Source organism: Solanum lycopersicum, chromosome 3, assembly GCF_036512215.1.
Source record: "Solanum lycopersicum chromosome 3, SLM_r2.1".
Classification (NCBI taxonomy): Eukaryota; Viridiplantae; Streptophyta; class Magnoliopsida; order Solanales; family Solanaceae; genus Solanum; species Solanum lycopersicum.
This window is the reverse complement of record NC_090802.1, coordinates 25,780,411-25,852,499: the sequence shown is the minus strand read 5'-3', so window position 1 is coordinate 25,852,499 and position 72,089 is coordinate 25,780,411. Positions and strand designations below refer to the sequence as shown.

Genomic DNA, 72,089 nt, shown 5'->3' with positions numbered 1-72,089 from the left:
CTACTTATAACCGAAGTATCGCTCATATAATAAGAGAATATTTATTATAATGAAAATGTATAAAACAAATATGGCTTGCATCTATTTCAAAATATCCCTTTTCAAAATAATAAAGATATTAAAGCCAATTGTAATTTGTTTGATAGTCCTTATTTGACAAAATAATTTTAAATCCAACTAAAATAAAAATAAATAAAGTAATCTTTGCTTGATCACTTGTATAATCTTGTCCAATTAGTATTTGAAACTAAAACCTTGTTTAAGTGCTAATTAGTTGTCATTTAGCATGTCCCCTCTAGTTGGTAGCACTAATAAATAAAATCAATTTCATGTCATTAATTAGTAATATAGAGGTCATGCTTATTAGGTTAATGGTAATTTGGTAGAAGTCATGTCTATTTTTTGTTGATATTGATGTCATAAGAATTAATTTTATTTTACATATCATTTGGGTGTACAGATGATGCCTATAGGCGGTGGATAATTGTTCTTTACTTAGAAATCATATTCATAGGAGTTATTAAGTAATTTTCAGCATGTTTAGAATTGAAATAAACATAGATATAAATTTCTCTACTCACTGTTAGTAATTTTCTGCACTACGCTAACTTTTTGCCCATATTTCATAAAATAAATCAGTCTTTGCATGCTTAATCTAAAATATGTCTTGCTAAAACAAAGCCCCAAATAATTATTTGAACATTGTTTGCTACTTTTAATAATTCCTGCATTAATAAATCTCACGCTGTATTTCTAAGCTATTTGTTGCAATAACTTTCTGCCCCTTTTTTTAAAATTAAATCATTATCTTTTGTCTGTCAAAGTCATTGTCCAAATGTATCTTTCTAATGTTGATCGGACATGATCTCTTTTTTTTAAATTATATAAAACTATTATCTCCTAAACTATCATTAGTGGAAAAATCAAAGGAATTACGATGACTAACTTTAATTTTTAAATGAAGTCGTAGCGTTCCCGCGAGTACCACCTATCCAAGATTTTTTAAAGGGATTATGTGTATTTATATGTAGCTATTTACATCCTTATGTGTAAACTAATTTTTTTTTTAATCGTCTTCGAAATATAAACTATTACTAATTTTCTTAGACCAACCTCACATCAAATTGTTTCTATGGTGGAGGAGCACGGTTAACAATATCGTGGCATCATTCCTATAAAGAAAAATATATTTTTTTAAAAATAAAATATAATTCTATTCAAAACTTGATCAATTTTCAAACCTTTATTCTTTGCACATTTTATTCTTGTTTGTGGTAGTTTATAAATTAAAATTGGAATATCTTCTATATCTAATTGTCTCGCTTATCTTCTATAGTTTGTTGTATGTCAATATTATATTATCACCTAGTCTTGCATGCTTAACTAACCATTTAAAATAATCATGTGATCTTAATTGTTTAATATTTATTTATTGTCATCACCTAGTTTGGCATGTTAATCAAATAAATAATACACGAAGTGACCATACTTGCTATTTGTAACCCCCACATAAATTGCATGAGATACGGACGGGATCCGCATTTGTGGACCTCGAGCGATGCCTAACACCTTCCCCTCGAGGTAATTTGAACCCTTACACTAATCTCTGGGTCGTTGACCTTCATTAGATTTAGCTTGGTTCGAAAGGTGCCCTAACGCGCCTTAGTTAGTAAGGTGACGACTCTTCAAAATCTAAAATTCTAAAAGAGTTGTTAGGTCATGCATCCAAAACATGTTTTGCGAAAAAATGGGGTGCGACAGAGCTACAGTAGATAAGCCCAATTTTCTTATAAGCCCAGCTTCATCTCATCCTAGAGGCTCATTTTGGAGCTACGTGACAAATGATGTAGCATGCCAAGTAAAACAAAGAAACCAATAGGATCATGACATGTTTCGAAGTGACAAGTCCGCTCCATATGTCATGTCACTTAAATCTGATTGGCCGAAGGGAATCTTGTTCCTATCACAACTCCTCTATTCTAAAACAATAAATAGGGATCCTCATAATTAAAAAAGGGACCAAAAATTTCAAACTAGTATCTAAAGAAATCTTGTGGATCAAACGCCATAAATTTTTTCTATAAGTTGCAAGCTTAAGAATTCAAGCATTTAAGGTCAAGAATGATCAAGATCAAGTACTGTCGGATTCAAGTACAAGCTCTAAGCCCTTGAATTCAAATAAAGTCTAGATAACATAAAGTTTAAGTTCAAGTTCATCGAAAATTCAAGAACAAGATTTAAAATCCTTGAATCCAAGATCAAATTCAAGAAAAATTCAACATCAAGCTCAAGAGCCCCTGAATTTAATTTGAATAGATGAATTCGGAGGAATCATAGAAATTGAAACACTCGCACTATAAAATCAATAGATACGATTGTTGAGATACTTTTCCATTCTTGATTATGTTTTCTTGATACAAATTTTATTGTCTAAAAATTTGGCACGCCTAGTGGACAATCTCTACCTCACATCTCAACTTTTCAAGCATCAAAGAATACCAAAATGTCTTCCACCATAGAAGAATAATGAGCAAGCTTGTCTAAAGCAGTTGAAGGCTTGAAAAACTATGCACATGAACATGATATTAAACTTTCCAAGCTAACAAATCAGATGTATAACATGAAAAATCGATTTAAGCATCTCTGAAGCTTCCTAGAATTCAAGACAAAAGAGAATCATGCATAAAGCAAACAAATATCAAAGATATTCATCTCCCCGTTGAAGGTTTGATTCATATTAATCAATAAAAAGACTTTATCATAGAGTCCATTTAAGAAACTTTGAAGTCCTCTTCTAAATATTCTCTAGGATATGCAAAATTGTATACCCAAAGTATTGATAACTTGTAAATGTCCGAGGGCTATCAACCTCCTAAGCTCCAACAATTTAATGGAAAAAGAAATCTAAAAGAACATATAGGCACTTTATCGAGACTTTCAATGATGTTGAGACGCATGGTGATTAAATCATCAAACATTTTGATCCCTCAAAGAAAAAGCCTTTGATTGATACATAGATCTCAAACCTAATTCTATAAATTATTGAAAAAGTTAAAGCAAGAATTTCTTAATCGTTTCTATAGCACCGGACATTTCTTAAGCATGCGTAAACTTCCAATGGCTCACCAACATGAAGATGAGCTAGCTGTTGGTATATCTATTGTTGGAGAATTTTGAGCATCCACTATATAGATTGTCTTAGTGAAACTTCTAACTTTGAAATGTGCATTCAAGACATGAATTAGGGTCTTCAATAAATATTTCAAGGATTAAATCGCAATACATTCGACGAATTAACAACTCACGCACATAACATGAAATTAAGCATAACTATAACAGAAGATCAACAATCTCTTATCTGTCGAACTTACCAAGGTGAAGATCTAGAAGAACTCAAAAATGGAGGCAAGTTTTAATCTAAAGATGAATTTGAAGAGTCAATGTGTATATAGACGCTCCTTAATGCATGAGCTTAAACTATAAGTTACAATGCTCCTCATCGCATGAGCCTAAACTGCAAGTTATGGTGGTCTTACACGTATGAGCCTAAATTATATATGACAAAGCTCTATAAATTTGAGCTAAATTTCTAAGTACGAAAGCTCTTCAAATTTGAACTAAATCTCTAATTTTGAAAGCTCTTTGAATTTTAGTTAAATTTTTTTTGTTTGAAAGGTTTTCAAATTTGAGCTAAATCTCTAAGATACAGATCTCTTCAAATTAGAGTCTAATAATCAAGTTACAATGTTCCTCATCGCATGAACCTACTATAAGTTATAATACTCCTAGTTGCATGAACCTAAGCTATATATCACAAAGATCTTCAAATTTTAGTTAAGTCTTCAAGCTGAAATGCTCGTTGAAACACTACTTTAATCCGTTTGTTTTCAGTTAAGTTTTAAGTTGAAATGCTCCTTCAAACACTGCTTAAATTGTATCCCATAAAGATTTTCAAATTTGAATTAAATCTTCAAGTTTAAATTCTCGTTGAAACACGATCTTATATGTCACAAAGCTCTTCCATTTAGGTTAAATTTTCATGAAAAAATCTAAAATGCTTCTCAAAATACGAGCTTAAATTGTATTTCATAAAAAAATTGCACATTCGAATAAAACATTCAAGTTGAAATTCTCCTACATGCCTGAGGCTAAAATATATCTCACAATGTTCATCAAATTTGAGCTAAATCTTCAAATTGCTAAGCTTGTAAAAATCATATTAATCTTCAAATCCCAAAGATCTCAGATTTGAATCAAATCCTCAAAACTACGTTGTGACTTAATCCTCTTCATTGAGGATCATATTTTAAGTTCAGTTGCATGAGTGTCAAAAATCACATGTTCCTACTAGATCTAACAGATGAAAGTTAAGGTTATAGGTAATCTCTCATCAAACTTCAGACTTGCACAAAATGGTAGTCACTCGACGGGGAAAACCCTAAGAAATATGAACTTTTCCAATAAAAATTGGAAGTTTTCAAATTCTTCAAGTATACAAGTTGAAATCTTCGAATCATCGAGTCTGCTGGTTGAAGTATTTAAATTCTTTAAATATGCAAGTTGAAGCCTTCAAATTCTTCAAGTATGAAAGTTGAAGTCTTCGAATTTTTTTAAGTATGCAAGTTAAAGTCTTCGAATCCTCAAGTATGCATGCTGAAGTCTTTAAATCCTTCAAATATGCAAGTTGAAGTATTCAAATTCTTCAAAAATGTGATTTACCATGAGTGTTCAATATTTTGATGCATTAAATTTGAAGTTTTTTCATGAGTTTTAGCCATTTTGTTATTATATGTGATAGTGTTCTATTCTAATTTTGCTGAAAATAAGTTTGGACTAGTTATTGTTAAAAGTATGTAAAGTGGCAAGATTTTGCAAATGACGAGCTCACCTATGTGGATCAATAGTTCAAGGAAGTTTGACTAAGTATGGAACAATGAAAGCACTGACGAGGTATGAGTCAAATGTCGAACCATTGTTGATGGGTCGTTGATGACATAAGAGAAGGGGAATTTCAGTACTTGAACAATAAATGTATACAACCATCGTTAGCATCCACATAACTTTGACCAACTTCTAAGCAACGATGGAATGCACAAATCAACATTCCATCAACAGACAGTGGGTGGACAGCTGTTGATGACACTGCGCAAATTGAAATTTCCTAAACTTCCTTTCCTACTTGGTTTAAGATTTAGTTTCTATAGATATTGGTTGTAATTTATTTTTTGGGTTGTTAGACTTTTTGTGATACTTTGTTTTAACTTTGGTAATTATTTTGCAAATACTTTTGAAAATTAATTCTTGAAGTTTCATTTATGATATTTCCTTTTAATTTTCAATTAAAGATTTCAAGTTTCATATATTCTAATTGTAAGTTCATGATTTATTTTATTAACCCTAATTTAATCATGAATTCTTAAGCGTGAGTAACTAAATTCACAACTAGCACTAGTCAACGATTATGATCTACGAGTAGTGGGAAAACCTATGGACCGTGGATCTGATCCCGTTGGTCAGATGCCACCTCAGTATCATAAGTTGTGAACCATGATTTTGCTTATGTCCCGACGTTCCATCGACGGGCCATTTTGGTGAACCATCGTTCCAACTTTAGAGGTCTAACGTTTCACTTCCTGAACCGACATTTTATCATTCATTCAACAATCCGTAAGTACTAACTGGTCCGTCGTTCATTCGATGACCCGTAGGTACTAACCGTCGGTCCTAAAATAGTCATTGTCCAGAAAATTTTGCAAGTACCAAAAATTGTTTTACATCTTCTTTTTTGGTAAATTGAATACTAATAAGTCTATTACAAGTAAAATGGCGTCAAAGAAAATGAACACTTACAAAATATAAGGAAAGTCAAAGTCGTGGGAACTTCACGCTAGATGATAGAGCATTCTAGTGAACCAAAGTATAAACCCGAGAATATTAAGACCTCGCCCGCTGCACCTCAAACTACTAGGCAGCATTCTCGAGAGGTTGTGCTATTGGATAAGGAGGATTACCCTAGGCAGGATAATGACCCTAGTTTCAGGAGGTATTTAGAATAAGAAGTCGCAGTCTAGCTCCAATTCCAACTCTGGTTCAATTACCACCTTGGCTTCTGATGTTACTAGTTTCGATGAAGCCAATGTTCCTTTAGGTGTAATGGTTAAGCTGCTTTTTTTTTCTAAGGAGTCGAACATGTGGTGCGTCTGAGAAATGTTCCATATTAATGATGATGGGAAATATATTAATGATCACCAAAAGATTGACTCCGTTACCATAAGAAGCTACCAATAACTTTTCATCCAGAAATGTATCATTAATCTCAGCCCCATCTCACAACTTGAGTATATCCTACTCTTCTAATTTGGGAAAATGGTCGACGACCTGATTTTTCGTTCCCTTTCTATGCTTAACATCAAAATCGAACTCTTGCAACAACAATATCCACATAATCAACCTCAATTTTGCATCTTTTTTTACCTCAATGTAGAATGGTCAGTATGAATTATGACCTTAGTACCAAGCAAGTAGGATCAAAATTTATCAAATGCGAAAAAAATAGCAAGGAGTTCATGTTCAGTCATTGTATAGTTCTTTTGAGCCACATTCAGATCTTTGCTGGCATTGAAATTGGATGAAGGATATTTTGTTGCCTCTATTTTAATATCACACCACGCGCCACCCCACTTGCATCACAGATCACTTCAAACGGTTGCCCCAATTTGATTAAATAATAATAAGTGTTAATACTAATTTTTTATTTCAACTCTCCAAGTTCTCTCAGACATGCATCATCAAAATCAAACTTACACCCCTTTTCCAGTAGTTTTCACAATATGTGTGCAATATTTGAGAAATCTTTTATGAACCTATGGTAGAAACCTACATGCCCAAGAAAACTCCGAACACATTTTACAAGGATAGGTGGTGGAAGCTTTTCTATTACCTTAACTTTGGCTCTATCAACCTCAATACCTTTCTACAAAATTCGATGACCCAGACCTATCCCCTTTTTCACCTGAAGTGGCATGTTTCCCAATTGAGCACAAGATTGCACTCTTCACATCGTTTTAGTACCTTGGGTAGTTGCATCAGACTACATATGACAGAGAAAACATTCATAAATACCTCATTTTTTTCCTCTACCATATATGAAAATATTGAGATCATACACCTCTGGAAAGTCATTGGAGCATTACATAACCCAAATGGTATTCTTTTGAAGGAAAATGTCCCATATGGACAAAGGTGATTTTTTTCTTCATTTTCCGAAGCTCTGGAGATTTGATTGTAACTTGAAAACCCATCTAGAAAACAAATTAACCCTTACCAGCAAGACGTTCCAACATCTAATCCATGAATGGCATCAGAAAGTGATCTTTTCTTTATCCAGGCATTTAACTTGTGGTTCAATGCATACTTTCCATCCAGTCACTAGCCACATTGGAATCAATTCATTTTCGCATTAGGAATCACAGTAATTCCACCTTTCTAAAATACACTATACAATAAAGACCCAACTACTATCTATAATGGAATATATGACTCAAACATCCAACCATTTAAAAATTTTCTTCTTCACTACCTCTTTCATAGGTGGATAAGTGTCCTTTGGTACTCACTACTTGGCTTGTTATCTGACATGAGTTGAATTTTATGAGAACAAATGCCATGAGAAATCCGAATAATGCCAGCAATAGTCCATCCAATAGCTCGCTTGAACCTCTTCAATACAGAAATCAATGCCTCTACTTGCTCCTCACTCAAATCAGCAATAACAATTACCAGTAAATTGTTGTCTTTCCTCAAGAATACATACCTCAAATGAGATGGTAAAGCCTTGATTTCCAAATTTGTAGGCTCTACCACATATGATTTTGCAGGTGAAGAGTCATGATTATTCATATCTAACTCCAATATTTTTGGTTTGGAAGTGAATCCAAACCTATAAGTGCGACATTTAATTCTTTATAGTCTTTAATACCATCCCCATCAAAATTCACCATTATCGTTGTCAAATCCATCAACACCCAATCTCTCTTCAATAAACACTATAAACCTCTCTCCACAAATACCGACTTAAGATCGCTTTCATTCTTCAAGACCTGCAGATATATATTAAAAGTTACCTCCTCATTATTCAGTTGGAACTTCATTTACCCTCTCTCCGTATTAACTAAGTCACGCCAGTGGCAAGGAATATTCTCTAGAAGAAGATGGGAACCTCAAAATCAACCTTACAATCAAGTATCACAAAATTCACCTGAAAAATAAACAACTCCACTTTCATAAGTATATCTTGGAGAACACCAATGGGCTTCTTCACAATAATATCAGCCATGAGTAGACACATCGTAGTCAATTTTGGATACCTATACCCAACTTCTTGTAGATCGACAATGGCATCAGATTAATGATGGCACCCAAATTACAAAAATCCTTTGAAAAATGCAACATTCCAACAGTACAAGGAATAGTGAACGCACTAGAATCTTCTTTCTTTTGCACTAGTGACCATGTAGAAATAGCATTATAATGTTGTAACCTTTATTCTTCCTCAAAACTGACAGCCCTTCTATTGGTCACCGAATCCTTCGTGAATTTTGCATACTAGACATTTTCTCCAAATCTTATAACAATGGAACATTAATGGAAAGTTGTTTCAACATATTTATGAACCAGCGATATTGTCACGACCCAAAACGAGCCGCGAGTGGCACCCACACTTACCCTCCTATATGAGCGAACTAACCAATCTAAACCCCAACATTTCAACCATAATAAACAGAATATAATGCGGAAGACTTAAAACTCATTAACGAAATCAATAAATAACTTCTAAAATTTAATACTTATTATTCCCAAAATCTGGAAGTCATCACCACAAGAACATTCTATCCTCAAATTACTAAATCTAAGAGTATTTAGGAAGCTAAAATAAGTAAACAAGTGGTCCATGTCCGAACTTCAAGGACATCAAAACATAAATGAGAGAGAATCCAGTCTGAGCTAGGAACCATAGCTCACCCTGAAATCTGGCGCGATGAAGACTGGCTAGAGTTGAGGACGAGTTGAAGACGATGGCACGTTTGCTGCACTCCACAAATAACAAAGAAGAAAATTACAAGTAGGGGTCAGTACAAGGCACAAGTACTGAGTAGGTATCATCGGCCAACTCAAAATAGAAAGCAATATATATCAGATAATAACATAAAATCGACTACCATCCTCAACAGATGACAACAACAAGTGCCATAACCATTGGCCACAACCCAAGCACATCTATGAGGACTCAAGCCTCCACACCATACTCATTTAGGAATTAGGTTCTTCAAACCTGAGTATATTAGCATAATTCAAGATTCATTCTCCTTACTATTCTGGTGTCGGAACGTGACACTCTGATCCCCTACTATCCTGGTGTCGGAACGTGACACTCCGATCCCCTACTATCCTGGTGTCGGAACGTGACACTCCGATCCCCTAATTCTACGTGTCGGTTCGTGACACCCGATCCCCTAATCTCATTCTTTTAGTTCATCAAGCCTTCTTTTATACCAAGGCATCATCATTATCAAGTGGATTTAAGGTTTAAGATTCACAGCCTCATCTTTCCAATCCATTACAATTACATAATCACATCATGCAAGCACACAATTTAGCATATAGAAGTCTTTACAATATTACCCCATACATATCATTCGCTATTAAGAGTTTACTATGGAAAAGCATAAACCATAACCTACCTCCACCGAAGAATCGTGATCAAGCAAGCTATCCCCCAAACCTTTGCTTTCCTCTACGTTCTTCTCTTTCTCTCACTCGTTTCTCTCTTCTTTTCTGTTCTTTCTATTTTTCCTTATTCCAACTCTTTTTCTTTCACCCTAATTATCATATAATTAAGTATAAAAGATGGTAAAAGTAACCCACTATTTATTTCAAGGCTATATCCTTTTAACCCCCAAGTAATTGAATTATTAACATTAAACCACTAACTTTATAATCATAAGCAGGAATAGTCCAAAACACCGCTTAAAAACTTTTAACAGAAATCCGACCTAGTCAGGGTTACGCAGCCTGTGACGGTCCGTACCCTAGGTCCGTCACCAAGTTCAGAGAGTTAATTCTGTGGAAAGATTTGTGACGGTCCGTCGTGCAAACGATGGTCCGTCCTGCCATTCCGTCGTGAAGTTCAGAGAGTCGATCTCAGTACCCAAATTTCCAGAGTCTAAGTGTTTTGGAACGAGACCCCCTCGACGGTCCGTCGTGCCCATGACGATCCGTCGTGGGATCCGTCAACCTAGACAGCTATTACTAGAAATAAACTCTACTACTCAAAACGACTAAACAGGTCGTTACAATAGATACCAATTTACCCATCATTCGTTCTCGAACGATCACAGGAAGAAAAATAAGGGCGAGAAAGAGTACCTGAGTCTGTAAAGAGATGTGGATATTTTTCTTGCATATCAGCCTCCTTCTCCCAGGTGGACTCTTCAACTGGCCGATTCTTCCATTGAACCTTGATGGATGCAATCTCTCTTGACCTCAACTTGCGGACTTCTCTATCTAAAATAGCAACAGGCTCCTCCTCATAAGACAAATTCTCATCAAGAAGAACTGAATCCCAAAGAATGATGTAGTTTCCATCCCCATGGTATCTTTTCAACATAGACACATGAAATACCGGGTGCACTCCTGACAGTTTCTGGGGGCAAGGCTAATTCATAAGCTACCTCCCCCACGCGCTTCAGAACTTCAAATGGACCAATATACCTCGGACTAAGCTTACCTCGCTTACCAAACCGCATCACCCCTTTCATGGGCGAAACCTTCAGCAAGACTTGCTCACCCTCCATAAACTCCAAGTCTCTAACCTTTCGATCTGCATATTCTTTCTGCCTTCTTTGAGCCGCTAGAATCTTTACCTGAATGCATTTCACTTTATCCAACGATTCTCTCAGAAGGTCAGTACCCCAAGGTCTAACCTCAAATGCATCAAACCACCCAATGGGAGACCTACATCTTCTCCCATACAGTGCCTCAAATGGGGCCATATCAATACTTGAGTGATAGCTATTGTTGTATGAGAACTCTGCTAAGGGTAAGAAGTTATCCCAATGACCACCAAATTCTATCACACATGCACGAAGCATATCCTCCAAAACCTGAATCGTTCGCTCAGACTGACCATCGGTCTGAGGGTGAAATGCAGTACTAAGATCTAACCTAGTACCTAATTCAGCATGCAATGTTTTCCAAAACTTAGAAGTAAACTGCGTACCTCTATCTGATATGATGGAAAGTGGAACTCCATGCAACTGAACGACTTCTGAGATATAGAGCCTGGCTAACTTCTCTGCATTGTAAGTCACCTTAACCGGAATGAAGTGAGCAGACTTAGTTAACCTATCAACAATTACCCAAATGGAGTCATACTTACCCATTGTCTTTGGAAGACCAACCACGAAGTCCATTGCAATTCTCTCCCACTTCCATTCAGGAATGGGCATTCTCTGAAGTGTCCCTCCAGGCCTCTGGTGTTCATACTTTACCTGCTGACAATTCGGGCATTGAGCAACAAAATCCACAATGTCACGCTTCATTCTATTCCACAAAAAATGTTGCTTTAGGTCACGATACATCTTGGTTGCACCAGGATTTATAGAATACCTTGAACTATGAGCCTCTGTAAGAATAGTGTGAATCAAATCATTGACGCGGGGTACACATACCCTTCCCTTAATTCTCAAAACACCTTGCTCATCGATTTTTGCTTCTTTAGCCTCTCCTCGCAATACCTTATCTCAAATCCGGATCAGTTTCTCATCAGTAAACTGCTTTCCCTTAATCTTGTCAAGAAAGGAAGATCTTGCCTCCACACAGGCCAAAAATCCTTCCTTCTCTAGTACTTCCAGCCTCATGAAGTCATTTGCCAGAGTCTGAACCTCTCTAGCCAATGGGCGTCTAGAAACCTGCAAGTGAGCTAGACTTTCCATGCTCCCTGCCTTTCTACTTAGAGTATCTGCCACAACATTAGATTTTCCCGGATGATACAAGATAGTGATATCATAGTCCTTCAGTAGTTCCATCCACCTCCTCTGTCTTAAATTCAAATCTTTCTGAGTAAAGACATACTGTAAACTATGATGATCCGTATAGACTTCACACTTAACCCCATATAGATAATGTCTCCATTGCTTTAATGCAAACACCACTGCCGCTAACTCCAAATCATGGGTCCGATAATTACGTTCGTGCACCTTTAATTGCCTCGAAGCATAAGCAATTACATTCTTCTCTTGCATTAGCACTGCACCCAAACCAGAATAGGATGCATCACAATAAATAATGAAATTCTTACCTTCCACTGGCACGGTAAGAATTGGTGCAGTAGTCAACAAGGTCTTGAGCTTCTGAAATCTTTCTTCACACTCGCCCGACCATACAAATGGAACACTCTGCTTAGTCAAATTTGTCAGTTGGGAAGCAACCGAAGAAAATACCTTGACAAATCGACGGTAGTAGCTAGCTAAACCAACGAAGCTCCTTACCTCTGTAACATTAGTAGGTCTCACCCAACTATTCACTGCTTCGATCTTAGAAGGATCCACCATCACTCCATCCTTAGAAACTACGTGCCCCAAGAAGGACACTAAATCTAGCCAAAAATCACACTTAGAGAATTTGGCATAAAGCTTTTTCTCCCTCAACATTTCCAATACAATTCTCAAGTGCTTCTCATGTTCTTTCCTCCTCTTTGAGTATACCAGTATATCATCAATGAATACAATGACAAAGAGATCCAGATATGGTTTAAAAATCCCGTTCATCAAGCTCATAAAAGCAGTAGGGGCATTCGTAAGCCCAAAAGACATTACTAAGAACTCATAATGCCCATACCTGGTCCGAAAGGTAGTCTTGGGCACATCCGTTGCCCGTATTTTCAATTGATGATAACCAGATCTCAAATCGATTTTTGAGAAGGTACAAGCACCTTGTAACTGATCGAACAAATCATCGATGCGAGGAAGAGGATACTTGTTCTTAATCCTTACCTTATTCAGTTGTCTGTAGTCTATGCACATCCGAAAACTTCCATCCTTCTTCTTCACAAACAAAACAGGAGCACCCCAAGGGGATGCACTTGGTCTAATAAAGCCTTTGCTTAACAACTCTTGAAGTTGGGCCTTTAACTCTCTTAACTCCGCGGGAGCCATCCTATAAGGGGGTATGGAAATGGGGCGAGTAACAGGCTCCAGATCAATATAAAAGTCAATATCCCTATCCGGTGGCATACCAGGAAGGTCTGCAGGAAACACATCCAGAAACTCGCGGACTATCGAAACCGACTCAATTGAAGGTACTTGGGTAGTATCATCCCTGAGGTGTGCCTAGAAAGCTAAACACCCTTTACTAACCATTCTCTTAGCACGAAGAAAGGAGATGATACGAACTGGAGTGGAAGTGTAGTCACCCTCCCACACTAACGGATCTGTTTCAGGCTTGGCCAACGTTATAGTTTTAGCATTACAATCTAAGATTGCAAAATTTGGAGAAAGCCAAGTCATACCCAGAATTACATCGAAATCAACCATTTTTAAGATAACCAAGTCTACATGAGTATTTCTCCCCACAAAAGTCACAAGGCAAGACCTATACACCTTTTCAACTATCACAGACTCACCCACCGAAGTAGAAACACGAATAGGCATGTCAAGCAATTCACAATGTAAATTAAGACCAGTAGCAAATGAGGAAGATACATATGAAAATGTGGAGCCAGGATCAAATAATACAGAAGCCATGCAATCACAAACCAAAAGATTACCTGTGATAACAGCATCAGATGTCTCCGCTTCAGACCTCCCAGGGAAAGCATAACAATGGGCCCTATCACCTGTCTGCCCGTTACCCCTACCATATTGTGCTGCAGTAGTTCCAGTTTTCCCGCCACCCCGGTTGATTTGGTGACCTCCATTACCTTGGCCACCCCGTCCTCCAAAATAGCGGCCTCTTCCATGACCACCTCTACCTCTGACTATTGGGGGTCTGTAACTCTGTTTTTGACAAAAACTCCTAATATGTCCAGTCTCTCCACATCCATAATACTCTCTGGATTCAAGCATAGGTCTCTGTGAGAACGACAGAGTCTGGGGATAACCCCCAAACTCAGAGAAATATTGACCGATCTGCGGTGGACCCCCAGCTACAGCCTGCAGTGAAGACTGAATAGGTCGGGCTGGGTAACCTCCTGAACCCTGCCCTCTGGAGTAAGAACCATTAAACTCGCCTCCCTTACAAAACTTCTTAGGTGTTGATGTCATGGTGAAGTCGTCTGGCTTCACTCCCTCCACTTCTATCACAAAATCTACCACCTCCTGAAAGGATTTTGCTGCAGTAGCTACCTGTAAGGCTGGAATCTGCAAATCGAACCTCAATCCCTTCACAAAACGGCGAATCCGCTCTTGTGGACTGAAGCAAAGCTGGGTCGCATACCTGGATAATGCACGAAACTTAGCCTCATACGCAGTAACCGACATCCTACCTTGCTCTAGGCTCAAGAACTCATCTCTCCTCCTATCCCTCAAAGTCCGGGGTATATACTTCTCCATAAATAAGCTAGAGAATGATGCCCAAGTCATAGGTGGTGCCTGTGCTGATTGACACTCAACATACGATCGCCACCACATTTTGGCATTTCCCTGAAACTGATAAGTTACAAACTCAACACCGAATCGTTCCACTATGCCCATCTTATGTAGCAGCTCATGAAAATCAACCAGAAAATCATAGGCATCTTCAGATTCAGCACCCCTAAAAACTGGAGGTTTCAACTTCAAGAACTTAGTGAAAAGTTCATGCTGATCACTTGTCATTATAGGCCCTGTAGTAAACCTAGGAAACATGCCTATTTCCAATGAGGCATCCATGCGGGGAGCCACAGCAGCTGCAGGTTGTACTCCCGGAACCTGAGGTGCTTGTGCAAAAAACACTGGAGGTGTCTGGCCCTGATTAGATAGCCCGCTAAGATAAGCAAGAACCTGATTAATCATCTCTGGGGTAGGTTGGGGTGGTAATTCCTCATTCTGCACTTGTTCGTTCTCCCCTTCCTCACCCTCTCTTAATACTTCCTCAGTCAGTGGAGGAGTCACTGCCCTAGTACTAGATGGGCCAGGTGCTTGTCCTCTTTCTCTAGAGGACGTCCTCCCGCGACCTCTACCACGGCCTCTTGCCACTGCTCCTCTTCGAGCTACAGCCCTAGTGGCTGGCTCAGACGCATCTTGTCTTGCCGGTGTTGGTGTTGGCGCAGTTGTTGCTCTAGTTCTAACCATCTGCGAAATAGAGTGAAGATGGTCAAATATCAATTTGTATCACATAGATACCAATTGGATCCAAGTAATAGCACGAAAGAAAGAAAAAATGGAATTTTCCTAAAGTCTTATAGCCTCTCAAAGAAAAGTAAAGGCGTCCCCCTACCGTTCCTCAAGACTCTACTAGACTCGTTCTTGTGTGATGAGACCAACGAACCTAATGCTCTGATACCAAGTTTGTCACGACCCAAAACGAGCCGCGAGTGGCACCCACACTTACCCTCCTATGTGAGTGAACCAACCAATCTAAACCCCAACATTTCAACCATTATAAACAGAATATAATGCGGAAGACTTAAAACTCATTAACGAAATCAATAAATAACTTCGAAAATTTAACACTTATTATTAACAAAATCTGGAAGTCATCACCACAAGAACATTCTATCCTCAAATTACTAAATCTAAGAGTATCTAGGAAGCTAAAATAAGTAAGCAAGTGGTCCATGTCCGAACTTCAAGGACATCAAGACATAAATGAGAGAGAATCCAGTCCGAGCTAGGAACCATAGCTCACCCTGAAATCTGGCGCGATGAAGACTGGCTAGAGTTGAGGATGAGTTGAAGACGATGGCACATTTACTGCACTCCACAAATAACAAAGAAGAAAATTACAAGCAGGGGTCAGTACAAGACACAAGTACTGAGTAGGTATCATCGGCCAACTCAAAATAAAAAGCAATATATATCAGATAATAACATAAAATTGACTACCATACTCAATAGATAACAACAACAAGTACCATAACCATTGGCCACAACCCAAGCACATCTATGAGGACTCAAGCCTCCACACCATACTCATTTAGGAATTAGGTTCTTCAAACCTGAGTATATTAGCATAATTCAAGATTCATTCTCCTTACTATCCTGGTGTCGGAACGTGACACTCCAATCTCCTACTATCCTGGTGTCGGAACGTGACACTCTGATCCCCTACTATCCTAGTGTCGGAACGTGACACTCCGATCCCCTAATTCTACGTGTCGGTTCGTGACACCCGATCCCCTAATCTCATTCTTTTAGTTCATCAAGCCTTCTTTTATACCAAGGCATCATCATTATCAAGTGGATTTAAGGTTTAAGATTCACAGCCTCATCTTTCCAATCCATTACAATTACATAATCACATCATGCAAGCACACAATTTAGCATATAGAAGTCTTTACAATATTACCCCATACATATCATTCGATATTAAGAGTTTACTATGGAAAAGCATAAACCATAACCTATCTCCACCGAAGAATCGTGATCAAGCAAGCTATCCCCCAAACCTTTGCTTTCCTCTGCGTTCTTCTCTTTCTCTCGCTCGTTTCTCTCTTCTTTTCTGTTTTTTCTATTTTTCCTTATTCCAACTCTTTTTCTTTTATCCTAATTATCATATAATTAAGTATAAAAGATGGTAAAAGTAACCCACTATTTATTTCAAGGCTATCTCCTTTAACCCCCAAGTAATTGAATTATTAACATTAAACCACTAACTTTATAATCATAAGCAGGAATAGTCCAAAACACCGCTTAAAAACTTTTAACAAAAATCCGACCTAGTCAGGGTTACGCAGCCTGTGACGGTCCGTACTGTAGGTCCGTCACCAAGTTCAGAGAGTTAATTCTGTGGAAAGATTTGTGACGGTCCGTCGTGCAAACGACGGTCCGTCCTGCCATTCCGTCGTGAAGTTCAGAGAGTCGATCTCAGTACCCAAATTTCCAGAGTCTAAGTGTTTTGGAACGAGACTCCCTCGACGGTCCGTCGTGCCCATGACGGTCCATCGTGGGATCCGTTGACCCAGACAGCTATTACTAGAAATAAACTCTACTGCTCAAAATGACTAAACAGGTCGTTACAAATATTTTCCTTCTTTAATCTTTTTCACCAATATGTGTGGGAATTGAGGTAGAGGTCTAGGTATGGGAATGAATTTTTGGGTCACCTCTGCTTCCTTCTACGTATCATTTTTTGAATCTCTAGTAACCTCAATCTAATCAGCATTTTTTTCTTTCAACCTCAGACTTCAAAGGGGGATCAATGGTCTGTTTACTTCAGTGAGTAGTGATTGTCATACAATGCCCATCATTCTTCAGATTCTAAATGGTGTTGATTGGGAGCGTTCTAGGTTGACGTGGGTTCAAACTAGTGGACGACTGCCTAAACTACTTCTCAAGGGATTGATCCATATTTCATAAGCATCAACTTTTTAACCGATTTCAAACAACTGATTTCACATATCTTTCATATTCGTATCAGTCGCATCAAACATCTATATCATCTGCTGCATCATATTCTCAATGTGTGACATACTACTAGCACTCTCTCTATTACCATATTCTCTATTAATAGGTGGAACATAAGGCCCAACTCTCTCATTCCTTTCGCCATAGTTATTCCGATTGTAGTTGTTATCACAATTGTAGTTCCCATCCCCTACATAGTTTCCTTTTTGATTGTAGTTTTCATATATCCAAACTTGGTTTCCTTGACCTTGCTGCTAATTATCTAAGTTGGAACCTTGGGTGTTGGTTTGGAAACCCCTTGTCTGACCATTCACCAAGTATGCATCCTCCTCATAGTAACATTCCTTAACTGGTGGTGGTAGAGGTCTAGTTAAGTATTTTACCGCATTCACTTTTTCTGCACCTTCACTCACATATTTAATATATACCAAACCCAATTCTGTCATTATTTGAGCCATCTCTTCACGAATATAATCATTTGCATGATTTAGTGTAGTTTGGAACTCAAATATGCTCTTTCCAGTATTAGACTTTCCAGTGCTCCATGCCTTATTGTTTTGGTGATCTTCTCTATTTTTTAGCAATCTCCTCAAAATTCTAATCACCATATGACCCTCCAGCAGTAGTATATCGCATAACCTTTCGATTGTCATCCTGCCCTTTGTAGAAATACTCATTTAGTGACTCATCATCAATGTGGTGATTCAGAACACTTTTGGTGAACGCAGTGAACCCATCCCATGAACTGCTTACAGACTCTCTAGGTAGTGTTACGAAATTGTTCAATTTTCCTTGTGATTTAGCTTCTTAGACACTGGAAACTACTTCACATGAACACCCTATGCATTTGGTCCCATGTATGAATCGAATTGTATGGAAGCTTAGAAAACCAAAACGCAACATCACAAGTCAATTATAGAGGGAAGACTCTCAAACCTATGACATTCATATCCAATTCTGGTCGTCCTACACAACTCTTAAAGACACTTTTCAATTTAGGCATGCAACTGTGTGGATATTCCGAAGCTAGACTAGAAAACAATTCTCTTGTTGTAACCATTTGCATCGGACTGTTGGTCACCACAAATGTATGCCACAAATGTATGCCCTAGAGGTAGAGGAGGAAGAACAATAGGCCCTTGTGATTCAACTGTATTTTAGTCAACCTTGTAATTATCACGCAACCTAGGTGCTTGAGGATTTTGTACCCTTTCTGCACTTTCGATGAGATTACCACTGTGTTCTTGAGTGTGCACATTAACAAACCTAGGTGGCTGCAATTATACTTCATCACCTACATTCTCTCTTATTGGATTGTTGTGATATTCTTTATTATTCATTTTTCTCAAAGATTTACTCAACTCTAGGTGGTAGAGGGTCAATAGTCCACCTAGACTCCATGTACTTGGTATACACTAGAGAAGAAACTTGTAGCAAACAAAAACAAAAGGAAAACATAAAATCAGGAAATACTTGACTCAAGTTTAATAATATAGTTAAACTTAATCTAAAGGCCAATTTCCTAGCAGTAGCGCCAAAATTTAATACCCCCAAATTACACCTCCCTAAAGAAGTATAAGTGATCGTTATCAAGTAAATAATCCAAGTTGTAGGTTAGGATCGATCCCACAAGAAATATGATTTAGACTCAAACTTAACTCACTTTCAAACTTAGTGTTATTAATATGAGAAACAAACTAGGCATATGTGTTCCCTATAAGTTTATAGCTCAGTTAACCCAATAATAGTAATCATTTCCTAGTGTTTTACATGCAAAGTTGGTAAATTAGGTATCCCTAAGTGATTGATCCTCCATGTAGGGAATTCACCATACACTTTGGTTTGTCTACTGTGTATGCTTTACTAACCATTAACTTTACCTCAGATTAGTCATCACATCAATGTATGGGTTAGTTTTCACCCTCACTCTAGTTAACATTAGACTATAAGATATCATCCACTAAATCTCTGTGGTTTAACCCTTTTCTCATTCATTACCTCCTTGGTCTGGCAAGTAGAAACGAGGCGAGTTCTAACATTTGCAACTGTTATAAAGACTTCTAAATGAAAAGACTAACAATACATGCATAAACACTATTCAAGAATTACTTAATTATTATTTATACTTTGTTAATTGCTCATTGTTTCCAAAACATCACTCGCTGTGGATTTAGCTATTCATGATTGAGAGTTCACAATTCATAATTAGGTAAAAGAATTCATAAACTAACCGTTAGAATAGATAAAAACCCAAATCTTGAATTTAGATTCAAAGTGAAAATTGAACGAATTCCGAAAATGAAATTGCCAAGTGTTTGCAAAACTAATTTCCAAAAGACTAAAAATTAAAAGTTCAAAAAATAATGTCTAACCTCCAAAATGAGGATTACAACTTCTATTTATAGAATCAAATCCAAAATAAAATGGGTAAATAAATGTTGGTACGCGACTTCTATCGATACCACGACCTACGGACAATGGGTCGCCCTACGGTCCGAAAGTCCCCCTCCGTGATTCAACACTTGGAAAATTTAATCAGGTACTAGAACTTCAACTTCCCTGATCTTCCACCTATGATGCACCACTTACAGTTTGTGCACTAGACTACAGTCTATCCTGGCACTCCATGGACTGAGTATTGGAACTCAACTCCCAAAACCTGGACCTACGACTGCCTATCCACGGCCGTTATTGGACCAATGATAGGTGGGTGGCTCTATCGGTGACTACTTCTACACTTTTCATCTTGCATCTTTATCAACCACATCCAATCATATTTCCTGCAAGAATTACACACTAAAAATTATGCCTAATAACAAAATAGCCAAAGACACACGCAAACTCTATGTGAAACGCATCAAAAATATCGTAAACTCATGGTATATCAGGTATGAAACAATTAGAGTGAGGGACTTCATTAGGATGAATCTTCTAGAATTTCATGGTTCCAAGAATAAGAAAGATTCTCAATAGTACATTGATAAGGTATACAAGGTGTTGTTGAGTATGGGAGCGATGTCAATGGAAAAGGGAGAATCTGTCGTTTTTCAGTTTTAAAGTGTTGCTGAAGTGTGGTTCAACCAATCAAAATAAGAGAGGGTGTTCAATGCGAGTCCTCTTGATTGGAAAAGTCTTAAGAGTGATTTCCTTAAAAGGTTCTTTTCCCTAGATATGAGGGAGGACAAAGTACTATTCATTAACCTTCATCAAAGAAATATGAGTGTGAAGGAGTATTTCTTGAAATTCACACAATTGTCAAGATATGCTCCTAATATGGTTGTCAGTCCTAGGGCAAAGATAAGTAAGCTCATTTGGGAGTGTCTGAGATGGTTAAAGAATGTTTTACCACTTTGTTCATTAATGATATGGATATTTATCGTCCAATGTTCATGCTTAATAAATAGAAGAGGAGAAACTTAAAGGAAATATCTAAATAGGGAAAGAAGGCAAGGACCGGTGATAGTGACTTTTCACATTTGAGATACGATGATATGGTCACTCTAAATTTCGACAAAGATTTTCTAGTAAAGGATCCTCCAATTCTTCGGACCCTAAATTTAATAGAGCTAGGGTGTCTAACTAAGCCTTAAGGAGAAAATGGTGGTGGATATTCATTGTCTACTTCTGCTATATGTGAAAGAAAGCATGATGGTAAACGTCTATCCGGCTCAAATGCATGATTTCGTTGTGTCTAAGTGGGTCGTAAGATAAGGGATTGTCCCTTAATTGTTAAGAATGAAGGAGATAATCATCGAAGGTCTAAACCTTACCCTTCGTCAGGTTCTAGTGGGAGTTAGAAGCAAAACATATTTAATGCACTTCAAACTTGTCATGAGCAAGAGGGTTCTCTTAACCGGTATGTTAAAAGTCTTTCATTTTGATGTTTATGCTTTGCTTGATCTCGGTGCTACATTATTTTTATGATGCCACATGTGGCTATGAGCTTTGGTGTTCTTTCGTGTATGTTGATAGACCTTTTTTGTCTCTACTTCTATTGGTGAATCTATTGTGGCTAAGAGAGTCTAAAGAAGTTATCATGTCTCCTTATCCCACAGAGTCACTCATGTTGATCGTGTAGAACTTGATATTATAGATTACGATGTTATTCTTGGTATGGATTGACTGCATTCTTATTATGATTCTATTGGTTGTAGAATCCAAGTAGTTAAATATCATTTTCCAAATGAACCCATCCTAGAGTAGAAAGGGGAAAATTCTATGCCTAAGAGTGAATTTGTTTCTTATCTTAAAGTTAGAAAGATGATTTCCAAGGGTTGCATATACAATCTTATTTGGTTAAGGGGTATGAATTTCGAAACCCCAACTTTTGAGTATGTCCCCGTTGTTAATGAGTTGTTGGAAGTGTTTCCTGATGATTTATCTAGTGTTCTCCTGGATGGCAACCAATCGCTATGTCCCCGTTGTTAATGAGTTGTTGGAAGTGTTTCCTGATGATTTATCTAGTGTTCTCCTAGATGCGCAACCAATCGCTACCCTTCATTACCATATGGATTCGGTAGGACTTAATAAGTTGAAGAGTAATTGAAAGGTTTATTGGATAAGAGTTTCATCAGACCGATATCTCTCCATAGGGTGCTCCAGTTTTGTTTGTCTCAAAGAAATATGGTTCACTTTTTATGTGTATTCACTACTAACAGTTGATCAAGGTTACCATTAAGAACAATATCCTTTCTAAGGATAGATGATTTATTTGATCAAATACAAGGAGCAAGTTACTTTTTTAAGATCAACCTTCGGTCGATTTATCACCAATTGAGGGTGAAGGAAGATGACATTTTGAAGACAATTTTTCGAACTCGGTATGGTCATTATGAGTTCTTGGTTATGTCGTTTGGCTTGCTAATGCTCTGATCGTATTTATAGATTTTACGAATAGAATGTTTAATAAATACCTATATATTTTTATGGTTGTGTTTATTGATGACATCTTAATTTACTACAGGAGTGATAATAAGCATATTGAACATTTGAGGATTGTGTTGCAAGTCCTCAAGGACCAACAAATCCTCGGGAAGTTTAGTAAATGTGAGTTTTGGTTAAGATATGTGGATTTTCTTGGTTACATTGTTTCTATTATGGGTATTGAGGTAGACCTTAAGATAATGGATGCGGTTAAGTATTAGCCTAGACTTCTGTCTCCTTTGGATATTCGAAGTTTCTTTGTTTGGATAATTACAATAAAACGATTGTTGCTGGGTTTTCTTCGATTGCCTCTCTATTGACGACATTTCACCCAAAAAGGTTAAGTTCATCTACTTTGAATAGTGTGAGAAAAGCTTCCAAGAGCTAAAAGATACACTTACCACTACTTCGGTGTTGACTTTACCAAAAGAATTTGATGGATTTATGATTCATTGTGATGCTTCAAGAGTTGGGCTCAAGTGTGTTCTTATAAAAATGGGAAGGTTATTGCTTATTCTTTTTGGCGACTTAAGATTTATGAGAAGAACCATCCTACCCATGATTTAGATTGGCAGCTGTTTTTTTTTCCTTAAAGATTTGGAGACATTAATTAGATGGCGTTCATGTTGATGTCTTTACCAACCACAAAAGTTTACAATATATGTTCAAGCAAAAGGATTCAAATCTTCACGACAGGAGGTGACTTGAGTTATTAAAGTATTATTACATGAGTTTCCTCTATCATCCCAACAAGGCGAATGTGGTGGTAAATGTTCATAGTCAGTTAAAAATAGGCAGTGTTAATCATATTGAGGATGATTAGAAGAAGTTAGGTTGAGATGTTCATAGATTTGCCCGATGAGGTGTTCATTTGATTGACTCCACCAAGAATGGTGTTATGGTACACAGTGGTTTAGAATTATCTTTTGTGATAGATGTGAAAGCCAAGCAAGGTCTTCATCCAATTTTGGTGGAATTGAAGGAAGCACTACTCAAACAGTCCGTTGAGGCTTTCACCCAAGGGGGAGATGGTGTGCATAGATATCAAGGTGGTTTTGTGTTCCCAATGTTGATGATTTGAGGGATCATATTTTATCAAAAGCCCATAGTTCTCAATATCGATTAATCTATGAGCCATCAAGATTTATCACGACTTGTAAGAGGTCTATTGGTGGAAGGAGATGAAGAAAGGAATTACGAAACTCGTGGTTAAGTGTCCTAATTGTCAACAACTAAAAGTTGAACATCAAAAGTTGGGAGCTTTATCCCAAGATATTAGTATTCCTATTTGGAAGTGGGAAGATTTGAATATGTGAAGCTTCAATTTTGACGTTTCTCCTTGGTTATGTGTTGTTAATGAAGTTGTATACTTGATAGGTTGTTATATCTCTTGCCCTACCCTCCTAATGTTGTCTTAAAGTACATTCGAGGATGAATTTTCCCAAGAGGGAGATATTGTAACACCTCAGATTTGAAAAGAAGGGAAATGTAGTTTTTGGGATAATGTATGTATCTATAGTCCTATCTACGGACTCTAGATGCTTCTATGGTAGATGTCAACCCTAGGAACTAAAGAAAATAATTTTTGTAAGTCAAGTTCATTAATGATTCACTGGCATGGTCCATCAACCTTTGTACGAGTAGTAAATAAGTTTCATAGGTTATCCCAGACTTAGTGAAATTTTAAAGCTTAAAGTTGATTTCTATGGTTATCATGTCCAGTTTGTGGGAAGGCCTACTAGTTGTTTATGGGTTCCATCGAATTTTTGATGAATTAAGAATCTCTGATCAGTTTCTACGATTTACTAGTACAGTCCATTAGTTCAAAACCATAGATTGTGGTCAACGATTATTTTAAAGTTTTTTTGGGTCATTTTCCTAATCAACTAATACATAAACTATGTTGTTTTGCCTTCTATCTTAAACCCTTTATAAAGTTTTAATCCCTAAACTAAACACTTTTAAAACATTCTCCAAATTCCCTAAAACTAACAAAAGTCATCCTCCCAAATTCTCTCAATTCTAAGGTAGAAGATAGGGTTCAACTACAGGTATCCAATCCTCATATATTTTTGAGGTTTTTACATAAAGGTATGACAATATTCACCTATGGAGTCATTTCTTTCATAGGATTCCTAAGTTTCTTGATTTTATAAATTAGATTCTCTAATTGAAGTTAGGGTTTTATTCAATCTTCGTGGGTTATTTTCAATTGCAATCTATTTAATTATTTTCTATCTTTTTTGCATGAATTGAAGTAATTACATATTTTTAAGTTAAATTCACATGAACGCATGCATGATCCACTATTTCTAGACTATGACCATATGATGATGCTTTTAACTATGAAATGTGAATTTATCAAGATATGCATTTTTTCTTTATGAAATTGATACATGATTTAAGGTTTACTTGAGAGTAAAGAATCGATATTGTTGTTGTTGTTGTTGTTGTTGTCGTGTAAGAATCTCTCACATACTGCTAAGAACATGATTGTAAAAGAATTTCTCACATAAATTATTCATTAGGTTGAAAGGTTTTCTCACCTAAGTTGAATCAAGATTAAGGAATTATTCTAAATTAACTCTAGGTTGGATTGGTTACTAATTGTGCATTTCCAAGGATGATAAGAAAAGTAAAGATTGATGATTATTATGTGAAATTTATGCTTAGCACTAAGTGGACTAGCAACGATTACCCATGTCCCATGACTATGTGCCATCATCGGTTTATCTTAGATAGATATAAGCTAGTGGATCCACTTTGGCTCAAGTTTATGGTTCTTACCTTGGAATGTAAGTACATCTCTTTTAGTGTGGGATAGACACCAGATTCCATGTTATAGCTCACATAGTCTATGTTTATTAAAGGCAAACTTCCCACAATAAATAATTAAGGTTACTTTCTAAAGTATTTCACATGCGTTTTATGAGAGGATTAACTTGCATTGACCATGATATGACTTATCATTTCTAATATGTTATTTTATGATTTAACTTGGTCATTACATTCATTTAAAGTCGTTTTTGCAAGATTTCATACCTCTTATGCATTACTATCGTACTTAGTACATTCCATGTACTAATGCATACATGTTCCTACATGTTTCACTAATGCAGGGTCCTACACTCCTATTCCCCATACTTCTGGCTAGTTGATCCGTTTGAGGTTTTGAAGATCAATGAGTACCCATTATCCAAAGGCCAAAAATCTTTTATTGTTTTTATGTTATTTCTATTTTCAGACATTGTATGTGATGAATAGGTTACGTCCCACTCACTTTTTGTATGATGTAATTGATGTCTTTGATTCTTATATTTAGCCTTCCGCTTATCACAAAACTCTATTGTATAATATGCTATCTTTTGAGCTCTTTACTTTATTATCTTGTATGATGAATGCAAAGTAGTTTGTATAAGACCTCTTAGGGTTCTATGCGCTATATTATTCTCAGGGTTTACTTTGGATCATGACAAAACACGTTAGTTCTGACTTCTTTGACACAATTATCCCTATCTAGATTCATAGTTTCTGGATCATCTAAAATCGACTTATCCCAATTCTCAAATTGCTTCAATTATTTGGCAATGTATTCAGATATCATGATATTCTCATCATACTCTTAGAATACATGGTCATCTACCTCATTTTTTCATTCAACTTGTGACATGAGATGATGTTAACATATTTAAAATTATTTATACTAAAATAGAAACGGTTAGATAACAAATTAAAGCAAGTGAAATACATTTTGCAATAGATGTGACTTTCATTGAAAATAAGGATATATGAAATTTGTCCATGACTATAGGCCATTTTTCTTTTCCAAAACATTATGAGGGAAATTAAAAGATAATTAGGTAAAATGACATAAAAGGTGGGTTCTTGGTCTTCTTTGGGCTACCACAAATTTTAGAAATGGTATAATATTTATCTTTGTCTATAAAGATGAGTGAGGAATAAAGAGCGGAATAAAATTTTCCATGAACTATCGTAAATGGTATACAAATACCCTCTGTCAGGCTTTTGGGACTTTGGTGTCCTTGTCGTCTAAAACCTAAAACATATTTACGCTTCACTTTAACGGGAGACCAAATAGGGACACGTGACATAATCCTACGGTGGGACTATTTGACCAATTAATTTAACCCTAAATTTAAAAACCCGCTCATATCCATTCAACCAACCTATATAACCCATCCATCATACTTTAAAAATTATTGTTGAATATGATGATGATTTCGTAATTCAATACTCGAGAAGTGCCTATCTAGCTTTTAACTAGTTAGAGAAATCAGTTCCACCTTAATCGTGACTGTCCACCTTTGTTCTAGATATGGTGCATGTGTGTGGTTATTCTATTTCAAAATAATAAAATATTTTACGTACTTAACATGAGGTAATAACTAGGAAGAGTTATCAATCATTCATATCACCTGTTATCTCCACATGAACAAACTACATCCTTAAAGCGATGGAAATGGTGCATATAACGTGCAATAAATTATCATTTCATGAAAATTAAGATATACTTTATTGCACTAAAACAGTCACCACAAACCCGTAGATTTTTCCAGATGTGAATAGTTGTACCAACGCTTGTATTTAAAAGCCCAAATGCAATAACAAGCTTGTTACTTTGGCTCTTTAGTAATTGCTTCTGAACAACATCTTCCACATCATTATCAGATATATATCCAACAACTTATGTGTGAGGAATTGGGGATTTTTAAGTGTAATGGATGGATTAAGTTGATATAGGTGGGTTTTTAAATTTAGGGTTAAATTAATTGGTCAAGCGAGTGCATTCGTAGGATTATGCCACGTGTCCTATTTGGTCTTCTGTTAGAGTGAAGGGTAAGTATGCTTTAGTTTTTGAACGGTAGGGGGCACTAAAATTTCAAAAGTATGACAAAGTATATGTATACCATTTAAGATAGTTTGGAATATATTTTTCCTTCTTATCTTTCTTATTTTGTGAATGACTTTCTTTTCTCTGGCATTTCATGAAGCTTCACACATGATTGAATGAATTCTCCTTCCTCCATATTATTCATCATATTCGTGAACTTGATTATTTGGACGTCTTTACCTTTGGTGTACTTTGATAGGCCTTCAATTGTTTTTGTCATATATGCAAGTTGTTATTCTATAATGGAAGTTTCAATAACCATCGCGTGCACAATCATTATAAAGGATGAAAAATATTGCTGGAACATTACTTGAATAGTAATGGGATTGAGAAGTGACACGAGGGTATATCAGAGAAAATTTAGTGCTCAAGACATCATCATCTTTCATCATAAAATGATCATTTGACTGAACAGAACATTCTTCTGACAGCCCTAACCGATCCAAAGTTGATTTTACCACCTCAGTGATGTTGTTCCCCCATTCTAGAATATACAAGAAGATATTCCTTCTTCTTGAGATTATAAATCAAAAACATGAGATGACTTGGATGATGTTTGAAGCACTTGTTGTTCCAGTATTTCTACTTTACTTTTTCTAATTTGGCCAACAATTTGTAGAGTCAACATCCTTATAAATGTCGAATTTAGAATTGATATTCATTGTAGTCATACTAATACTTTTAAACTTTTGAGAGAATTTGGATCCATTTAAAGTTGACCTTTGTGGAAACTGTCTTACTTTTATTGAACTTTGACTTTTGAAGAGAAGAGAATAGGGGTAAAGTGTGTCCCACTAAGTGTGCCAATTTGTAAGCAATATATCTCAATAATTTATAAAACGGTTACCATTTTATTAAATTTAATGAAAAGGTTATAATTCTTTGATTCTTCTTCTTACGATTGACAACTCAAGAGTTTATCTTTCTTCTGGATCGACGAAATACTTATTGAAACTTCACCATGAATGTGAAGCCAAACATTGATCACAATCGTAAAGATATGAAAACTTGCGGCTCACAACATGGAGACAAAGACTTGCAAATCACCATTGAAGAGTAGTGTTTTTCTATTTCATTCTTTTTGTATTCTTCTTCCTTCTAGTCTAATAAAGACTCCTTTATATGTTGTGACTTGTGAGTTATGGTTTTGGAGATATTTTGGTCTTCGAGCAGTTTTAGAGGACTTTGACTTGAAGAGCAAGAGTTGGGCTTGTATTTTCAACTTAAATGACGAAGCCAAATATAATTTGTATTTTATTTAAGTCATATAATTTTAACTTAAGCATTTGTTTGAAAAGCTACTAGCTAATTGGAATCGGTGTAATTACCAGGGTAATAATTACTAGCTAATTACATTGTCTAGTAATTACACTGACCAGTTTGATTGCCACAGTGTAATTACATTATAATTATACACGTCCTGTTTGGATGTCATAACGCAGTATACAAATTCTCTTTGGATGCACAATTGCAATAATAAATTATAATAAATTTTAAAAATAAAAATTAATTATGTAAAATTTATATTAGACAATTAACAAACTTTATAAATGACATTAAATTAAATATACAATATGTATATTCTTTTTTTAAAATATATTAATTAATAAATATATTTTCTGTAATTAATATTATGGAAAAATAATTAATTTATATTTTTTTAAATTAAAATACTTCAATTGAATTGATTGTAACAACTAAAAGTATGAAGTTTCTACGAACATCATGAAATACATGTTTCATAGAAAGAATAAAATATAAATAAAATGTCATAAATTATTAAATGTTTGACCAAAATATAATCTATCAATTCTAATTAAAAAATGACGTGCAATGTAAATTCAATATTACAAAAACAAATGAATTGTAAATATAACATAAGTTATGAATTCAAAACAAAAAATGTAACATAATACTCTTATAATAAATTTCAACATACAATAAATATGATTTCTTTTTATTTTTTCGTAATAAAGAAAATGTAAGTCTATAACCTTACTTAATAATAAATTTTATTTTAATTTTAAAATTAGAATACTAATGAAATTATGCTAATGAGAAAATAAGCATGACCTAAATTAATAGATAATACAAAAAAATTACGTAAAATAAGTTGAGAACAAGAAAAAAATGAAATTTAATAATAAAAAATAAAAAATAAACTTTTTCAAATTTTTAGAATAATAAAAATAAAAAGAACTTAAAATAAGAAGTAAAAAAAATTTAAAAGTAATAGGAGAGTAATTACACCATGTAATTACCAAAAATCACAACCTCTCTGTATGAATTATAGAGTGTAATTATATCTTACCAATCGTATCAACTACTTGTTATCCAAGTAATTATCTCAACACGATAAAATATTGTGATTACACCAAATCTAATTATCAGGCTGTCCTTCCAAATATGCCCCGAATATTAATGCAACTCTATTGACAAATAATTTGAATTGGTGAAGATATCCAAAATACAATATGAATTTATGAATAAAATTTGAGTGTAATTGGAATATATATTTTGTATATACGTATAGGTGATAAAATAATTGAGAAGCAAATAAAGAAAAGAAAATGATATGGGCCCATGGGGGGTGGGGGAGGGGTAGGTGTGGGGAATGAGAGGCAGAGAAGAAGATGAAGGTAATGAATGGATTAAAAGAAAGCCACACGATTCTCCAAATGACATCTTCTTCTTTGAATTCATTCGTTGGTAATGAATGGATAATCCTAACTTGTCTTTTTTGCCTAATATTCCCTAGTAATCATATTTTGGTGTCTTGACTCTATTTATTGTTTGTTAAGCAGAAGATGAGAGGTTGGTGAATACGAGCAATAGTTGATGGCAACTTTACCTGTGTGTTCGGCTACTGCTTGCTCTTCTTCACATTCGCAGGTAGCAAAGTGTTTTTTTTTTGTGTGTTAAAAGATGTGAATACACTTAAATTTGTACAATTAGCTATTGTGTAGCTATATAATTATCTTGATAATCTGCAGCTCCTGGTTTTCAATCAACAAAAGCTTCATTCCCATTGTCTCTTACTTCTTGTCCTTTTTAGACAAAAATTTCAGGAAAAATATTAGTCATTCACAATGAATGCACCCTTACTTGCCCAATTCTCCAGTCAGACCAATCGTGTTATTGCTTTTGAAATTTAACTTCACATTTTTTCGGCGACCATACTATCCAATTATGTATCTTTATAGACTTGGAAGGTTTTTGTTGTCAGAGGTAATTACAGATATGTAAACTTATGTTCCTGCAGATTCCTTTCTATGGGGGGTTGAGATCCTTTTCCTCCTGTTGGAAAACATACCAGCTGAAATGCAATGTCGTGGACTTGTCTACTTCATTTCATCTTAATGGACCTTCATTCCGAGGACAATCACCTATATTCTTGTACTCACAGTTTGTACAAAATAGCAGTCTGTCCAGTTCCAGTGATAGCATTTGTACTTCTTGTCAGAATGTAATTTATAGTGTCAATCGTGAATTATTGACTAGTGACGCTCGCTCCAATAGCACTGGAAATCTGAAATTTGTAGATAGTTCTGCAGTACCTGTTGGAAGGGAGGAGATGATGGGTTTTAATGATGACTTGGTCAATATTGCAAACTTCTCACCAGAGTCTGCTAATTTAGAGTCCATAACTACAGTAGATCTCACCCAGGGCAACCCTGCCTCGATATTGGATTCAATGGACTTGGAAACAAGTTCCTTATCCAATGTGAAATCATCTGCTTTGGACGTTCTCTCTCAAGTCAATAAGTCAATCACTGGTTCAGTTGAGAACGGACAAAGTTATTTGAACAGTTCACTTGATGGAATTAGCTCGTCTGTTACATCAGCTGTTAGAGGTGCTACTCAGGCAGTTGATGATGTAATTAGTAAATTAACATCCACAGTGGACAAAACAGGGGATTCAGCAGGTAATGGTGTAGCAGCCTTTTCAACTGGCTTGAAAGAAGTCTCTGGTAGAGTTGGGCTTCTAGCTATTGATGGATTGAGACATATAATTCTCATTTTTGAGGATTTGGTATCGCGAGGTGCCACACTTGTTGTGTTTTCTTACGGGTCTGTGAAGGAGGTGCTCCCTATGGAAGTCCAGGATCTGCTAAATGTGTCTGAAGAGCGCGCAGTGAAGCTTCTTACTCCATTTGGGACCGCTCTGGGACAGGTATGATGTTAGGGATTCTTCATGTGCAAATGTTTGATACGTCCTTAGTCTTTGAAGCGTAAATATCAGCTTAAGGAGGATATATATCAAGGATTAACGTAGTAGATTGCTCTTCCTCATAAGAATAAACAGCACACAACCTTCTGTTTTTTTGCTTCCTTTTAAGGTTATATTGTACTTCACATTCCATCTACTTTCTTATGCTTCTGATTGAGGTTATGCTTTAGATTTCATTTATCTGTTTGTTTTGCATCTTTGTAAGGTTATAGTGTAAGTTTCTTTCCATACTTGAAAAATACTCATTCTTCTTCTACACGATGGTATGCTCTGTGACACTGTAATTGGCAGGGCTATGTTGCTTTGGAGGGTCTGGAGAGGAGTCTTGGCTTGGATCCAAGTGACCCAATTATTCCATTTATCCTTTTCCTTGGGGTATCAACTGCTTTTTGGTATGAGCACCCTTCTACTCCTTATCTCATTGTTTCCTGTTATTTTCCTGTCACAATTAAAGTTCTCCCTCCCTCCCAAATATGTCAGTTTAACTTGTACAGAAAGTTAAATTGCTTATCAGATTTCTGCAGGGCTTTTTATTGGAAATTGACCTATGGTGGATACGCTGGTGATTTATCTCCCAAGTCAAGCTTTGAGCTTCTGAAAGGAGACAGGAAGGCTGTACTCATTGATATCCGGCCTGAGGCAAGGCATTGCATATATATCAAGTCTTGTATTTCGGCAGAATGGTTTATTCCAAATATGCTGAGACCTCTGTTGTGCACTGTATTCCATTGCATTATCTCAGTAAATAGTGCTCTGATTGAACACATGGACCAAATCTTTTAGATATCCTAACATAAACATGACCAAATGTTTTATATTTTCTTCCTCTATCCTTTTCTGAAGGATCTCAGAGAGAAAGAAGGCATTCCTGATCTTCGACGCGCTGCTCGGTTTCGTTTTGCCAATGTAACACTACCTGAGGTTAGTATATCAAGTTCAAGGATTGGATTATTAATTTCTTTTGGCAGGATCGAGCTTTCTAAAAGAGTCATGTCTTTCAATTAATAGCCCTCTTTTTCCTTCTGTATATTGCTAAAATGTTGTCAGATTGATGGATCTACAAGGAAGCTATTCAAGAGTGGAAGAGAACTTGATGACTACCTGCTAGCTGCTGTCATTAGGAATTTGAAGATTGTTCAAGTACATAGATATATGTCCAGTTTTCCCTTTTTTATGCAATCGTCTTTGCATTTGTTCAAATTCAAATTTTAACTCCTAAAAACATGTTGGTCAAAAGAACTTCTCCTGATGTTTCCTCTATATCCTTTCATTTGTGCCACAACTTGAGGAGCAAAGAGCTAATATGCCTTGTGCCGGATTTATTTTCTCTTGAAGTAACCTGTGCTTATTTAATCATGCTCTTGTTTTCTTTCTTAGAACATGTAAAGAAACTTTTAATGGTAAAAGATTCTTATTCTTACCTTCCCCATTGACTTTTCATAACTATTTTTGTATTGACACTTCCATTACCAACCTATAGGACAGGTCTCAGGTTATAGTTATGGATGCTGACGGTAACCGTTCCAAGGGCGTTGCAAGGTCACTCCGGAGACTTGGAATCAAGGCAAGTATATTTGCTAAATGTCAATCTCCCGTGGTACTTGTCATGAAATTACAGGTAGCAGAAGTCATGAATAAGAATAATGTGAAGAAAGAGGCAACTGTATGGTCTAAACATTTTACCTCTGGTACTTTTTAGAAACCTAATCAGTTAGAAATAAATGTGGGGATTCGGCTAATTTAAGCTTTGAAATCCTCAGATCTGTGTGTACTCCTTTGTAACTTAGCACCATGCTGATTCATTTTAACTCTTTAAAATTCTTCTTGTATGTATTTCCTCTCCTTTTTTGCCTGTTTACTTCCAGTAATAGTAACTAATATGATCAGTTTTACTTGGTTATTGCTAATAGAATGTTCAATTTGTGATGACAATGGACTTATGAATAGTAAAATAATCTTGCATGCCTTGCTGATATCAAGAGATGTACAGTTACTTATTAAACATTAGGACTTTGCATGTAGATGCAAGAGAGTGCAAAATTTGGTCCTCAAGTGGTTATTGTACTGATACACTTTATGTGTTTAAAAGATTATGATCTTATATATCCTTCTCAGATTCCAAAGTGTGCTCCGTTTGGTTGATAACTATATTCTTATTTAATGTTACAGAGACCATATTTGGTCCAAGGTGGCTTTCGGTCTTGGGTTGAAGAGGGCCTCCGTATTAAGGAGTTGAAACCTGAGACTACATTGACAATCCTCAATGAGGTATCTAATATGTTTCTTGACTTTCTTAAAGTGAGCCCTATGATTGCTGAGGGTCCAAAGGCTGTGCCCATCTTCCTGTTAAAATATCAAAAACTGAAAGATGTCTTTATTAAAAAAGTAAACTATTTGATCTATACAACAGTGATGTCACACCCATGATATGCAAATCATCATGATTTATGACAAGTCAGCTACTTCTCCAAACACCAAAAGTTCGCATCAGATACAACCAGATATTTAATATTAAGAACATTCTTCTCTTTTGTTCTAATCTAACCAAGCATATTAAGTGGATGATTGTCCAATATTTCTCGTTACCCCAACACTGTTCCAACTATTTACGAATTAAGGAAATTGTCAACTGACATTGCATGACTTATTGTAAAACAAGCACAATTGCAGCCAATTCAGCGAACCACTTGCAGTGGAAAATGTTGTTCTGACTCTTCTACCTTTTATAAAAATAAACAGCAATGACAGAAACTCAATTCTTATCTTATGATTTGGAAGGCTCCATCAGTCACTTCCAAAGTAACCAAAGTAAGAAGGTTATCTCAGCCATTTTCCCTATAAACAGGCCACCATGAATTCCCTCATCAATATTTTATAAGGCATTATAAATCATAATACGACTTTATGGTAAAAATATGCTGCTTGACCTTTCACAATGCTCACGACCATACCTCCTGGAGATGTAAATTGTTTCGTGAAATATCAACCTCTTTCGTTCTTGCATAACCCTTCTAAACGTTGGATTTGGTAACACCATTTTGCTTCTGACTCCAAATGTTTCCTTAACAGTGCATAATTTGTTTGCTGCTTCCTGTTGCATGCCGTTGGAATAATTTTTTATACTGTATGACCATCTATTTTGTGAATTTCTGCTGCAACTTTCTTCGAAATAGAAGAAAGTTGAGGAAACCTTCATGATCTTTCTTTAGGGAAAATTGTTTAATGCCTATGTTGCTTTGCTCGGACTCTTCACTTTCGGTGCCAAAGCCGTTTCGACATGACATGGGTGTGGTGTGGATCTGTACCTGATCTGGTCAATCAGTTCTGGGTATTTTGACCAAATTCGAGGGGGAAATTCTGGACAGATTCAGTGATTTCTCTAATCAAAATAAAAACTAAGGTGGACTTGAAGTCTTGAAGAAAGTGAAATATCTTGTATACATAAATTTCTTTTGACACTCCCAATCCTTTTATTCCTTCCATGATTCTCCTTTTGATCAATATTTTCTTCTTAAGTTTTCCACGTAATATCTCATAATTTAGGTTTTATAACTCCATTTTTAAATATTTGAATTATTTCTAGCAAAATCCCTGCACCCGTATCCATACATGGACCTATATCTCTGAATCTTAAAATTTAGATCATACAATATCCGACGTCAAGATCCGGACCCATATCGGACACCTACACCCTAGTTTGAGCAACTTAGATTAATACAGTAAACAAGCAGCATGAACACAAATCAAGGGAGATCTTCTTTTTTTGCCTATGATTTAAAGTTGTAATACCTAAGGAAACTGAATTTATAGGAGAAATCAATGGATCTTATCATTTTCGTGTTGCCCTTTCACTGATTTTGCTAAATCTGGAAGAACTAAAGATGATGGACAAATCAGATTTTTCTTTTTTCTTTTTTTCTCTTTCCCCCCTCTCCCTATGATATAAAGCTTTAAATGTGCTTTCTTCACCCATTAAATTGTGAAATGACTACTCTTTCTTTTCTTTTCTTTTGTATTTCACTTGTGGTATCTTCTATTTAAGATTGTAAAAGTAAACATGAACTCAACTTATTCAAGTTCCCTTTAAATCTTAAGTAAGTTTTAATCTAATGTTTGTTTTGACGAATAATCTGGGTTAATTTTTAATTGTTAAGATAGATCTCTATATATAACATTTTAACTTAATGCAGTTAGGCTTTTAATTGTATTTTGAATTTCCCCTGAAAGATTGAGATATAATTCTACCTCATTAAATTGAATTTTGACTTGTGGGATTATAATGTTGATAAGTTCCAAGTAATCTGAAGGCTTTAGAGGATTATTCTGATTTTTTCTTTTCATGAAAGAGGTTGATTTACCCCCTTTTTACTTGAAACATACATGTATCTAATAGATTTGTCTGGAAAGAACAGTTCTCGACCGCATCAGTATTCTATGCCAATTTATCGGTAAATATTGGATATATAACTATGCGCTGAACAAGAATTATAAAGCTATTGCCTACTAGTAGAAAAGAAGGTGGTTGTTTCAGTAATATGCCATTTTTGGTTATTTCAGGAAGCTGAGGCAATTTTTGAGGAAATCAACCCAACACCACTACAAGTTGTTGGATATGGAGTGGTAAGACTTTCTGAATGTGTTACATGCTTGAAGTCTTATAAAGCATTTCTCTTTTCCTTTTTTCTCTCAATTGGTTTACTGTTTATTAGTAATTTTTGCATATCAACCAGAAGCTCTAATTATGTGTTTCTCTACAAAGCCCATCCAATCATCTATACAAGTAGAAACGTCTTGTACTCACTTATGTGATTGATTGAATTCTCTTTACCTTGAAATCCTCGGTAGTTCCTTTTTCCCATACGGTCCATGACACTTTTGGGGTGATTCCCATTCCCTAACTCCTTAACCTTCTACTTCCATCTTTCCCAGCTCCACATGCGTTGTTCTACATTACTGGGAATTTTCCAGATAATGCCCAACAGGTTTAACTCAGATTCCTCATTTGTCTTACTAAATGGCTATAACAAAAACGTTTCATGGTCTCCCGACTCCTATATATTGATTCTTAGGGTTTCATCCTCTGTTGGTGTAACCAAGGACACTTTTCTCCATTTATGTACTTTGGGTTTTCTCCTGATGAAATATCTCTTTTACTGCTATCACTGCCTTGATTTATTGCATTCAACTCTCAATTCTTGTTACACTATTTTTGATTGAAGAAAGGAATTGAGTCTTTTTGGATTCCCTCAAGAGTGTTCTTAATTTTCCCTCAGCCAGAAAAACGAAACCTCCTTTCACCTATTTTTGAGAGTTGAAGAAGTTAAAAGTGGAATTCAACATTGCTTCCCCTTCTCTTCTACTTACATTATACAAAAACACCTGCTATCCTGCTTTTAGTTCCCCTCATGCAACTGTTCCTCTTTTTACCCTAAATAAAGATATAACTTATTCAAGTTAGATGGACGGATTTCTCCTAATGAAAATTCTCTTTTTCTCATATTCTTTCTGTTGCCTATTCTGATTAATATTGCTTTTCCAACGAATAGACCTTTTGCAAACACCTCACCCTCCCCAGACCCCACTCGTGGGACTATACCGGGTATGTTGTTGGAGAGAATCATATGAGACTTGAGAGATAGAAAAAGTGAGTCCATATGGTTAGAAGTCGTTTCTTCAAAATAATATCTTACGTTTCTTCAAAAAATAATCTGAACATACAAGTTTATAGCTTCAAGGAAGTTCATTACATAGAAATTCTTTTGTGTTGTTTCACAAAACTGGAGTACCCTCAATTTGTTATTTAAATTAGCACGTATTCAACTCAAATAACAACTCATAATTGTAACACACAAGTAGGAAGTAGAAAGATTCATTCATGGTCATCCATGTGAAGGTTTATAACAGATAAGTCGCTGTCTTTTCTTTGTCACTTAAAAACTAAACCTTAGGTAAGTTGTGAGTACAATAAAAACGGTCGAAGGACACATGTCTTGACCGAAATTTTTTGATGTGGCTCTCTTAATCATTTAAAATGCTTCATAAAAAGGATTATATGTACTAACCCATTTCAATACCCAACCCATGAACTATTTTCCAAATTAGTTCATATAAAAGCACAAACCCTACCCATTCTAGAGAATATTAGGTCGCACCTTATCCCTCTCTTCTCCTCTAGAAATTATGCTGTGCAGAAATAAAAACTATGCAAAAGTACATGCTCTTGAATTGGTGGGTTTCTGGTTTTATCTATTTGGTAAATGGGCCGGGTTGGGTACTAATATGGAGTTAGTACATAATTTTTTTCATCAAGCTATTAAATTATCAAGAGAGCCACATCTTCTGAATTTTAGTTAGCTAGACTTCAATTAGCTGACTTTTGCATGACTGAAAAAAAGATTAGTGACTTTTGAGTTATAAATATTTTTACTTGGATAAATTTCTCTGGAGAAAGTATGTTATATATTTACACATTGAAAGTATTATGCATTTGTACATTAGATTCCAATCGCGAATCAACAAACTTTATATTGTATTATTTAATCTCTTTGAGATTATAGTGAATGGAAAAGGTCTATTCACATAGCTATTATGTACAAACATTAAAAAAAATCCACAAATGTGGTAGAAACACTTGAAATAATCTATTCTAATGTTTAACAAATCTGAAAATAAGCTATAAGGCAGTATAAAGAGCATGATGAAGAACGAAAGAAGCAACATACCATGAACCAGATGCCATTTCTGATGAAGTAGTAGAGGCTCGGTGCATGAGACAACAAAGTGAGAGTTGATTTGGTCCTTGTGGGGTCAAACTCAATGGAAGAAAATTCCATGTGCCAATTTACTTGGCTAGGAATTAAACTTGGAGAGCAAGCTAAACTTTGTGGAGGACAAATTTTGTATTTCTTTTCTCTGTGCTTGGACACCTATAAAAGGATGGTCATTCTTCATTGTTAAAATCATCCTAAACACATAGCAAAATACACTAGAAGAGTAGAGAATTAGTAGAGCAATCTTCTTAGATGTATTTGAGATCTCTCCCCTTTCTTTGCTAATATACAGGCAGTTCTTCTCTAGTGGACGTATTCAAACAACATTAAATATTATTGTTCTTCCTTGTTCTTTATTATTCATGTTTTCACTAATAATTGGTATCAGAACTTGTTTCTGTCTGAGTATTCTCTGTGCTTGCAGCACAGCTCGAACTTCCACATCAGAATAGAATTACTTTGGTTTTCTATATTTCCAAATACTTTGTAATGGAAGAGGAAGAACAAGTAACAATGAATTTCAATAAGTTTGAAATTGATAAATTTAGTGGGCATAACAACTTCAATATATGGAAGATCCAGATGATGACGTTACTGTGGAAGGAAGGTTCAGTCCATGCTATTAACAGTAAGTACCCCAATGACACATCCGATTTCAACAAGAGAAGTTTGAAGGACATGCATTTAGTGTAATCCAACTATCCCTTGCACCTAACCTTCTTTGTGAAGTGAGTAAAAGTACTGAAGAGGTGACCAAATAACTTTGGGAAGGGATGGAAGGACTTTACTGGGACTAATTGGTGACAAGAAGGATGTTGTTTCAACAACGTCTTTACACATTTAAGATGTAGTCGGGTACTTTGTTGCAAGACCTCTAGATGTGTTCAATAAACTTGTGATGGACTTACAAACTGTCAAAACTAAAAAGAATGAGGAGACGTTTGCATGTGCTTTGCTATTTTAATTGATTGCAAAATATCGTGATATTAAAAATTCAATGATTTATAGCAAAGAGCCTATCATTGTTGAGCAAATGTGGCAAACACTTAACTCTTGTGATGTGCGGAGGCATTTTGAAGGAGACGAAGCTAGTGGGTTCTTTGTGAGAGGGGCACAAGGAACATGACAAACTTTTGTAATAGTCCTCGCGATTACATCATGGTAGCAAGCTCAAACTGAACCAACTCTAACTATTTACAAGTTGTATTATTGCCCATTACTACGGTTCCTCCACTTGTGTCATAGCTGTTGAACCAATCTTCTTGGAATGTCATATATAGAGTACAACCAGAGTCTAATACCCATTTGTTGCCATAGACTCCATTATTGCATGATGTTGTTAGTATATATTCGTCATTCAAAATCATGTACCTGCTCAACAATGGATGCACTCGTCTTCTCCTTGGACTTTTACATAGGACAATCTTGTCCAAAGTGCCCCATCTTGTGATAGCCCCAACACTCCGCATTCTTCTTGTTCATGCGAGATTTTAATTTTTACTTTGATTTGATTCTTCCTTGTTGGCTAGTACGACCTCTTACAAAGAGCCCAGTAGCTTGATCACCTTTGTTTCCTTCAAAATGCCTTCACACATCACAAGAGTTAAGTGTTTGCCGCACTTGCTCAAGAGTGATAGACTTTTCAGAGCGAACCCAACATTTAAAGATAGGGGGTGCATTAATATGAGTGGCTCAAGGGTAAGACTAGGAGTGGCACAAGGGTAACGTTAACAACATAAGCATAATAAAACATCTTTTTTTCTTATTATACTCCAACCATCTAGAAAATGAACCCTTGAACTATGTCTCTAAAACTAACCCTTGGTTGAGAAGAACTATTTTTCTTCAAAAATCTATCAAATCTCAAAGCACAAGAATCAACAACAAATTATTGTTAAAATATTTTGTTTAAAATTGTGTTAGGGAAAATTATTTGTTTTTAAATTCAATGAAAGGAATGGAACCGGAAACGACAAAAAAGGGTGGTTAAGAAAGGAGGTGGGGCCAAATGAGGTGCAAAAACGAGTTTTAATTTGGGGTTGATTCTTTGCCACAAATCACTTTTTTAAATATATCTTCTTTGGAATTTCTAAGAAAGTGAAATTTGATTGAGATGAAAGAAGGAGAAAATTGGACAAACTTTTCGGCTATGACTTAGAAGGGGAATGAAAAAGTTTTTGGATTTATTTTTTTAGTGAAACTCAGGTTTAAACTTAACACAAATTTTTGATGACTTTTACTTTTAGGGAAAAAGATCAAATTGAGTACATTTTAGGCGAATTGATCTGATAAACCCCTATACTTGTAAGCATTTGTATTATGAACTCTTCTACCTAACCATTTGTCAATTGGACCCTTCAACTCATTAAAACACAATATTTCAAACTCTTCTGACCATTGACCATGCTTATATGACATTAAAATGAATGAGTTGGCGAGAGAGTGTAACACACAACCAAAGGCAAGTGAAGAACATATTTAATTTTAAAAAATATAAAATATATATTTTTTTAAAAAGTTTCTTCTTCCCCTCACCTCATCTTCTTCATTCATCCCCCACCCCCACCCTTATCACCGCCCCAACCTTCCTTATCAGCCAACCTGCTACTTCAATCCCCCTTTTCAGCCATCCCTCACCCCAGATTTGTCCTAATCCCCCTTTTTAGCCATCCCCAACTCCATATCCGCACCAACCCCTCTTTCGGGTTTCAACTATCCACCACTCCATCTTTGCTTCAACTCCTCTTTTCAGTCACCTTCACCCCATTAGTAGACCCAGATTTTGTTTAAAAAAAAATTCATTTTAGTTTCACCAAATACCACCATTAAAGAGTAAAATTTCAACTATAAAAGCCTTACAAAGTAAGGAAAATAAAAGTAAACAAAGAAAGATTAATTTAGATCCAATTTAAAATTCAAGATTTTCTTTTCAAGACTCTCATTCTCAATTCACTTTTTTTTTGTAGAAGACAAGTTTAAATGGAAGAAACTTTTTTTTTGTATGAAGACAAGCTTAATGGAACAAAAAGAGGCTATGATCGGAAAACACCCTTTTGGCGGAGGAACAGGGTGGTCGGCGGCGGCATTGATGGAGGAGGAAAATGAAATCTATAATCAAAATTTCATGTTGCCGGCGGGATATATAAAAGAATATGTGTTTTGTCCGTAAGAAAAAAGAAGAAAAGAAAATGGATAGGGGCAGGTGGAAATTTTTATTCTTTGGGTGAAGGGTAGAGGGTGGGGAGGAAGAAGAGGGTGGGGAGGAAGAAGATGAAGTGGGAATATGGAAAATGAGTATAGAGAGAAAAAAAGAATTGTACATTTTTAAAAAATATTGTTTATTTTAAATATTTAATTTCTGATGTGTCATTAAAAAATAATAATAACACTGACGTGTCATTAAAAAATGATGTGAAATTTCATGTGTAAATTGAGTAATACACGCACACACAAATGATGAGCAAGGGGTTTCAAATATTGTGTTTTATTTAGTTTAGGGGGCCAGATGACAACGGGGTAAGTAGAAGGGTTCAAAATACAAATCGATTCAAGTACGAGGGTCTACCAGATCATTCCGCCTACATTTTATAATACATTAAGGACTATATGGATCATGCAAAATATATTAAGGATCAAAATAAGGCAACCCTCATACATTAGGGACCATTTTGATAATTTTCTCAAAGAGAAGGCTTCAAATTTAATTAAAAACATTAAGGACCATTTTGATCATTTTTTCAGAGAAAAGGCTTCAAAATTTAAAGTAAAAAATTGTTGCTTCCGCTGGGAATCAAACTCGCGCAGCTGTGCAAAGAATTCACGCGCTCGACTAGTGCTCCCAAAGCAACTTTTGGTTGTTAGGGTAAACAATTAAATATATATTCATTTTATCATCTGTCTATACATATATATACGATTTTTTTAAAAAAAATTCCGGATGCACGTGCACCCTCATATGTGCATGTGGGTCCGCCCTTAGGCTTTCTACTTTATATTGTTTGATTTTCAATATCACGATATTTTGAAGTCAATGAAAATAACAAAGCACGCGCAAGCGTCAACTCATTCGTCAACTCATTCTTTTTAATTATGACAGTTTTTAAGTCCATCACAAGTTTATTTAACGCGTCTAGATGGTCTTGCAACAAAGTACATGATCTCATCTTAAATGTGTGAAGACGTCGTTGTAACATCTTTGTTGTCATTGGTAAAGTCCTTCCTGCCTTTCCAATAACTGTTTGGTCATCTCCTTGGTACTTTTACTCACTTCACAAAAAACGTTAGGTGCAAGCGATAGTTGGATTAAGCTCAATATATCTCCTTCAATCTTCTTATTGTTGGAATTTGATGTGTCATGAGGGTACTTTATCAACAACATCGATTGGACCTTCCTTTCGCTGTAACGCCATCATCTAGATCTTTCAGATATTGAAGTTGTTACTCCCACTAAATCTACCAATTTCAAATTTCATGAAACTCATTATTACTTGTTCTTACTCTTCTATTTCAAAGTATTTGGAAATACAGAAAACCAAAGCAATTATTTTCTGATGTGGAAGTTCAAACCGTGCTACAACCACATAGTATACTTAGATAAAACTTTGGCTCTGATACCAAGGCACTGGTTTGGATGGAATCATGAGGACTAGTACAAAAGTCCGTCATGTTCCTGATCAGAAGAAGACTTTGATACTCTGGATAAACAAGGCTACAAGTACATGACTAGAGGATTATGAAAGTGACTAAAGGGTCTTTAGTCGAAGGCCAAGCTAGGGGATAAAGGCCAAGCTAGGGGATAACCTTTACACACTAGGAGGAAGCACCATTGTTGGCTCTATAAATGCATCTACAGTGCAGTTATCTGATGATGACAAAGCAAGATTATGATACAGGAGACTAGGTCGTATGAGCGTACGAGGACAAGAGATCTTGAGCAACCACAATATTTTGATGATGAGAAGATCAACACACTTGAATTTTGTGAGCACTGCGTCTTAGGGAAGCATAAGGTCAACTTTAGCACTGGCAAACACAAGACAGAAGGGGTGTTAGACTACATCTATCTAGATTTATGGGTGACCTCTAAGCTTCCACTGAAGGGAGGTAAGAGGTATCTTCTCACATTCATTGTGATTTTTCAGGAAAGGTTTGACTTCATTTCTTGAAGGCAGAAGGTGATTCTTTAAAACATTTATAGAATGGAAGATTTTGGTTGAGAATTAAATGGAGAGAAATCAAGAATTTTCCTACCGACAATGGCTTGGAGTTTTTTGCAGTGAAGAGTTCAATAATTTCTCCAAGGTTCATGGGATCACAAAATATAAGACGATTAGGCACACACCACAACAAAATTGAGTTGCCGAGAGGATGAACAGAAGTCTTCTTGAGAAGGCTCGTTGTATGCTCTTATAAGCCAAAATGTCAGAAGTGTTTTGGGTTGAAGCAGTTTAGAGTGCTTCGATTATTGTCAAGTTATCTCCAGCATCAACGACCCCTCGAATTTGTGAATATTTGGGTGTCCAGCTTATTATCATGTTAATGAAGGAAAGCTTGAACCAAGGGCTAAGAAGGTCATATTCGTAGGGTATGTAGATGGAGTAAAAGGGTACAAGCTTTGGTGTTTGTCTTTACTAAAATTTGTAGTTAGTAGAAATGTTACCTTTGATGAATTCCTTATACTTGATCCTCATAAAGAAAGTTCTTGTGGAGTTATCAAGAAACAAGAACAACAAGCAGGTGGAGTTGTCGTGGAGCTTACCAAGGAAAGGATCAAGAGACTCAAGTTAATGAGTCAAAAGATGTAGATCCTGAAGAATTTGTTGTCAATGAATCATACACAATTGTGAAGTGAAGGGACAAAAGGCAGATACGAACCAGAATGTCTTATAGAGCAAGCAAATCTGACCGCATATGCGTTCGTAGCTGCAGAAGAAGAGATTAAGGATCTCGAGCCCTCCTCATATATAAAACAACTTCTTGCAAGGATGCTGCATAATGGCGGTTAGCCATGATGGAAAGATGAAGTCTGTTCACAAAATGAGACATGGGTCTTAGTTAAAAGGCCAAAGGGGAAGAGGACAATTGGATGCAAATGGGTCTACAAAAAGAAAAAAAGCATTCCAAAAGTGGAAGATGCTAAGATTCAAAGTGTGATTGGTTGCAGAAGGTTTCAGTCATAAGGAGGGAATTTGACTACAATGAAATCTTCTCTCTAGTCGTGAAACATAGCTCAATTTGTGTGATACTAGCATTGGTTGCACAATATGATTTGGAGCTTGAACAATTTGATGTCAAAACTGTTTTCTTACATGGTGATCTAGAAGAGACGACCTATATGGATCAGCCTAAAGGTTTCCTAGCCAAGGGAAAAGAATATCATGTATGCCAACTGAAGAAGTTCTAGTATGGCTTGAAGCAATCCCCTAGATAGTGGTACAAGAGGTTTGATGCATTCATGACTACACGTGGATTCTCGAGGAGTGCATTTGATAGTTGTGTGTATCACAAGAAGATGCTTGGTAACTCTATAATTTATTTATCGTTGTATGTTAATGATATGCTAATTGCTAATTGCTAATTGCTAATTGCGACTAACAATATCACAAAGATAAATATTTTGAAGAAACTATTGAGCAAGGAATTTAACATGAAGGATTTGGAAGCTGCAAAGAAAATCCTTAGAATGGATATTTCTAGAGAAGACAGTGTTGTACATCTCTCAGTAGAGGTACATCGAAAAGGTTCTGCAGAGAGCAAGCCTATAAGTACACCGTTAGCAACCTTTCAGAGTCGATGGATGGGGTGGAGCATATGTCAAAGGTTCCTTATGCTGGCATAGTTGGTAGCATTATGTATGTTATGGTATGCACACGTCCAGATGTTGCTCAATCTGTAAGTATGGTAAGTGGGTACATGGCAAATCAAGAAAAAGGCATTGGGAAGCTGTCAAGTGGATATTGAGATATCTCAAAGGAGCTTCTGGTGTTCGCCTAACCTTTCCAAAAGGTGAAGGTATTTTAATTCTCGATTATGTAGATTCTGACTATGTATGGGATCTTGAATGAAGAAGGTCCACAACTGGATATATCTTTACTCTCTTCGGCAATGTCGTTAGTTGAAAATCGACTTTATAGTCGAATGTCGCTTTGTCTACAAAAGTGGCAAGATATATGGCAGCAAAGGAGGCAATGAAAGAAGCTATCCGGTTGAAAGGTTTGGTGGCAGAATTGAGTTCGGTTCAGCTGGAATCAACTCTAAAATGTGATAGTGGAAGTGCTATTCATTTGATTAAAAATCAATTTCATGAGTGCACCAAACACAGTAATGTGAGATTCCATTTCATTTGAGATGTCGTTGAAGAGGGAGCTATCAAGGTCGAGAAGGTTATCACAGACGATAACGCTACAAACATGTTGACCAAGATAGTCCCGCTTGCCAAGTTTGCACATTGCAAGTACTTGGCTGGAATATGCATTAACTGATGCAACTCTGGGGGAACAACTGCTAGATGGAGCTAGTGTGTTCAACAAGATATGATTATTCTTGTTTCTTACAACGAGATTGTCCAATAAGCTTAGAAGTTTTGGCCGGAGTTGTTCATACCATGCTCGAAATGCATGCCAAGTTGGAGATTGAAAGAGTTGGTTTGGTCCTTGTGAGGTCAAATCCAATGGAAGAAAATCTCGTATGCCAACAAACTTGGCTAGGAATTAAACTCGGACATCAAACTAAAATTTGTGGATGACAAATTTTGTATTTCTTTTCTTCATGCTTGGAGCCCAAGTTTGGTCACCTATAAAGGATGGTCATTCTTCATTGTTAAAATCATCCTAAACTCATAGCAAAATACATTAGAAGAGTAGAGAATTAGTAAAGCAATTCCCCGAGATGTATTTGGGATCTCTGCCCTTTCTTTATTAATATGCATGTAATTATACCAAGTTTAAAGCTTACTAATAATGAAATAGATATGTCATGCCTTTTTTCCTTTCATGTTAACCAAGTCTTATTCCTATCCTTAATGATGCAAGATTTTGGTTAGCTTTATCACACTTGAAATGTTGTTTGCTTGCTGCACTAACTTATGTAATCCACTCTTGGCAGGGTTTGGTAGCAGCAGCATATGCATTGGTTGGTGAGTCTGCAATTTCTGCCAAATATTCTGATAATCTGCATATTCTCCGTAGTTGCCATTTTTGGGTTTGCTTATTCAACAGATAATGTTTATTGGAGAAGTACAGACTATTATGAAATTTCTCTTTAGATATTCAAGTTAGAAAAAATTTCTGTGCTTGCTTCTTTGATCTTCTTTTGGGGGTGGTCAGATGTGTCGGAAAATTTGGGGTTGAATACTCTCAATCTCTCATTTTCTCTTGAAGAAAAGCAAAGGAAATCATTTTTCTTTACTTCCCTCTACTTGCGTACATCAAATGGCTATAGTACATAGGTATTTATAGAACTTTTCTAGCATGTACTTAGTCTAGTACATTCCTATATTTAATTCTAAATTTTTCCTTTTTTCTGGCTCATGAACAAAATAATACATGTATCCCAAGAGTAATACAGTTAGCTTCTAGAATTCATAAACTAAGATGATTGATTCATGAATCACAAAAATCTAAGAAAACCTTCCCCTTTTCAACCCAAGGTTCAATTTTCAACAGTATGCTGTAGGACTTGGAGCAGACCACTTTTTTCGTATAGGAATTTTGGATTTCACGATATTAAGGTTGATCTTTAAATTACTAATAAAACAAGATGATCTCTTATTATATTATGTTTCTGATCTCGAAACTAATTTAGCCTATTAATATAAATTGCAGTCTCTCCAGCAGTTCATCTGGTTTTTATTGAAATATAGGTTTTCATGTCCTCATAAATGTTTTCCATAGCTTACCTTGTGTACGTTCCTGATTTTTATCACACTAGAAGACCTTCCTTCTTTTTTTTCCGGTTACAATCTTCACTCTCAGTTTTACAAGGAGGCAAGAAAGTAGTGCCTTTTGTTCTGTTTAATGATAGAGAGTGCATCACTGGATACTTGTTCTAACTGGAGACACTAAGATTTTTTTCTTTTTATTTTCTAGAGTGGGAGAAAACACTACAATACGTTGGAGTTTTTGGCCTATGTCAGGTAACTGTTCTATTTTCAAATAAACTTCCTTTATGCATAAAGATAGAGAATTTCCTATGTCCGAAATTCCGAATACATGCACAACTACTGAAATTAGTGGACTTTTTCATACTGGGTTCTGTTGTTGCAAAGCCAAACCATTGCTAATAGCTTGTTATTTGTTAGATGTTAAGCTGATAATTGATTTCCTAAATTCTGGATTTATTTTCTGTTTCTAGACTTTATACCGTCGAATTTCTTCGTATGAGGATTCAGAAGATCTTAAACAAGATGTGAGGTAACAGTTCTTTTCATGAATTGAATTGTTGTTAAATGCTATATATCTTTTACATAGTGTTACTCAATACATTTTTTTGTTCTTTGAGCCACAGTCCTAAAGTTATACTAAAATGGAATAAAGGTTAAAAGAATATAAAGTGAAAAAATAGCTCAATTTAACGAAAAAAAGTGAAGAAATAGCTAACGCACCCATTGTTTATCGTTTATGGGTTGACTAATGAAATGAATTCTCTTGGCCTAGTTACCAATTTCAAAAAATAAAAATAAAAAGTCTCTTAGCCTACACAAGTTGGATTTTTATGTCTTGATTAAAAGAGAAGTTGTTAGGAATTCACTTGAAAGGAGAAACAGCTCTTCGATCTATATGCATATGACAACCATACGAAGTTACTTTGAAAGGAAAAACAGCTCGTTTGTTTATATGTGTATATATATATATACACGACGAACATAGGAATTTACTTGTAAGGAGAATTAACTGTTAGATGTACTATGACACAATCTGTGATTAACTTGTACAATGAGTCTGGGAAACTGCAGATGCATGTGTTTCCAACAAATTTTAAATATATGAAAAATAAATCAACCATAAATAAAATATGAAGAAACAAGACTATTTTATTGATAAATCAATGTGTACAATTCTGTTCTTTCTCTTGATTCTTCTCTCATTGATTTGAGGCCGTTAGTGGTGTATTTTTTGAACTACTAGTTCTTGGAACGTGCATCACACGTTTGTCCCCTAATTGATATTAGAAACTTTTAATTTATACTGCTAAGTTCAAATCTAAGTCCTTTCATATGTAAGTTTAACATAAGAATATAACTCTGCACAAAATATAACATGAAAATCTTGTGTTAGATGTTGGAGGTTTGATATATTAAATACTTCATGAAAAATAACATTTTATTTTATCAGATGAATTAATATATTTTAATTACTAAACATAAGTTTTAATAATAAAAAAAGAAATTGTCTATAAAAAAAGATACGTATAAAGAAAAATATTACAAAATATTTGGGCGGTATATCGTCAAATTTATAGAAAAAATTACAATTTCAAATGAAAAAAAAAAGTAAATAAAGACATGGCATCCTTAAAAAAAGATATCACATTAAAATATATAGACAAAAATATTTTCATACTAATTGAATTACATTTTGTTAAAAGTAGACTTATTCTAGACAAAACATGACTTACTCTAGACAAAATATATCAAATGTATAAAAAACTATAATCATATAATAATAATAAATAAGACGAACAAAAAAGAAGGCATGAATATGTTAAGAATAAAGATAAACTATATTTCTTGAACTATATATTAAAGTGTATATATATACGAATGAATTCTAAAATAATATTATTCAATGTATCATTTAGTCATTTTTTTTACTACACATTATTTTTTATTTTTTATTTTACTTTTGCACTTATTTTGTACCTCTCTATAACAGTTAAGTACATGAATTTTTTAAACATTTGAGATTACATATAAAAAGGAAAAAGTACAAATATGTTGGTTTAAAAAGATAAATGATTATCAAACAATGAAAAAGACATAATTATTATTTTATGGGATTTAACATGTTTACCCTCAAAATAATTAATGATAAATACAAAATGTGATTAGCTTTACTATATATATCCTAAAAATAGAAGAAAGGATGAATACAAAAAATACAGTAATCAACTACGAAGTTATATTTAAAAATTCAAAACGATGGAGATGTGAAAAATAAATATTTACTTACAACTTCATATTGGAGTATCTACATCTTGTAACTATCATAATTTACATATTTCTCAACAAAAAGAAGATGAATATGCATGAAATTTTAAAGAATACAAATAAATAAAATAGTAAGAATTCTTATAATTACAAATTGGTAATGAAAATTTTACAAGGAAAGTAGACTAACCTACTGTAGAATGCAAGATGATTACAAACCTTAATAAAACAAGGAATATATATAATGTGGTGTGAGTGTGTTTGATAGACTCTTCATTACCCCCACTTATCTTACAAATTAAAATTGAAAGGTTATTAGACTCTTCATTATCTACATTTAATTAGTACATGAATATATGATGCATTAAGATCTTACTTGATGCATGAATTTGAGGTTAATTAATTAAAAATAACTTTTACTTAATATTTAATTAATTAAATAGATATTAATATTAATTTATTTTAGAGGTAAAATAAGGGTAAAATGGTAATTCAACTTTGAGGTTAGAAGCTTCCTACTTATAATAATATATATGATGATTTGAATTTGATCTTTTTATGAATATTCCATGAATTTGTGGAATATTCAAGATGTCTTAAACCTTTTACATAAGCATAAGCTAGGGTTTATGGTTAGAGTAACGCCCAAGATATCTAATTGGAATAGAGTACTTCTTGTAGAGTGCCACAAATTTTCATGTCTACAAATGTCCCTGCTTCAAGGCTTGTCGAAATGTAGATTTGATGAATCAAAGATGAGTCTTGAAGTACTCATTCCTCCACCTTTGCAGTTTTTTAGCTTTAGATTTGCATATTTGATTAGGGAGAGAAGAGATGAAGAGTAGATTTGGTTCCACTGGGTGGTGTGCCAATAGTTGCCAAATTATTTTTAAATATATAGAAAATAAATCAACCATAAATAAAATATGTAGAAACAAGTATATTTTATTGATAAATCAATATGTAGTTGTACTTTCCTTGATTCTTCTCTCATAAGATCATGGCGTATTTCTCGAACTAGGATGGTTGCGGAATATTCGAGATGTAAATATAATACCTTTTATATAGGCATAAACTAGCGTTTAAGATTAGAGTAGTCTCCAAGAAATCTAATTGAAATCGAATACTTCTTGTACATTAACTAGAATTGAATACGTCTTGCAGAGTTCCATAGATTTTCAATGTCTATAGCATGTCAGAGATAGTGTCATTCTTATAGCATATGCATTAACACTGCAGAAGATGATGATAACTCAAACATAGCCCGTTTTATGATGAGATCATATCAGAAGATCTTGACAATCTTATCAGTAACCATCATGTTTTCTCCCAGATCTATTTTTTTTATACTATGGCTCTCTGTTGAATGAGAATTTTTGGCCAAAAAATTTACATTAACTTAAACTACATCCGCGTATTACCACAATGAACAAAAGTCATGGCTGAACTGCTTAAATTATTTCATGATCCATCCTTGTGTTAGTTTTCTTGATAAAAACTAACAGCTTTGACCAAAAGACGTGCTATGCATGACCACATGGCCATTTTTTCAGCTATTTTGTTTTCTCCCCTCTTGTCTTCTACATCCAGCAAAAAATGCTTTTATTTGTTTAAACGACAATGAGTTCATAGATGATTCAACTGCATTGGATTGAGTGTGATTTGGTTGCATGAATAAGAGTTTGTACAACCTCTACGGGCCTCAACTTCAGAAAGACTGAGCTGTTAGATTTGTACACTGAGTAGTGTGGGAGCTTCTACCTACCATGGTTTTATTATTCACGATAGTATGCCAAAAAATCCGTGCAAAAAGGAACCTCTGCTTAGTATCCTTGAATTCCCCCGTTATGATGCTGCCTCTGGAATTAGCAGCTAGCTTTAGTGCAATTTTTTTACTGCCCGAAACAAGAGAAATGCAGCTGAAGTTAAGCAGATTATTGTCTGTATGTTTCTCAACTCAAGCAACAGACCCTATTCTCCATTTTCAATTTGTCTCGTGCCTCTTTTCTCTTCCTAAAATCAAAATTCAACATAGCAAACACTCATGGCCAAGTACAAGCAGAGAAGAAAACCAGCCTTAGTTCTGTTAGTTTCTTAAACATGAGTTTGACGGTAGGATGAAACATGTTAAATTTTAGATACTTCAGGGATGTGTTTTGTTCACGTGATAGTAAAGGATATAGTTTAAGTTTGAAGCATAGCTGAATGATGTTTTTTGCCATTAACTTGTTAAATGTCATTACCTTTGTTAGAATTTGTAATGCTTGTGATACGAGATATTTTACTACTTCTTCCGTCTCAATTTATGTAATGTAGTTTGGCACATAGTATAAGAAATATGGAAAGAGTTTGATATGTTTCAAATCCTTAAAATAAATGAATTTCTAAATAGAAGAGTACTTCTTTGTGTGCATTTTGCCAATTAAGTGGATCCAACACGGGTAAAATGTTGATAGCGTCATTAAACATTTGCCAAGTAAGGAAATGTGTCATTCCGTTTGGGACCCATTAGAAAAGAAAATTTCACATAAATTGAGATAGAGGGACTAGAAAAGAAAGATCCACATAAATTGGGATAGAGGGAGTATGTTTACGCTGCAAATTGTTAGCTTTGATGATATTAAACAAATGCTTACTGTGTTGATTTTTGCAGACAACTTTTGGCCCCAGTTATTCTAGGAGGCCAGGCAATGACATGGGCAGCTGGCAAGTTGGAAACAAACCGTAATGGACTACCAACTTCACCTTCTTCAACTGATGTTCAGAGCAGGGTGTTGCAAGCTGCTGCAAAGCATGAATCACAACCAGATAGCGAAGAGACTCAAGACCCGTCCCCTGAAACTATGTCTTCCGTCAGTGAAAACATCGATCTTTCTGAAGCATAGAAGATTAAAGTGTTTTGCAGCTAACTAATAATAATCCCACTGAATGACAATGCATATTTTTTATATTCAGTCAAGACACTGAGATTATCAACCATACTACCTCAAAATTTGTATAGTCAAGACCTCGAGTTTCTTTTATTTTTTTTATAATGAAAATGTAAAACAAAATTGACCCATCATGGATTTTTACATAATGTACCATGTACATTTGTTGGATGTTTCATAGCAAACAGTGTTACTAATTCAGCAAAACATGCCCTCCAATCTGATGCTAGTTGCTTTATCCTTTGCTGTACCTTCACATTCCACTGGATATTTCACAAGTTACCTTATGACTAGGCAAAAACTTATTGGAAATAAACAATGTTGAAACATGCTCAAAAGAAATGATACATCAATGTTTTCATGCATTACAGGACCTTTAAACATAATTAGTTTTGCCAACTCTGTTGTTGTAGAACAAATAGTAGGGTTGATAAACAACATAGTTGACATCCTTAAAATGACATTATACACATTTACATGACAGAATTCTACAATGTATGCCATTTAGAGAAACCTGAAGCAAATTTGTTCAGTCCTTTATCCTAGTATACTAAGTGAAGAGTTGATGAGGCAAAAAAATTGGTTGATTGTATCATGCTATGGTTCCTGAACCAAAATGTGATGTGTAGTGCAATTTCATCTGCATCCACAACTCATTTATTTGAACAAGAGACTCGAGAGGAGACTGACAATATCTTACAGGCATCTTGCATTTATGGTACCAATGATGCACGAGAAATTCAGGTTGGCTGGAAGGATTACATATTTCATTCCTTGTCAGCTATAACAACAAAAACATCCTTAACTGACCATTTTCTTCTCTCTGTTTTTGCTGGGGGATTGATGACTGCTTTGTCTGCATTAGCAAGACGGTAACCAATCACAATCTGTCTCCTTTGCCGTGCACGCAGAAGCACTTCATAAAAACTCAACTCCACAATGTCACAAAGGTATAGGGATGCTCCTCTTATTTGCATCTCATTTCCCTGGAATGTTACAAGGTTTTATTAGTTGCATGCAATAAAAATAATAACTACATCCTTAATGGAAGTTGCAGAATACTAATCTATTATAGGAAGGCATGGCATGCTTCAGAATCTAGTGAAGCATTGAATACTGTCAAAATTTAATATTGAGAAGCAAGCGATATATTTCAGCTCAAGTTAATAAAAACGAGGAATGTGTCCTAACAGATCTTTACTAATCGAATGTCTCATAACACAACTGCGAGTCAACCTTAATTTGGAAGGACCAATTGAGTTGTGGTGCAATGGCGGGACTACTCCACCCTCAACCAGAGGTCTCAATTTCGAGCCCTCGGTATGGACAAATCTTGTCGGAAGCGCCACCCCCGAAAAGGCCCTACAATGTGCGATTCGAATTTAGTCGAAGCTCCAATGCGTGCTACGCACATGGAAAACCAAAAAAAAACTTATTGTTTAGCTAGTTCTGTTTCTATTATCGAAAGAGAAAATGACTCCCAAATATAGTCATTACTCTTTTTTATTGTTCACTCTCGTATTATGTTTTATTTTAATTTCTCTCTCTCTCTTTCTTTCTCTCTCTATATCTATCTATCTATCTATCTATCTATCTATCTATCTATCTATATATATATATATATAAAATACCCTGATATACATAATTGCTAAAATCTCTGATAATACTGGATGTGTACTTGAGCAATGCACTATATTTGAGACAGAAAATCAGGAAACTCAGTAGGCATGACCCGTGCCAGTTGCCTCACCTCTTCAGCAAACAGCTCTTCCAATACATCATTTATTTGACGATCCTCTGCCACCATGGCCAATGCCATGCTAACTAGCTCATTTGACAAAACATAGTCACTTATCTTTGACATAGACAAGAGCTTTTTAGTCCTCGGGTCCAAAATTTCACTGATTATAACTGACTTATCTGAAGCCTGCTGCATCTCCTCTCTCCAGGAGCCCAGGGAGGAGCTACCCCCATGAACTATGGAAACCATAGATTCTCTGTATGGGAGGCGTTTGGCCTGCAATACCAGAAAACAGATTTCTGAGTGCGTGATCTGATATCACAGCTTAAAGATTGAAGTAAAATAGAATTAAATCATCTCAATAGAATTAGGTTTAAAGTGCATATGAAAATAAAGAAACAGTAGATCTAAATAGCAGCAACATTTAGCAAGATAATACAAGAATATTGCTACTTATGAAAATAGAAATCATGCATCTACATTGAATTCAAAGGGGCCGATGACTGCATTTTTACTCGAGCAACCTTAGTTCTTTGCAGTTAAATTTGAAAATATGCTAATTGTTCAATGAGTAAGAGGATTTCTATATCCACTCCTGGATCCTGTTGATAATGTCTACTATGTAAAGCAATACTCCCGATCAAGACCAAAACTACTGGTTCTGCAAAGGGACGACCCCAAAATTCACACATACCAGAAGGAAAAAATGCAAATGTTTGATGGCAAGACTAACTCTGCCAAATAAGTCAAGAAGTAAGAGGCAGTCTGATCGTTTAGACATGATAACAATGAAAAAGAAAACAGAACCTCGCTAAACCTGGAAACTTAAGGATATATTAAGCAGAAAGTTTTTGAGAGTGTAATTTTTCACATGGTTGGAAGAGAGCGGAGTAATATTGACATCTGAGAATTTTTGAACCAGACAGATTTTATGTCAGCTATTGCATCACACACAAATGTTCAGGTAAAGATGATGACTGCCTATGTTTGCGCAGACCTCTCAAAATCCTTGCCACACCCGTGTTGATTGATACAATTGGGATGTGGGTGTGGGATTCACACTGAATTTGGTAAACCTAACTTGGATTCTTTGACAACACCTATTGCCAAGAAGTTTATGATTTTTGGTTTGTCATATATATATATATATATATATATATATATATATATACTGCAGTCCCTTAAAGTTATCCGCATAATTCACTTAGACACTTCAACTAGGGCTAGTAACTATTGAACACCTCTACCTTCTCAAATTTGAACCATTTAAACACTTAATGCAGATGTGGTTTAAAAACTGGAATTCACATCTTGGTAAGCGTGTGAAATCAATATTTTAACATTTTTCCTTTTCCTTTTCAATTTTTTCTTTTTTATTTCCCATTATTTTCTTAAAAAATAACAATCTTTTTCTTCTTCCTCTCTGTTAAAACCAGCCTACTGGCTACTGCAACCATCCATCACCATTTTTTTCGCCACAAATTTCCGTCTTTTTTAAATAAAAAATCATCTTATTTTTGTCACTTCCGTGGAAAAAAAATGGAGATCACCAGTTTTTTATCAGATAAAATGGAGATTATTATGTACGTCTGCTTTGCCCGAAAAAATGGAGACCATCCATATCTTCTTTGTCGGAAAAAATGGAGATTATTATTTAAATATTATCTCTCTCCATCGTCACCTCTCCCCACACACACCCATTCTTCCTCACAAATCGAACATAAAATAATAATTTGAAATAAAAAAAAAAAGAACAAACTTTAAGAAAACATTATCAAATTAAATGGAAATACGAAAGAAGGCATAAAGTTCAATAAAAATGATAAATTCATATATAATATATGTTAAAACCTCTAATTTTTCTAAATGGAGGTTAACAATGGCGGACAAGGTAGTTATATTAGGGAATGGAAGAAATGGAAAGGTTTGAGGTGGGTGGGGTGCGGCAGTGGGGTTAGGGCTGTATAATTTCATTTAATTTTTTAGTTTAAAGTATTTCCTTTTAGGATTTTGTTATATTCAAAATTCATTTTTACAATTATTTTGAATTAAAATGCCACATGTCTTTATTTGATTTGTCATGTTACCACCTCATATGCATGTGTACTACACCCACTCCCTCTCTAGACTAAGTTTCAGAAAAAAGTTCAATAGGTAAAGACAACTTTAAGGGGCGAAGGATGACTTAAGCCTATATATATATATATATACACACACACACACACAAATCAATCAACAATCGCGGCAAAATTTTCCTCATGGATATCAAAGAAGAAGAGTGATACCTCAAATTCCACAGAACTTCGAACTCAATCAACTAATGCAAATCATTCTTGATTTTTCTAAGAAGGGTAGAAAACTTTAATAAAATGAGAGGAACTCCTCTATTTATAGCCAACAAAGGGTAGGTGTGAACATGTATTTATTAGACCTTATTGGAAAAACTGCAACCCTTCAAAAAAAAAAGTCGTAATCCTTCGAAACAGTAACAACTCTTCAGAAAAGTCACAACCTTTTGAAAAAATTACAACCCATCGAAAAAGTGATAACCCTTCGAAAAGTCACAACCTTTTGAAAAAGTCACAACCCTTCAAAAACATCACAACCCTTCAAAATAGTTGAGCATATTATAATAATTTAACATTCAAGTTAGAGAGCTAATGCTTTATAGGTAGTACAGATATCGATATAGATAGATAGATATATAGATATGCCAGATTTGTAGGTCAACAATTTTTTGTTATATAACTTACATATATGTACGAGATAAACTTATAGATAAAATATTAATCCCTCTGTTTCATTTCTTAGTTTGATTGGGCACAGAGCTTATGAGAATAAAGAATAGTTTTGAATCTTGTAATATGAAATATAGGTGTATAATATATAAAAATGTGTTTTGAATTTCGCGATCTTAAACATGTAACGTGGGATGTTGGAACCAAAGTTTTGCTAACAATTAAAATAACAACATACCCATTGTCATCCCACAAGTAGGGTCTGGGGATGGGGAAGGTGCACGCAGCCTTACCCCAACCTTGGGAGATAGAGAGGTTTTTGGTAGACCCTCGATTCGAGAGAAAGCATATCAAAAAAGAAATAACGGAAGTGAAGAAATCACGCCAAAATGTGTATATAACTATATATATATATATACTTCCTTAAAAGTGAACTCGCTGACTTAAATGTTAAATCACTATAATACCTGCAACTAAAAACACTCAATTAGTAAGAGGATTTTATTTGATCCACTGTCATGGGTCTCCCAAAGTTGATGGTGCTTGCGCTAAGGAAGCAACTAAGCATAATACTTTAGTGATTGATTATGTAAAGCTTATCGTTTGATTTTTGTCTCCTAAAGAGACTTTTGTTACTGAGGTATGTATGGAAGCTTTGATTAGTATATGAGTATGATCATATTCACATGAAAGTTTTCATGAAGGAAAATTTTACATTTAAGTCGGTCACTTTCTTTTTTATGTGGTTATTCATGTAGAGAATATTTTCTGATTGTTTACCATAGAGGATTGTAAACTCATTGTTATCATTTCTTGGTTATGCAGAATTTCTTTTGACCACCGATGTTTTGGCTTTAATATAGCAACTGACTGTTGTTTTTTAAAATCAAAATTAAAAATTAGGCTGTCAGTCATATTTTGACTTCTAATGTGATCACTCGAATAATTTCTCTATTTATCAATAAAATTAAATAACTTTTTAGAACGACCATATCATAAATCTAAACAATATGAGACATTAATAGATGTAATGGGGATTAGGGCACAAATTGTCATAAATGTGGCATAGGATAAGAAATAAAACATCCCTTCCACAAAGTACCTGAATATCCCGTATTAACAGTAATGTGGCAAGTGATCTGGAATCAGCCTGAATTGCGGAATCTTCCACTGATTCATCAGCCAAAATTAAGATCTGTACATTAAAAAAAAAAAGGAAATTCAGAACAGTGATACAAGTTATAAAAGACACAAAATGAACAGGAACACCAAGAAAACCCATCTTATTCCCTCCACCCATTCCAGAGGAAGAGAATAACGGATCGAATCTATCTGAGCATCTTTAACATCAGAACATAGTCACTTCATATTACCTAAAAGAGCATCTTTTACATATTTAATGAATCTTACTCACCGAGTCAAATGATTCCAAGGGAAGACTTTCTAGATGGCGTCGAATAACAGCATTACCCTCATCATTCTCTGGAACTAAGAGATGGAATGAGAAAATATTCAGAAATCTGAAAACTTAAAAGCATATATACAGGCTGACAGGCAGTGGGTAGATATGGAATACAAGCAGGAAATCTCTACCCCCATATTCTATAGAGAAAAGCTTGCATGAGTAAGGAAAGCATACAGTTGGCTCCTCACAAGATTACCATTATCATATCCTCCATATCTCGTCGCCAACCTCAAAAAAAGAATCCGCTCTGTAGTCTTTGAGATAATTAAGTTCTTTGGCAAGTTTCCCCTCTGAACCTGCAGCATTCATGTAAAATAAAAAGGAATTAGGAGCTTTGATTTAAACTCACCACAATCATATCATCAATGTCTCGTCTCCATCCAGTTAGTAGAATCTTCTGTGGCTTTCTTGTTGGTCGGACCATGTGCATCAAAGATGCTTCTTTGACCTGAATAACCAAATTAATTATACCTTAGAAAGTCTATTCATGCCATGTTCTGCTTGCTAGAATTCCATGCCTGGAATCCGTCAGTTGCAAAGCAGAAGAGGATTTCCTTCATGTGATCCACTTAAACGTTGAAGTCGTTGAGTTTTTTCCACTCCATTTATTAAGTAAGACTTCTAATGATTATCATGAATCTAATAAAAGCTTTTTGTGTCCTTTGAGTGGCTGGCATTAATAATTTTTGCTTGCAAATATCAAAGCTTAATTATCTCTGCAGTATGAAAATTTACGATCTCTTTTTTTTTAGAGAGTAACAACCTTTACGATCTCATTTAAATCTCTACAATTTCATAACCTATATTCTATTGATCATAATAAATATAGAATTCAGTTCATCTTCTCTGTGTAGAAGTCGAGGACAAAAGGTTCTTGGCATTTATCCGAATCTGAATTTACACCAAATTCAACCCATTTATCTTATTGATGAATATACTTTTAAAGAATATTTTTAACTTTGTGATGTATATGCTTTTTCATCATAGTTATAATATGTGAATTGGGTTGACTACGTTTTCAAGCAGAGAAACAAAAGAAAGTATCTATCTTAGGAAAAGAGGAAGCACCATATGCAGTGCTGCTGTAGCATATGAGTCATCATCCTCAGCAATAACAAGGACCTCATCCCCTTCTTGCAACACATATGATTCATCCGGATTCAGTATTATTTTTCCACCTGATTATGCCACCTTGATTCCACAAGGAATAGCATCAGGAAAGCTGATTAGGACTTCTTCAAATTGCACGCGATGCAACTGTGGTCATTTGTTGATGTAGAACTCACAATTCTCAAATCCAAGGATGTCTTCCCATATCTGCCATTGCCAAGTCCATGGAGAAATAAATTAGATTCATGGAATTGATATACTTCTCTCTCCTACTCAATGTAGTAGCTAGGATAAAATTAAACATTAGTCACCATACAAAGTTGACCACAGCTAAGAGTTGACCTGCGCAAGACCTGGCTGTCTAGCACATTGAATCATTAAGCTTCCAATTACATCATGAGCTACCACAGTTTCAACAAGATTTCCACCAACAAGTTTCACAAGGACCTCATTATCAAGATCACCGAGTTCAACCATTAGGTGGCCCCGAAGTCCCTCCTTTACTCCCGTAAGGCTTAAGACTGTCATCAGAGCACGGGCATCACTCTACATTAAAATTTTTGTTTATTAGCTATTACAGTTTTGAATCATGAAAATGAGTTGCTTCAACGTGTCTATTGCTCTGACCTGGTCAGCGTTCCCATCTTCAGCAAGGACAACTATTGCACAAGCCTTAGAGACAGACACCTACAACAAATTTACCAGTGAGCTCAAAAGATATTTAACTTGCAAATTCTGGACAACTTCAGGAGCCTTTATTAAACAATCAGCATGAGACAAGAAGTGGCATCTAGATGAAAAGCTGTTTAAATCAGAAAAGAGAAAAAGGAGAAATTGTTACCGTTGTAAAAAAAAAAAATCAGAAAAGAGAAACACTAGCAAAATTTCACAATAAAGCATTGCATGATCGAATCAGATTTCTGAAAAGAAAATGGCATTCAATACCAAGGTAATAAAAAGGAAAGAAAGGTCTTTGAAGACATAATTAATACTTCAAAGCAAAAATACAACACATACCTTTTTCAGGTCAGCCAAAATCAAGGGGCTTCCACTTCTGCATATGACAGAAGTTCCTCCAAAATCAAACTCCATTTTAGCAATATCAAGTTCCATCTCTTCTTTATCCCGCTCAGCCAACTACAACAGTTCCTCGCCCCAAACACTCATTAGCTATCGCAAGCTGATTCAATAATGATCCCTGGGTATACAGATGTACTCTTAGTGAACAAGGCCAATACTTCTTCCAAGTCACTTTAAGTTGTCTAAAAATACAGAGTTATATTAAGATATCTCCAGCAAATACCAGTAAGACTCAGCTGCATAATGTATATTTAAGTGAGTGTGTGTGTGTGTGTTGGGGGGGGGGGGGGGGGGCGTTGAGAACTTTACCATTTTCAAGAAAATATAAGTGTTTGGCAAGGTCAAGTAATCAAAGTTCAATGATTGTTCTCAATTGTGTTCCAATTCCTTATATAATGAAGATTGTTGTCCTGGTCAATCAAGTATTTCATGGAGCATGGTAAAAAATTGGGAAGGACTTCGAACAATTGATAAAAGATAGCATCATTCTACTTGGCAGACAAATAAGCAATAAAATTAATGTGATTCTTCTGATTCTACTACACTCAATTTATAGAAAGAAAAAGAAGAATCAAAGGTTTGGAGCTTCTCTCATTTTCTTGGAGTAATGATGGGGGAAATCTTAAGTAAAATTAGAGAAGGCTTCTGAGCAATGCAAAAACATGAAATACCATACTAAGGGGATTGTGACTCAGATCTGGAGCTAACATTAGTCAGCAGTTTGGGGGAAGTTATCTAGAGAAAGGAAAATGAAAGCAGATCATTTAAACTTGTCAAAGAACAAGTCTAGCTAATTACAAGGACCCACCAGTTTATCACTCCAACCAAGTATAAGTGTGTGGTTCTGCTCAACTACTTCACTTCTTCCCTTCCTAAGTGAGTCAAACTTCTCAGAGATTGCATCAGAAACTACTCCGAGCATCATGCCAAATATCAGCATTCCACCAAAACTAATAGAAACTGACACTAGGTGTGGACCAATGCCTTCAGAATTAGTATGATTTCCTGAATCTGCAACATACGTCCATGAAAACCAAAGGCAGTCTGTTATGCTATCATCTGTCATACCAAAAAGTGCTAAGCCACCAAGACAAATAAGGAGCAGAGTGGCAACTAACAAGGTCAGTGGTTTAGCATAAGGATGAAATGATAAGAATACATCTATCCGGTGTGCTAGCTGCTTGTTCAGAGATAATTCCTCTGTGTTACTGTCCGAAGGTCTTCTAATATAGGAGAAATACCCCATATATTTAATAAAAGCAAGAGGAAGGAACAACATCAATAATGAGAGAATCAATGCTGCATTTTTCAAACTTGCACCAGAAACATTATGTCGAGTCAATAATGTCCATAGAATCTGAAATGTTGCAGCGTCTCAGCCTGATATTGAGCTTTGAAAGTTCATCCTGATATAAACGGGATGGAAAGAAGAAACAGGTAAACAGTTAGGGACAAATCTAGTGATATCTAGCATACATTTAGTCAAATTCTACTTCTCAAAAGTCCAAACCAAATTTAGAAAAGGAAAAAACTAGAAGGCATAGAGGATGTTTGAGAAAATTGGAGTAAAAAAAACAATTTAGCTTTTGAAATAATAACAGATGGCGTATAAAGTAGGACAAATGGAACCAATATGATCATTGTAGCAGCTTAACCTTAAGAAATACTCCATCCGTCTCATTTTATATGAGTTAGTTTGTCTCGGCACGGAGTTAAAAGGGAAAAAAGAAGACTTTTGAAACTTATAGTTTAAAATAAGTGATGGATATTTGTGTGGCTACAAATCATTTCATTAAGGATAAAATGAGCACTTTAATGTTAAATTGCCGCTTAATATAGAAATGTATCATTTTTTTTTAACTGACTATAAAGGAAGTAAGTCATACAAATTGGGACATAGGGAATAACAATTTTGTGGTCGTGTAATTAATGTAATGTAACTTAATATGAATTTGCTAACGCCTTACATGATTATAAGCAAAAATGATATTGTAAGTTACCTGCAAATGATTAACTTGATTTTGTAAAGAGAAGCTTTTGTGTACAAGATATGCAAAGCACATCACCAGTATCTGCAACCAAAACATAACAAAACCATAATTTACAGATTCAACATGTAACTTAGGTGGATTCAGATTAAGAAAAATGTAGAAAAATATTTCAGTTTTTAGAAAGAAATTGGAAAAATTTCTCAACGAAACATCAATATTTTTTTCCAGTTCTTTAATGGGTTCATTTAAAATATAGCACCGGAAAAAGGTACAAAAAAGCTTCTGAACCTCTTTGAAGGCTTAATACATAGTTTTCCTCATGAACTTGTAGCTAAATCCCTTCTTTACACCCTCCTTCAAGGGGTTACACACCAAATCTTTGACAAAGTATGTTTATTACACTCCACTTTGGTGCGTGGCACTCGCATATCCAAGATCTTTTTCATTTTTAAATTTTTCCTTTTAACCATTTCACGCCAATTTTGTTTTGAAAAAACTACAAACCCCTCAAACTTTGTCTTCTTCCCCACCCCAACCCTTCTCCTATTTGACATCTTTCCTGTCAAACCCTTTCCCCATTTGTGTCATCTTCCCCACCCCCTTCATCATTTTCCCTAACCCTCCACTTCACTCCAGCCCAGCCATTTCGTCTTCTTCCTAGCTGAAACCCCCTCCCTTCTACGCTTTTTTGCTCAAGTTTCAAAACAAAGGCCACTAGGCTATTTTCTTTTCAATACATGTAGCTCCAAATGAAACTATTAAAATTAAAAAAAAAAAAAAAAAAAAAAAAAAAAAAGAAGAGAGAGAGAGAGAGGAGAAATGATAAAAATTGTTCCTTATGTTCGAGATTAGTCCAAAATAGCCACCTTAAGTATGTACTGAACAATATCTTTTACTTCGATAAAAGGTATTGTATTTGAACAACTTTTATCCTTTATGTTTGACAAAAATATATTTAGTTTCAATGATATATATAATAATTTATTCTTTGTTAGATTTGATGAAAACATTAATAAGTATTTAATCATAAACGCTCAGAAAGTCACATCAAATCTTAAAATATTTGCACAAAAATTGCATTAGACATAAAAGACATCAAGAAAATAGTTGAAATTACACTTTGAGAAAGTGCACCAGACTCAAGTAAAGTGTTTACTTTTGCTATTCTTAATGAATCAAAATTTTTAAGAGCAGATTAATTTGAACCTACTCCCAAGCATAAGGTACCATTGTTTATTTTGTAAATTTAGGCAAGAGAGAGAAAGCTTATTGCAATAATGCAAGCCGCCTGCCGACTAATAGTGAAACAGCGAAAGAAACTGGTAAATTTCTTATAAATTGATGTCGTTTTGTTCCCCGAGCTTGGACTTTCTTCTGATTGGACGGGAAAGTCGTTTGACTTGCCATCTGTAACAGCATCAACAGAACTCTCCCGTTCCACAATCCAGTGCCGATGACTAATACGGCGTCGTAGAATTCGGGGGGATTGCGGCAGGAGTAGAGTTTGAAGGAGGCTGAGAAAGAGGATTCTGAAATGATTTCGTTCGTGGATAAGACGAAGAGAATCTCCAGGCCAGAGTTCGGGGAAGGTTGAATGACTGTGAAGGGAAAATCCAATCTCGATTGGTCGTCGTCGACGGCAAGTCAGGGTCCAAGGACATTTTGATAGTTGAAACCAAAATAGTGGGGTTGAGAAGTCTTCGTATTAGTCTTTTAGGCCAACGTTTTCTTAAATATTCAGTGGAATTTTTGTGATTAAAAGTGCAAATTGCAATCTTGTCTTTGTTAAAATCATAATAGGAAAAATTTAGTTACAAAAAGATCTTAATGAAGAAAAACGAACACATCAAACACATTTCAAGCATTTTAATTAGTAACATTTTCAAGAAATATTAATTGGATGAAATCTTAAAAAGATTATATAATGTGTATATTACATTCTTTAATTAAAGAATTACATAGCTTTAGAAGATGTACTTCGATCATGTATATCACCGCTACACCCTAGATAAATTGTGAAGTAGATTTATTTTCACTGTCATCGTACTACAAGTTTTAAATTGATTTTTGGTTACTATATCTGCCTGTAGACATTTACCACTGCTTTTATCATTATAAATAATGATTCATATTCGCAACAAATTTTCGTAAGCGTTGAAAATCGACTGCAAGCAAAATGAATAAAAGAAAAATGTGATTTTTATTACTAAATCGTTGTGAGTACAATTTTGTTGTTCTCATGATTCTCTCTCCTAAGTTTCTCCGCCATTCAAGGGTCTTCAGTAGCGTAAATCCCGAATTATTGGATGATGTAGACCTCCTTGAGATGTTGTCAATCTTTGGGATGTCGAAAAACGTTTCGTCGATGTAAGTCGATCTTCGGGAAGAATTCTGTTGGTCACTCCTTCGAAGTGTTATTGATGTTGATGTTGTAGCTTTCTCCAATTTGTTGAATACTTGTTGAAGAGTTTTCTAGATCCCCCTTGAATGTCATGTATATCCCTTATTTATAATTGTAGGGAGTGGACAAGGTTGCTTGTGATTGGCCAAAGGATGTCATTTTGACACTTGGTGCATTGTGATTCGTTCTTACATTTGATTGGGACTACCACCTCATTTGATCATATGACGTCACCTTGTTGGTCTTGGATGCCTAGTCACTGTGATACGTGGCATGGGTTTGAGCTTCAAGGTGAAATGGACCTTAGATTTGAATTTAATAAAATGAACTTATTTATTTGTAAAGCCTAAATTAATTATTCATCCCAAATGAACATGAATTCAATTACAAATTTTGTATGAATTTGATCCAATACAATTTATGTGCCTACAAATGCCCCTTACTTCGAGGCTTGTCGACGTAGAGGCTTGCCAAAGTTTGGTGACAAGACTTGAAGTAGTCATAGATGTGTTTTCCTTTTTTCGAGACTTGTCAACGTGTAGACTTGTCAAATTTTGACAACGAATGTTGAAGTCTTTACGAATGCATGTTCATATTTTTAGACTTCTCTACGTGTAGGATTGTCGAATTTTGACGAAGAAAGTTGAAGTCTTCATGAGAAATGACAACGTCGATATGTTGAGGTCAACCTTTACCAGAGTCTTCATGACAATATTCTCTAATTTGTAAGTAGTCATTTGACTTTTGATTGTTTATCAACTTATTTTCGACTTGAAGTGTTTCAAGCTTTTGAAGACTTATCGCATGACATTTCTTCATAGTGTAGTAATTTCTCTTGGGTTATCAACTACAAAATGACCACCAATTCAATGAGCAAGGATAGTGTCCACAAGCTTGACTTGGTGATAGAGACCTTGTGGTTTCGACGCAAATTTTAGGCTTTCACTTGAATATAACGCAAGGAATTCAAATTTTCATGACGCGAGTCTATTTTCCTTGGGGCATATTTTTTCATGTAGTTTTCGAGAAAACTTTACCATAATTTGGTTTCTATGGAATTTCCATAATTTGATTCTCATGAAAATTTCCATACTTTAATTCTTATGAAAACTTACCGTAATTTAGTTTCTATGAAATTTCCATAACTTGACTTCTTTGGAAAATTTTCATAATTTGATTTTTATGAAAACTTTCATAATTTAATTCCTATGAAGATTTACCATAAGTTGCATAATTTGTAGGAAATAATTTTTTTATCATTATAATTTCCATAATTTGTAGAAATTCAATTTATATACTTTTGATTTCTATAAATACACATGCTCTTACAATGATTGATTGTCAATTTAAGGCATACATAACTCAATTTTCGTCACTTTTTTTCCAGCACAACACGTCTGCGGTAGAAAGTTCATAGCTTATTGTAGGAACATGGAAATCATGATCCCTTTGATGTTCTAGAAACTAGACTCAGAGAGTTACGACATATCCAAAATTAAAAATCAAATCCCTTTTGAATTGACGGAAATTGATTTTTGAAGTTTTCTATGAAATCTTCTTCTTCTTTTTTATAGCTCTATGTAGTCCCACCAAAACGTCTCTATCTTGGTGTAGGTGATTCCGAATGACAAGCAATTTATTTCTATAGAAACTAGATATCAAAGTCTACAACATATACAAAAATCAAGGTAAAACTTTTCATGGATTGACGATAATTAATTTGTGAAGTTGATCTTCAATTCTGTCGTTATTATTTTTCAGATTTGTGGAGTCTCACCAAAACGTTTTGTATCTTGGCGTAAGAGAGATCGAATGGAGAGCGACTTGATTATGTAGAAAATAGACTCTTAAGTCTCCGTGAGTTGACTGTTGTAGAACTATATGCACAGCATAAGCATATGAGGATCTTTACTGCTTACATGAATAATAGATGACAAATATCGTTTATGCTATAACACATAAACATCATGAAATTTAATTCAAGAATTACCTCTTGAAGCGTGAGCGAATACTTTCAAGCGAATCTCCAGGATAGACAGACCTTCAAGTGAATTTACAAGATAGTTATGGTCTTCAACTGTGATCCCAAGTCACATCCGAACTCTCTCAATACTTGGGTGGGCAAGTATCGAATAAAAAATTAATTCTTCTTCTTTCTAGGTTTGGAGAATCCATATATATAGAGATTTCTTCATAATTGAAAAAGGACTAGAAAACCTAGTTTTTTCTAGAAGACTCATATTATTCTTTCTTTTTGCGTAGAAATAGGATTATGAGTTCTAGTTAAATATGGACACTATAGGGACCAAATAATTAATTACCGAGGCTTCCTATTATGGAAATATTCCAAATAATTAATTTGAATTGTTCTTACCATAATAAATTACAAATCATTCCATTAGAAATTCGTAATTGCACTTCTCTATTTCGTAATTTTTTTTAAACACTTATGTAATTCACCATGTCAAGATTTCAAATACTAATCAATAAATTAAAAAACTGATGAATTTAACTTAATGATTAATTTCTTTTACATTTCTACTTAACTTATTTCATGTGTCGGATTCATAAATCTACTTGCAAAATTTGACACGATGAAAACTTATAAGTTTCTCAAAAAGGCATGTCAATCAATCTCTATAACGAGACATGGATTCCATCAACTAACTTATTATTTCACCAATATATATTGTTATCATCCAACTTAGGCATGTTGACCCATCTCAGAATCTCACCTTTTAATAAATCAAAACGATAAGTAATATATACAGATCATAATAGTTATATCAGGATCAAGAATATAAGTACATTTAGTAGTTTAGAGAATATGCTTTGTTAGTTCATCTAAAACTACTATCTCTACTCTGTACCGTTCAATACATACGAAATATACTAGCACAAGGAGTTGAAATTATACAATTCCCGTAATCAGGACAAATTACATATAATCTTGCGCTACAATCGTACCCGATGACATGTCTAATTTTCATCCTAGATTGTGAACAAAAAACTTTGTACTTATAAGAACCGATGATTTAATCCTCTATGTATAAGCTAAAACTCTACATACCAAATCATCTACTATATAAGTAAATAGACACCATAAACGAATATATGATCTATTAAAATTGAGCAAATATTTATTCTCTAATAAATATTATTTCTTAACATAAATATTATTTCTTAACATATGGTTAATAGTATACATCCCAACAATCTCCCACTTAGACTTCTAACCATCACAATTGTTATAATGCATTATATCTAAATGCACGGTTAATAGCATATATGTAACAATCTCCCACTTAGATATTTAATCTTGGAAATTGTTAGAATACTATGTCTAAACACTTGATTAATAGTATATACCCTAACAATCTCCCACTTAGACTCTTAACTATGCATTTACAACTTTCACATGCATTCTTTTATTTCTTATGGAAAGAAAATTTATCAAGCAATTTTCTCATGCAATTTTTTTCTATTAGTGCTTTGTCGTAACAAATAAATTTTGTACTAGATCTCGAGAGACCTTATCATGAAACCACCCAAGAGTGTACTTCTTTTCAGAAGCTCTATCATAAAAGTTCTCTCAAACATACAAAACAAATAAATCTTTGTTATGATTCTCCCACTACGACTAAGTACTACTATTATAATCATACTTCCATGTTCTTGAAATATTAACAAATTTTCATGAAATGTTCTTTTAATATGCTCAACATCACTCCCACTACTTGAGATAGTAGTTTTCCTATGTATAGTAACGTTTCTCCCACTAATTAAATGCAATGGAACATCAATTCTGACATATCCATTAGATGTTCTTGAGCGTCTGAATTTATAATTGACTTATTTGTTATTTGTTTGTTCAATTCCTGTAAAACTAGTTTACTTCTAGGAACATGGTTTACTAAATGATCATTTTCAAAAATCAGACAGTTGTGTTAACAATTGCTTTATTTTCTTTAGGACACTATAATGAACCCTATTTCAGTCTTTAGGATATTCAATTAACACACACATTCTGTTCTTAATTCCATTTTTCTTATTCTCCCACTAAGCATATGTGCTGGACAATCCTATATTTGAACATGTCACATATTAGACTTACGTCATCCAACTAGTTCTATAGTTGTCCAAGGTACTGATCTGAAAGAAATTGATTAAGAATGTGATATGTAGTTATGAGAATCTATCTCGAAAGAAACAAAATAACTAATAATAAGTCAATAATTAATCGTATCATCTTCATAAGAGTATTTCTTTTCTCTTCTACATCAATCTATTATAGAGCGTCTAGTGTAGACAAATTGAAATATAATTATTCTATAAGATAAGTGACTCATGAGCTCTGCAAAGAGGTTTACGTTACTGCAATCAGATTGCGGTGATTCTATATATATTTTTCATGATGATATATTAGTTTAAAATATCTTGACCAATTTATAAAGATATTCAGACTACCAAAACATCAAAAAAGAAAATATATTTATATCATGAATAACTGTTTGTGAAAATCTTAGAATACTCAAAGTCACCTCTTGCCCGAATGTTCATTTACCTCACAAATCAAGATAGAATAATTCTAATTTATCTCTATCACCTTTTCCTTTTTAAGAGGAAAAGTCTCTTAGCTATTTTCCCTTCTAAACAGAATCACATGTTGGTAGTACCTTTACTTTCAATGAACCGTTCTGCCCATTCATTAACCAACCTTAAAGTTTTATTCAAAATAAATAACTTAGATGTTAGCGTACAATAAGTTTTATTCAATTTAAAATATACTTTCTCTTATGAGATAGATTAATATAATTCAATTTATGTGAGATATTATTAATAAAAAAATCACGCATCTACGTACCATTAATGAAATATTCACCAAACTAAATGATAGGAAAGTTACAAACAAATATATTAAATATTCATCTCTTATCTAGTTAGAAACTGAAAATAATTCCTTCTAACACAAGGTATATGTACAATGCATTCTTTGAATTAATATTTTATCTCTATCAAAAGAAAAACTTAAGTAGTACTAAGTGGGTGCGTAAAGTCTATTGAGAATATGAGATATAATACATCAAATAGATTATAATATTTTGAATAATTCCGAATAACGAAATTTAGGGCTCATTTATACATATATATCCATCCATTTCGAATAGTCAATCGATGGTATTGGAGAACTACTCATGCCATACACATGTACAATGACCGATTATTCACTCCATGAACTTATACAAACCTAACTCAGATGGAGAGTCTACTGTTAGTTTAAGTCAAGTGAAAATCCTCTAGTTAAATTGATCTGATCTTATATTACTCAGTTTAGGAGAGTTAATATAGATTATCAAAACTAGACGATTAAATACAAGTGACTTGTATCAATTTCATCCGATGGGGAGAAAAGTCTAAGCCAACACATAAAACTAATACTTCACTACTATTTAATCAAATATGACCAAAAACTCATATAACGATCCAAAAAAATAATAATTTCTTACTAGGTCGTTCTTATGATTCTACCAAATTTCAGATCAATAAGAGTTTTTCTTTTTCGAATTCTGAAACTATGATCAATTTGGTTGAAAACATCGTTTGGCCATAGTAGAATTTAAGATTTTTCTGCTCAGTTATTCTTATCATATATGATCATTTTGTGAAATAGATACACGAATCAAGAATAAAGAATGAAGTTTTAAAATTTCCAAAAGAAAACATGTTTATGTATATGGTGAATATTAAATTTCAAACACGCCTTATTGATATCAATGCATCTTAAAAAATAAATTTTGATGAAAAAATGACTACTCATGCAACATACATATATGGTGTCAGAAATTCACTTCAACAAATGTGGAACAAAAGCCAATTCAGATGGAGAGTATATTTTAATTTAAGCCAAGTGAATATCATTATCCTAGATCCATTGATCCAGTCAAATATTACTTAGTTTAGTAGAGTCAATACAGATAATCAAAACTAGAGATAAACTTTAATGATTTGTATTAATTTCATCTGTTATGGAGGAAGGTCCAAGCCAACTAATGAACTTAATACTTCACTAAAATTTAGTCATCAAAATCATAGAGAACAAACTCTATCACCACTATATCATAGTCTAGTAATTTTTTGGTAAAATTAATTTTTCAAGATACAAAAATGATCTAAAAACATCATCTGAACGATCTCAGTGCATAACAATGAGTATTTTAAATTTTATCATTATCGATGAACCTATCGAATTTCAGATCAATCAGAGTTCAAAATTAATATTTATCTCCAAAGCTATGATCAAATTCAGATTCAAGCGATTTGAGGAAAAATGAATAGATCTACATCCTTATCACATATCAATGTATGTTAACTCATTACATGTAATCATTTACCACATATAACATAAAACTCAATATAAAGGATGTCACTCATACGAAATCACATTTTCATCCTAAAGAACTTTAAAATCATTTTAATGACCTCAAAAAATATAACCACATAGTAATGAGTACTTTTTACTAGGTCGTCGTCAATGAACTTACCAAATTTCATGTCAATTGGAATCTATAAAAATTATTTATTTCAAATCTATGACGTAATTCAAATTCAAGTAATTTAAACATATTTAGGAATTAAAACAATATGACCTACATTATTACCACATATCAATTCATGTCAAATAACCATGTGCAATCATGTTCGAAATTTAACATAAACATAATTGACATAAAGAATGACTTTATCATATTCAAATCAAATTTTAATCTAACAAACTATCTAAACCTATCTAAATGATTTTCATTGGAACCATCAAATTTCAAGTCAATCAAAGATCATAAAATTCATGACCACCTAAACTGTGATCAAATTTGAAAATAATCGTTTTAGGCATTGTTAATGACTAAAATAACATGATTCAATTTTTTCGTTCTCTTTTAATAATTAACTCATGAGCGCAAGATATACGTCATGTTCTGTCTTTTGGAGAAGATACTAACTAACATCCTTACAACAAATTGTTCTCTTAATTAATACACTCGAGAATTCA

The 72,089-nt window shown here is 34.7% G+C and overlaps 1 protein-coding gene and 1 pseudogene across 6 annotated transcripts; one reads left to right on the top strand and one right to left on the bottom strand.

Annotated features, from left to right (window-relative positions):
* The first annotated feature begins 29,959 nt into the window (after positions 1-29,959).
* Positions 29,960-52,686, top strand: LOC101256951 (uncharacterized). Of its 6 annotated transcripts, none has more exons than XM_019212869.3 (14): positions 29,960-30,147; positions 30,243-30,330; positions 30,701-31,612; positions 31,961-32,061; positions 32,194-32,410; positions 32,513-32,590; positions 32,717-32,809; positions 33,150-33,233; positions 33,839-33,937; positions 36,227-36,289; positions 46,543-46,573; positions 47,526-47,572; positions 47,791-47,849; positions 52,239-52,686. In XM_019212869.3, the coding sequence occupies exons 2-14, from the start codon at positions 30,277-30,279 to the stop codon at positions 52,468-52,470; spliced, it is 2,070 nt and encodes a 689-aa protein (XP_019068414.1). In that variant the 5' UTR covers positions 29,960-30,147; positions 30,243-30,276; the 3' UTR covers positions 52,471-52,686. The 6 variants fall into 6 exon arrangements, with proteins under 6 accessions (XP_019068414.1, XP_069151002.1, XP_069151003.1 ...); XM_069294901.1 differs by having other exon boundaries at positions 29,982-30,147; positions 32,194-32,308; XM_010319586.3 differs by lacking the exon at positions 29,960-30,147 and having other exon boundaries at positions 30,155-30,330; positions 32,194-32,308.
* A 171-nt stretch (positions 52,687-52,857) lies between these two features.
* Positions 52,858-61,895, bottom strand: LOC101262999 (ion channel CASTOR-like; annotated as a pseudogene).
* Between the last annotated feature and the right edge of the window lie 10,194 nt (positions 61,896-72,089).

Bases quoted from the DNA above. Each gene is read 5' to 3' on its own strand.
- LOC101256951 (XM_019212869.3), top strand. From the start codon at position 30,277: ATGGCAACTTTACCTGTGTGTTCGGCTACTGCTTGCTCTTCTTCACAT. The intron at 32,810-33,149 runs GTACATAGATAT...ACCAACCTATAG, and splicing joins GGAATTTGAAGATTGTTCAA to GACAGGTCTCAGGTTATAGT. The intron at 33,234-33,838 runs GCAAGTATATTT...TTAATGTTACAG, and splicing joins TCCGGAGACTTGGAATCAAG to AGACCATATTTGGTCCAAGG.